Below are 72,089 nucleotides of genomic sequence, written 5' to 3'. Positions count from 1 at the left end.
TTACACAAAATTGCTTTAATCGTTTTTACTAAGCACATCAAACTCTGACACTTGGTTACAAATTTTATATGTATATCTATAAGTATATCAACATTTAAACGTTAAAAATGTATATCATCATACCCATATAGCTATCATACCATGAGATATTGTAAAGTTCTAAAATACAAGTAATTATTAACGAACTACCGTAAAATGGGGTGAGTAGGGATTACGAGGGCAGTTGGGTTATGAATGGGGTGAGGAGGGATTAGGAACTAAATTTCATACTACCGGAACACTTTTCAAGTACATATATAAATCACCAACGTAACAACAACGTAAGGGGGAGGCCTATGTTCAGCTGTAGACGTCTTATGGCTGAGATGATGATGATGATGAAATCAACGTGCCACATACAAAAATAAACTTTTATTGAGGTTTAAACTTCGGATTTGTCCCAACTCACCCCATTTTACGGTACGTTGATCTCAGAAGGTTTAATCGGCCATTCGGAGGCCGCGGGTTCAAACCCCGGCTCGTGCCAATGAGTTTTTCGGAACTTATGTACGAAATATCATTTGATATTTACCAGTCGCTTTTCGGTGAAGGAAAACATCGTGAGGAAACCGGACTAATCCCAATAAGGCCTATTTTCCCCACCCAAACCACCCAGCCCCAGAACCCAACCCAGATCTACCCCATCTGATCTTCTAACCCAGAGGTTAGAAGATCAGATGGCAATCGCTTTCGTAAAAACTAGAGCCTACGTCAAATCGTGGGATGAGTTGTCAAGCGGACCTCAGGCTCCCACGAGCCATGGCAAAATGCCAGGATAACGCAAGGAAGAAGAAGAAGAAATCTAATGTTTAATTTGTCTTTGGTTTTTATTTGTAGTTTCTTTGTATTGTATTTTATTTTGTAGTTTCACAGTGCCTTGGTTTTACTGTAATGCTGTGTTACTTATTTGACTAATAAATAAATAAAAAAGATAAAGTGACATCGCATGTAGTTTTATCTAATTTTTTACGATTTTATTTTAATGATTAACACGTAAGATTAATATAAAAAGTAATATTATACAAATTTACAGATAGGGACGATAGGGTCAAATTAGATCAAATTGAGATGTTTTCAGCTGTTAGGTTCATTATGATAAAAATTAGATTGTTCAGTATCTACATATGAGAAAACGTAGGTACCACTCTTACCACTTTAGGTGCCTACCGTAAAAAAATAAAAACCGATATCGCATAATACATTTAACCGGACAAAATCGGGCTGAAACGGCCGATATCTGATAGTGGTGCCAATCTCACGCGCCTGCAAGAATCGTGCAGATTTATTTCACCAGTTATTGCACATTCGCTGCAAATGTGCAGTCGGGCCGTACCCGCTTGGAATATTTCACGGCTTCAGCCGAATTCGGAGTTTGAAGTTAACATCTTGATTTGACTTGCTGGTAAAGCAAGTTTCAATAGTAATTGGTGGATTTGAACCTTAGTTTAGTACCCGTTGTAATCGTAGTAACCTTAGTAACCGTTGAAAATGGGTTGAACCTTGGTTAACAGCCGCTTTATGTACAATGAAGAACTTTGTGAGGAAACTGTACCTAATATCTCACAGTCTTGTTGCACCTCATGGTCGAAGGTCAGATGGCAGTTACTCGAGTGACTACGTCAATTCTGCACCGGGAAAAAGTACCTAAGTATGAGAAGGAGTTTTGCAGTCTCTTTTGCTCTAAAACGTAGGTTAGTAGACTTACACCAAGAAAAGTCTGCAGCGATTTTGATAACCCACGCAGTGCAAGTTTTATTTTTACGTCATAATTTCATAGAAGTTTGACGTTTAAGTAAAATAACACTCTCACTGCGTGGGCTATCAAAATCGCTGCAGACTTTTCTTGGTGTAACGCTAGGCACACGATGCACTGCAAATGTATTAAATAAATATCACATCACGTTAAGGGTTTTTGAAGTTTGAATGCGGCTTCAGGAGTGTCATTATATAATCGCTTACCGAGCCACTAGAAAGCTGAACCACCAGCCTTAACCAGTATAAGGCACTCTTGGATTACTTAAGGTATTCATAGATCTGTCGGTCACATTAAAATGGTTTACCTGGAAACTCAACCCGCCAGGGGCTGTAGAATCAATAGGAATTATCAGCTAGGAGAGCTCTTGGCTTCGGTTGAAATTCCTCTCACTTTATCTGCCTGCAGGTGGGCTTATGATCGGAGATTAAATACTGATAGTTAAATTGGTAATGGCATTCTAGGCATACAACAAATATTCGACATGGCTTTTCTTTTTACAGGTGGTAAGTAGCGAACACAGCTTAGGAGCTCTCAGACTCCGCGCCTTTCTCATGTCAGATGTTTGTTAGAGAAAATAACTAATTGCGCCATTGCTTAATGCTTATATCATAGAATTGATAGAATCTGTTGGCTAAATATTGGCATTTTTCACATAGTATAGGTATGGTAACTCTATACAACTTATACCTAACCTTAAAACGCAAAATTGTATTTAGCTGCCACCTTGCCCAAGCTACATATGTAAAAAATACTATAGTTAAATAAATAGGTTTAATAGGTGTGCTTAGAATAGAAACTGTGCGAATTAAATTTATCGTACCTATTACTAAAAAAATATTCATTCATTCACTAGAGCAATTACGATTGATAGGGCCGTTTCGTTTATTTTCTCTTCTAGTGGCGTCAGAAAATGCCGCTGATGTATGCTTTCGCTCGTTCTACGAGTAGATTTGGTATAAAGGCAATGTACCTATGTATTAATTTTCGCGTAACATACATGGGAATACCTACATAGGAGTCAAAACGGTAGCTTTCAGGGTCTTCTATCAGTTCTATCATTGGACTTCCAGCCATGCTAATTCGAACGTGCACCATCAAATCGATAATTATTAGAATGATACCGACCTGACGACCGGTCTGGCAAAGTGGGTAGTGACCCTGCCTGCGAAGCCAATGGTCCTGGGTTCGAATCCCAGTAAGGGCATTTATTTGTATGATGATACAGATATTTGTTCCTGAGTCATGGGTGTTTTCTATGTATTTAAGTATTTGTATATTATATATATCGTTGTCTGACTACCCACAACACAAGCCTTCTTGAGCTTACTGTGGGACTTAGTCAGTCTGTGTAAGAATGTCCTATAATATTTATTTATTTATTTATTTATTTATATTGGAATCATATCATTTAGCTGTCGCTCGCGCTGGCGTCTTCTTCGCACTTAATATAAGTACCTATGGACAGTATGGACTATTATAAAATTGTGAGAACTATATAATCTGAGGTACAGACAAGTAAGAGCGAAATGAGCACGCGAATGACAACTGATTATGATTCCAATATTTGAATGATATTGGAATCATAATCAGTTTGATGTCAAGTGCACGTTCCAATTGGTCTGTTCGTTTGATACGTACTGAAACTCTGAAAGCAACTAATTAAGGTTTCTAAATAAGCGAGTCAAAATTAGGACATATGGGCTTCAGCCCGACGCAGATTAATTGCTGCCGGTGGCATGTTGACCTTTAGCCAAATTAAAATTCTACGGCCCCGACACTATCATGAGTAATGACATGACTTTTGATTACACTTCAGGGCTTGGTCCAGTCCGGTCAGATATTCTTAAATCTCCCCCCACACACTTATCAGTATTTTTATCAGTATTTTACATCATTACTTTTCACGGGGAGTTTTAAGTTATTATTTTCCTAACCGTTTGGCTTAGTTTTGATATAGAGTACGCTTTGAAGAACACTAAAAACCTAGTAGTATTCAATCAACGGTTCCAATTCTTCTAACCTGTCGTAACCATACTATATTGTCGTACTCGTAACTCTATGCTTGATGAGACAGAAAAATGGAGAAACAGAGACAGGTAATTAGAAACTGATTTAGGATAGATGACCGACCCCCAAAAGATGAACGTCTGGCTTTAAAATCGAAATAACCAAATTGCATGATTATGCAGAGAAAAAATTCTTGACTAATTCCTCTAATATTTTTCTTGTTTTTATCTTATAATTATTAAAATATTTGCAGTTTAAACAGAAAAGAAGTGTTTTCACATCATTTTGATTTGTTTAATCTGCTTTTATTTGATATCCCACGCGTGTATGTGCAATGCATGGTTTGGGTAATACACCCAAATAAAATAATAATAATATTCAGAACCTATTCTGGTTTTTGGATAAGTAGTTGAGACGCAATAAAAAAGTTTAAAAGTTAAAAAGTAAAAAAGACGCAAAAAAAAGCGCTGGTGGCCTAGCGGTAAGAGCGTGCGACTTTCAATCCGGAGGTCGCTGGTTCAAACCCCGGCTCGTACCAATGAGTTTTTCGGAACTTATTGTAGTGTTTCGGAGGTTCCGCGAATTGGACACAAGAGTAGATGATTCAACGGAGCCACGCCGCGCCGTTTCTGTCGTCATAATACTGTTTAGTTTTAAGCTAATGAAATGTATGATTATGTATATTAGTCTGGAAGGTATGTGTGCCTTTTTTGATTAAAAATAAATGTTATTTTTTATTTATTTTTTGTAGCACTGGGCATGAAAACTTATAATGTATATTATAGTGGTTAGATTCTTAAAGTCTAATCGGTCGAGGTAGAACTCCGTCTTTCTATTAGGGTGACCACCGTCATTTTAAAGAAACGTTATTTAGAAATGATCATCGTCCTAGCACTTTCCCGGCATTTTGCTACTGCTCAAATTTCCATAGAAAAAAACTATTTGTTAATTATTGTTAACAATCGAACGTAAAATAGTTATTTGTTTTACAAGGGGGCAAAGTTGTTATTTAACCGCTCGTGCTATTATTGATACCCGAGCAAGCGAAAAATTCCAAAATTGAACCACGAGCGTAGTGAGTTTCAAAGCACGATGGTTAAACAAAATTTGCCCCGAGTAAAACAAAATTTTGCACCACACCAACCCGAAGTAAATATTAAATATATAATATCGAACACAATCAAATCCAAATGAATGTTATTATATATTTATCATCCAAAATCATCATTTAAAAGTCAATTCTATCAGCAAACATAAGAAAACAACTCAAAATTTGCATTTGATTACTTTGCCTCACATGTGAATAAAATGCCACTTTGTTTCAGTTTTTGAAGTGCAAAGTAAGCCTTTCCGAGCTGGTGTGGTGAAAAGTATTTTTTTCCTGTATAGCAACTTTTAGAAAGGGACAGAGATTTTCTTTGGGCGTCGCATTCCGCATGTTTTCCTTTTTTCTTCAGAGTCAAGTGAAAATAAACTTAGAGCAATGACAATAGAGTAGGTATACTTGACTTATTGACTTACATGCCAGTAATAACTGTTGTTAGCATAAAACCTTCTTGTTACGTTCTTTAAATGACGAAGGAGTTAGAATGATGCGCTCCACTCACTATCAGTATTATGTCATTATTTTGTCATTACTTCAAAAATATAAAAAAAGTTTAATAACTTCATTATCGTCATTCATTCTTTCTGTCATTTCTGATTCCATCTTTCTAATCAATTCACTGTCAGTAGTAATGTCATTTCTAGCGTCATAACTTTGACATAACTCCAATACTGATGAAAATTATTTAAATAACCTTCATTACTTGCCGTCATTCCTTCATGTCAATCCCTACACTATCAGTAAAAACGTCATTACATCAAAGTAATGTCAGTATTCATGATAGTGTCGGGGCCATATATGAAACAGCTAGAACATTGAAAAGCTGTCAATCGTATCAAATTCAATCCGGATAATGAACGTGAGTGCCACAAAATAAATATTTACGATATTTTTGTGTCCCTGCTTCCTGTTAATAGCTTTTTCCATTCTCTATGTTTTGCTAGAATGGAACTAAAAAAATGCCATATTATATTATTGGCCATGTTTAAGCATTTTATGTCAAAAATGTGACAGTTAGGTACGTCAAAAGTGGCGCCCTCATTTATTTTCCACTATTTTTAGGGTTGCCATAATTAGTCGGAACTGATAAGGGACAGTGGTATTTTAGAGCGCTATTAATAAATAAATAAATATTATAGGACATTTTCACACAAATTGACCAAACCCCACGGTAAGTTCAAGAAGGCTTAGGCTTCTGTTATGGGTACTCAAACAACGATATATAAAATATATAAATCCTTAAATAGGTACATAGAAAACAACCATCACTTAGAAACAAATATCTGTATCACCATACAAATAAATGCCCTTACCAGGATTCGAACCTGGGACCATCGGTTTCACACTCTTCATAGACAGGGTCACTATCCAGGCCAGACCGGTCTACAAAAAAATACTGGACAAAAACGGGATCAGTAAAAATACGGGACGTGATACTTAAATACGGTGACAGTCCCGTATATACGGGACGTATGGCAACCCTAACTATTTTATGTCGCACTGTACGTTGGTTGAATAGTTCCTATTTATAGAACCAAAAACTTACGCAATAAATAAGAAATAGGAATAATATAAAGGCAAGGTCTGTCTGTCTAATCCATGTTAAGGCGCCAAAGCTGTTCACAGCCACTTCCCAAACACAGTTTTGTAATCCACGCCGGGGCCGCATCTCCCCTGAATACAAATGGGGTAAGGATGGTAAAGGGTAAAGGTACATTATTTGCCAGGCAGATTTCCGCCTACGTGATCAGGTGCCCAGATATAGTGGCCAAATACTAAGTGTTTTTCCCTGTAAGGGTACCCATTTAGTTATACGAATATCAAGTAAAGGTTCCGTGTGATGTGTTAATTGAAAGACTGGGCTGGAAATGGTCAAATACAAAGCGTTTGAAGGGTCAAACCTTTTCGGAATATGAGATCGTACCAATTTAATAATTGAGGTCGACGTCGTATTTGGGACAACGATTTTGTTTCTGTTGACCGATTTTAATATTTAATCAACAATGCGCCTCATGTCTTGTTTATTATTATGTAGGTATTTCTATATTTTGGTTCTGTTTTGTGTCAACAAAGATCAGTGCCGGATTAAGGATGACTCACGTTAGACCGGGGTGAGTCCGGCCCGGAGTTCGGCTTACTTTTCTATGACATGACAGGTGATCACGTGATACGTTCCATAGAAAACGAAGCGCCGGAAGCTCCTGCCCGGACACGGTCCGGTTCCCTTTAAGCCAGCGCGGGGCCTGTAGCAAATTCTATCATGGGGCCCATTGATTGTTTTAATTTTGTCGGACGGATTGAACGAAGTTAAACTTAGGTATTTTACTTCCACAATGCGTAGGAGCGCGGGGCCCCTAACCGCGCGGGGCCCGCGGCATTTTCTTCTCTTGCCACGTGGTTAATCCGCCACTGACAAAGATGTGGTTAATTAACGTGCCCGTATTTGTCGGAGTGCGGTAAATGTGCCAATATACATGTCTCTCTGTGTGTCTCTCTAACCGATTTATCTCACGCATTGGTAGGTGTACCATCTGGTGGTCTAAATCGGAAAGGTTTTCTTGTCAGGTTCATAAGTCTTCATTGCAGGGTTTCCCAAGATTCCCGTTATATTTCGTGTTTTTTTTTCCATCATCATAATCTAAAATTATAACGATTATTTTAGAGGTCCGTTTATTTACTGGGCCGAATTGCTTAACAAAATGTACGGTGCGGTCTCCTTTTACATTTACTGTTTAAACTGTAAGTTTAAGCACGCTCCCAATTAGTCCCATGCGCCAAACATCGAAACTGAAAACATATGTGTAGCGTTAAAATTCGTAATGGTAACATTCCATTTCTAACCGCAGCTGCACTACCGGTACTGAACGCGTCGCTGTCATTGTCAATTTCCATAGTAAAATGAACAGTAGTGCAGATGTCGTTGGAAATGGACCATCACCTTAAATCGCCATGGAAGACGGAAGACGGACAAACTACCAAAAATGCATTTTACTATTTTGCACAAATGAACAATAATTCATTACGCATACATGTAGTAAGGAATTGAAAGAATAAACAACAATGCAATGCAGCAATGGAACTTAAGTGTACACATTCTGTATTGACGAAACCTAAGGTGGATGAGCTTTCTGATGTTGTAGTGTGTGTACCACACCTTACCCACACACGTGCATAGCTTAGTATATAATGGCGTGTACTTGTTATTTAAGACAGAATAAACCTATATTCAGTACGATCGAGTTCTCCCTTAACGCCCCACCTCACATGGCGACCCTGCCAGTGCGGCCTTGTGCTGCACTGGCGGCGCGCTGCGCCACCCAGTGAAGGTCAAGAAGAAAATCAAGATAAAAAAAAATATTATTAATTTAAAGACATTTGTGCGAAAGTGACTATTTGAACAATCATAGTGAATTGGTTTGGTGTATACAAAAATTAGAGATCACGGACACGATACCTACGTAATAAGAAGAACTAAAATTAATTAATCATTACTTTAAACGAAAAACAAAACTTATGAAATATTTTAACAACGTGCAGAAAAAAAAAGGACTCATTTAAAACCAGTTTTAAAAAAAGTGGTATTCGTAAGGATGGTTGCAGCAGGGAGTTGTTCGTGTCGCTGGACAAGGTCGCGGTCTGGAGCTGCTGATGTCCTTGGTCCAGGTTCCGTGCATCCCGGTTTTTCCATAAAGCAACTTTCAAAATGATAAGTGGACAATCAGTGTGAAAAGGACAGCGTAGGTACCTACTGTAATATTGAGCTGATAACATTATTTTATTAGTTTAATTTAGTGTTATTGTTTTAGTTATTACATAAATAACATAAATAAAAAGTATTAAGTTCGATAATGACTGCTATCATACAAAATATTTCCAGAAAAAAAAATCTAGTTAATGTGTAAGGTTTGTTAAAGAAAATTAAGTTTATTAAAATATGTCTTGTAATAGAAATATCGAGAGAAGTAAGATTTAATATACGCTGCTTGATGACGAAACTAATATGGTTAAAAGGTTGGTACATGATTAATATAATTATTTAATTTTTCTATAACATTTTTGAAATTAAATCAAACCAAATATTGTTATACACTTCTATTGACCGTTATATATTTTGCTTTTAATTTAGAATGTATCAATCCAATTGTGTTTCAGTGTTACGTAAACTTTTGTTTTAAAATTATTCCCAATACTTAGAAATTATTTCATCATAACTTACAACTAAAACACATTGGTCACGTTGCCACGTCGCATGCCTTCCATATAGGGATTGGTATGCGCCGTTTGAAATTTCATCTCAAATTTCACAGTAAACATTTGTGTCATTGTGCAATTATTCATATCATTACATTTTATAGCAATATTCCTTAATAATTAAAACGACAGATCCCACTTTTAACCATGTAGTTACTTGCCTACTATTTTATGTTTTAGTTTAAAATAAGTATATTAATTAAGATTGTCTTGACTTTAAAATTTGAAATGTTTTTTTTAAGGATGGAGTATTAAAATAAATGTAATTATCGGAATTGAGATTTAAATAATTTGGCCAAGTCCGAGATAGCTCGAGGCATTTAGTGTTCCGTACGGCTACCATCAGTTTGGCATTGACATAAACGATATCGTGAACGTAATTTACTTCCTATAGGTATATCTCTTTCGCACTAATATATCAGTACGAGCGAGATGCATAGAAAGTAAATTACGTTCACGCCCACGGTAGCGGTTATGTCAATGCCAAACTGATGGTAGCCGTGCCGCTCGCATCGTTACATTTTACAGGGGTTGTTTGCCTGTTTTTAGGATACCGTATTCAACTACACACACAGAACAATAGTACAAAGTGTCTAAGTGCGAAGGCCGAAGGCCGAGCTTTAGCAAAATGTCATCGCTTTAGCACAGAGCAATAGTACAAGTGTCTAAATATGAAGGCCAAAGGCCGACCTCCGCGTAGCGCGAAGGACCGAAGCGTCCAGGATGTCAGTGCTTTAACACAGAACAATAGTACAAGTGTCTAAATGCGAAAGCCGAAGGCCGAGCTCCGCGTAGGGCCGAAGGCCCGAAGCGTCCAGGATGTTAGTACTTAAACACAGAACAATAGTATAAGTATCTAAATGCGAAGGCCGAAGGCCGAGCTCCGCGTAGGGCCGAAGGCCCGAAGCGTCCAAGCTGTCAGTTCTGTGTTTAACCACTGTCATCTTGCAGGCTTCGGGCCTTCGGCCCTACGCGGAGCTCGGCCTCCGGCCTTCGCATTTAGACACTTGTATTAATTACCTGTGTTTAGAACTGACCTCCTGGATGCTTCGGGCTTTCGGCCCAATGCGACTTCAGCCTTTGGATCTTGCGACTTAGACACTTGTACTTAAAAATACTTGGAAAAGTTACGGGAGGCGCGCGTCTGTCGGACGCTTCGGATCTTCGAATCGCTCCTTCGGCCTTTGCATTTAGTTAGATTCTTGTACTATTGCTTTGTGTTTGAATACCGAAGTCGAGCATCTCGCGAATGCTTGATGTATTATAATAATTTAGAGTAAGGCCAAGCGCGCACCACGATTTTTTGTCCTGCGATAATTTTGTCGCAGAGATGCAACGTATGTGTTTATATGTTAGTGCGCGCATATGCGACAAAAAAATCGCAGCGATTTTAAAATTGTGATTTGTCACACTTTTCCGCGATTGTTCGCGACGCGATTGTCGCAAAGTGATTGCAGAATGCGGAGTTGTATGGCCCCGCGCGCACTATGATAATAAAATCGCACCCCGGCCGGACCTCAGTCGGCATTTCGCTCTCCAAACCCCAACATCTCGGCACCTGCATCTCCAATGGAGTCTCAAAATGAGACGCTAGATGTTGACCATTTAATTATGGAAATAGACGGGGATCACCTTTGTGTTATAAATGTTAAAATACAGCAATCGCATATTAAAGACACGTTTCATGACAAGCGACTGGTACGAAATCCATGTTGAGAATGAACAAATCGTCGACTTTTTCATCGCAGTGCGCGCAGTGAATTTTCTGCGATATAATGGCGATATATTACAGCGCGATTCTAAAATCGTGTCGCAAAAATTAATATCGTGGTGCGCGCTTGGCCTATAATACCTTAAATGTATACTCCTTCATTTTGAATTTAGAACTCATTATTCTTTTTTATTCGATTTTGTTTCTAGTTCTATGCCATATATATAGACTTTAATATTATTTAGAACTGCTAAAGAACAAGATCGGCTTACTTTAAATATTTCGTCAATTTTACCTTTGTTTCTAAAAACTGTGATATTTAACTGTCATATACTACGAGTATTAATGTCTTCCAGAGTTATTTTCTCGTAACAGGACTGAGGGGCTACCGCGAAAACCGAAATTCGCAATTTGCGGGGATCTTTCTCTTTTAATCCAATGAAGGCGTAATTAGAGTGACAGAGAAAAATGCTCGCAATTTGCGAACTTCTATTTTCGCGGTTATAGCCCTGAATCTTGTTGCTCACCGATCCGTTCAAAAATATACATAAGTACTGAATATAATTAATAGATATTATAATTATACAATTAATACAGAAATGTAATGGTACTTAATGAAAAGGAATACTGTGTATATTGTTTCGACGAATCAGATACTCTCAATAAAATCTATACATGAGGCTAAAGCTGTTCATAAATATTAAATGACTTTATTATCTCTATACGCCTTACTAACTCTATGTGTCCTATTGTGAAAAAAAAAAACACAACGACAGTCAAGAACGGAATTCTTAATTTGAATTTTTCAGATTTTTGAGATGCTTACCCAGCAAACATTTTAAGTATTTTTTCCTAGGCTCGAAGATGATTTTACCAATTTAAGTGAAAATGACGTCCTAAGTCACCAATTATTTTACGTATTGTACACTTTTACTTCCAAGTCAAAATATAGGGATAATAAAACGTAAATTTCACTTCATAAATACACCATGAAGTCAGGGACTTAGGGGTTGAAAATAAGGCAAAATATTAGGTAAAATTAACCTTAAACCCTGACCAATAGGTCAAATCTACTAATAAGGTATTTTAGGTGTATTTGCGACGTAATTATTACTTATACGGGGACTATGAAGTCACGGACTTAATGGTTGAAAATAAGTCGTATTACTAGGTAAAATTAACTTCGTACCCTGACCAATAGGTCAAATATACTAATAAGGCCTTTTAGGTGTATATGCGACGTAATTATTTCTTATACGGAGACCATGAAGTCAGGGACTTAATGGTTGAAAATCTGTCGAAATATTAGGTAATATTAACTTCGAACCCTGACCAATAGGTCAAATGTACCAATAAGGCATTTTAGGTGTATATACGACGTAATTATTTCTTATACGGGGACTATGAAGTCACGGACTTAATGGTTGAAAATAAGTCGTATTACTAGGTAAAATTAACTTCGTACCCTGACCAATAGGTCAAATATACTAATAAGGCCTTTTAGGTGTATATGCGACGTAATTATTTCTTATACGGAGACCATGAAGTCAGGGACTTAATGGTTGAAAATCTGTCGAAATATTAGGTAATATTAACTTCGAACCCTGACCAATAGGTCAAATGTACCAATAAGGCATTTTAGGTGTATATACGACGTAATTATTTCTTATACGGGGACCATGAAGTCAGGGACTTAATGGTTGAAAATCTGTCGAAATATTAGGTAATATTAACTGCAAAGTCTGACCAATAGGTCAAATGTACTAATAAGACATTTTAGGTGTATTTGCGACGTAATTATTTCTTATACGGAGACCTTTAGGTCGTCGATTTTATGTCGATTTAGCTACTGATTTTAGGTAAATGTTACTTAAAATAGATACCAAATTGCGACCATATAGTTAAAATCACTTGTAAAGTACTATCAATACCATAAGGTTGTGCCGCCATTTTCTTTCATTATAACGAGATGCTAAATATGAAATTGCATAATTTAAGTTGTTATATCTTGAATGGTGCCATCGCACGGTACTTCATTGTGCTAATATTCAAAATAAAACAATAATTTTGATCAAGTCAATACACTCACACACACAAATATTCAATTACAACACTCAATAACAAGCAAATATATGCATTTTGATGTTATAAAATGTTGAAAACTTAAATATTTCAAAAGCCCATCGATAGTTTTGTATGTAAACCTAACATACTGCACGAAAAAAATTTCTGTGCACTAGATTTCATCGTTCTTCATCAGCGTAATCGGCCTAAATTATTTTACATGACTTAGTGGCCGCCATTATCATTGCACAACTTAAAGTTGTTTTCTTGTTAGACATTTTGTTTCTGAGTGAAAAGAATATATAAGCGTAATGTTTGTGTCTCTTTTTCTCTTCATCGCGTCTCATCTAAATATTGTCTCGCAGAGTAATTATATGGATAAAAATATGTCGCCATCACGTCTAAAGGTGGTAAAGAATACCAAATTAGTACATTTTCACTACGCGGCACGTCGTGGCGACGTCGAATCCACGTCGGAAACATGACCTAGTGTTGACCTAATGGTTGTAATCACTAATTTACCGTCAATAAATACGTCGCCGGCACGTGCCTTTTTTCCCCATTTATGTCGACTCGACGTGCCCACGACGTCGATTCGACGTGCCTCATTTTGGTCTCCTAAATTGTGCGACCTAAAATAGGTGCCTTTTTCGGAATATCGACCAAAAATGTTTGCTGGGTAGTCCATTGGTTGGAAAGCCCGTTCGAAATTGAAACTTATTTGCAATATAATAAGGTCGTATTTTGTAGATCTCTCTCATACTTATAGTAGGCTATTGAGATAAAATTAAATATCCCACAAAAATAAGCAAGCAGAATTAAACTTTGTGTCAAAGACATAAGTCATAAATTTCAATGCCAAAGTTTTAACTAAGGATGTTTCTCGCCTAATATGAATTGACCAGTGTAAGCATCAGTTAGCTAGCCCTAAGCAACCAAAGGTCAAGCTGCAGTTGAAAAACTAATAAAGATAAAGTTAAGCTGATAATTTTCCCGCCGTCTCCATGCTTCTTTAAGTTGGGTATTGACTAGTCAGCTGCCTGTTAGCTATAGTTTTCGCGAAAATCGCCAGGACAGAGGTGAAAATTTTTGTATGAAAACTTGCAACTTAAAATGCATTTTTTGACGAAACTATTGCAGTCTAAAATGAAGTCAAAATCAGTCCATCGACTCAATTTTTTGCAAGCTTTCTAATGGTACCCCACACGATTCTTACAAATGAAAAAAGTTTCAGCCTAACCCCTCTCAACCCCCTAAATTTCCCCCTTTAATAAGAAATAAGCAGTTTTGACTTATTTACAATATGAGTGGTGGTAATTGCTATAACTGTTCCAAATTTTAGGTATCTATGTCAAACGGTCTCTGAGAAAAACGTATTTAACTGATTTGCAAGACCGAAGTGATCCCATAAGTGTTCCGTAAACAAAGTTTTGTACGGAACACTAAAAAGAAATGAATATGACAATACAACAACATTGATAAGTAAAAATCTGGTAAAATAGGAACGGGAATATATATGAAGAAGGTATTGTTATGTAGGTTTGGTATTGTTTTAACGTTGGATTTGATGGCTAGAGGTTTTGTTGCATGTTTGTAATTGAATGAATATGAGATGAAATAGAAAGGGATGGATTTGAGTTTTGTAATTATAGGATTTTGGATGGAATATTTAATTTAAAGAGATGGAATTGGATTGATATTAGATGGTGCGTTAGCAGTGGTTGGGTAAACTAAAGCAGATACGTTTTTCAAAGAACGATTAGCCTGATCAACTAAGAGTTGTTGAAATTCTTATTTGTTTAAGTTTTCATGGTGTTGTGTTATGTGGTTACTTTAATGATTTTTTTTGGGAGAGGGCAATATAGTTAAAAGATAAATAATTTATTAAATATGCCTATCGCATCTTCGGTAGCCCGAGAGGCGGTCTTGAGCGATTAGGTTAGCAAGGGTACGCCAGGATACAAGGCAGGCACAGAATCCTTGGAGGTCTGACCATGATTCGATCGAGCATCAATCGTGGAGACTCCTTGGACACATGGAAGGTTATGATGAAAGGATATGTGTTAAAAGAACTGCCTGTATTTGTATAAAAAAAAAGTATGTGTGCGCGCTTAAAATAAAAATTTCCTTGTATCCTGAGTAAATAAATAAATATATTATTGTAAGGTCGGCCGACCACAAATGTAAATGCGTTGTGTACCCTTGCCATAAAAAAGAGAGGCACGCTTTAGATGCACAATTAAATGAATGTTATTATATAATAAATGAAATAAAGACGTCTATTACTTAATAATAAAACTTGCAAGTAAATTGATATATTATACAAAAAATTCTGATGAGACTTTTCTCAAGGTACCTGAGAACACGTATGTAGTATTTGGGCTATTGTAAAATGTATCGACGGATACTTTTGGATGTGAAAACTATTAAATAGTGTTGTTTTAAGTTTTGTTTTTAAATAAATGTTGTTTAATTTAGAATTATTACCGGTTAGTTTTAATAAGAATATTGTCTAATAAACATTCGTCATCCAAGCGAGCAAATTATGTAAGTTAATTATAACCAATAAAAAAAAAATACCTTTGCCTAATATAATTGTATTGTACCAAGAACATGCAGATGGAATACATATTAAAAATGAAAAATGTTATACCTATATTTTTTAGTGAATATTGGCATTGAAATGAAATTTTAATTGTACCTTTATTTTTAAATATCTCAGTGAATTGAAATTATCTTCTTGGCAGACATTATTTTTCCAATTTTTTTTTTCAAATCTATTTACGTACACTTAGTTCTATAAAAGTAATCGCATGTAATTTAGTTTGTCTATCCTTAGTTTAGTTCTTTTTTATTGTTCTAATTAGATTATTATACTTTTTTTTCTTGATTGTATACTCAATTTACTCTTCATTTGATTAAAAAAAATAGATCATTATATTCTAGAATAATCATTTTTTTTTCTTTAAGGGGGGAGGTGTAGTGTGTGTACCACACCTTACCCACACACGTGCATAGCTTAGTATATAATGGCGTGTACTTGTTATTTAAGACAGAATAAACCTATATTCAGTACGATCGAGTTCTCCCTTAACGCCCCACCTCACAATGTAATGTGCGTTGTAGGTCTGATGGTATGTTTTTTTTGGTTAATAAAAAGTTTTGCTTTGACAAAAATAAATAAATTGAAAGAGTAACTTTTTCAATTGTAAGATATTTAACGTGTTCCGCCCACACGTCCCACTGGATACCTATTGATTGCAGCCTATAAATCACGAGTACACTCGAGGAAACAAGTCCAATTTATTTCAGCCGATACTACAGTTCCAATGCATATAAATAAATCCCAATCTTGTACAACACGGCCAAATGTAAATAAATTCAATTTTTGCCTATATAAAATTGCTATGTATTTGAAAATAAAAGCATTTTTTAGATGTTGTCATAGATGCCTATAAAACAGTATTTTAACCCCTTCTTCTAAACTTTCGCTTCCTCCTGAGGATTCGAAAGTATTTTAGCAAATAGAAGAGCATTTTGAAAACGGACCAAACTATCAGTGTTTTACTTTATGGACAACTTTTGGGCCATCCTAAGTATATTAAATCCAAATCAATGTAAACTAGCCGAATACTTAGCAATGAAACTGTACCAATAGCCTAATGAGCTGTAATTCTCGCAAGCCAGAAGATTTACACACTCGACGAGGATAGGTTAGGTGGGGTAACCCTGAGATCCCCGATACTACAATATATCAATGGCAGGCTCCCTGAGGATTAAGTGTGTGGGTCACGTACTCAGAGTGTTTTTCGACGGACCCAAGCATTATCTGCCACTGAGGGAAAACTTCCAACATCTGATCCCCGTGTTGGAATTATTTTAACAAATAAGCTTTTATTTTTGCTGGATACCTACTGTTTACGGATGTGGTATTTTTGTGTAATGCAGGGTGTTTTTCAACTCTTAAGTGGCAATATTTTGCGAATATCTTTTTGTGAATACCTTTATATATTAAAAGCTACTGGATATAATCTATATGTCATTTAAGTATATAATAGCCAGCATAAGGTCTTAGTAAGGAAAAGTAGTATACTGTACTATGGGACCATCCCAAAAAAAAAACGAAAACAATTTTGGCTCTTCAATAAAAATATCGACAACCGCTGTACAACCATTTTTCTAGCGGGTTACCCTTAAATCCTATATTTTCCCCATGGAAACTCGCGTTCAACACAGCTAACAATCTCAGCGTGAAATACGTGAACAAATACTGTACGTCAAACGAATTGCACGACTCACAAAACAACAGTATATTCGTTAACGGTAATTTTGTAACACTCACATATCTATAATTTTCAAGAATAAATAAGTTTTTGGCAAAAAAATTCGTTTTTGGTACAAGCTTTTATCGCCGACTGTACTTTTTTTTCCACAGGCAATTAATACTCATCGAGACAATTCTAAAAACCCCAAACACAATTAGGTTTCGTTGTTTTATCACAGAGTTCCTATGGCTACCTCCGGTCTCCATCATCAGATCAGCTCGATGACACCATAATATTGCATTGTCACCCGACTTACGTATGTATTGTGTAAATTTCAGCTCAATCGGAAACCGGGAAGTGGATCAAATTTAACTTGCAAGATTTGATTACAGACAGACAACGTTACGGTCAGGTGAAAGTAAATAAAAGCTGTCAGATTTCGCATCCACGTCAAATCAACAGTTGATTTTATTGCATACTAAGTGTTGATTCCATCAACGGTGGATAATATCATTTGGTACAACTAAAACTCCACCCTAAACTAAGGGTGGTTCGGTTTGGTTTGCTTGTCACCCTAACTGTGGATTGTTAATGTCAAATTTTGACATTGTACGTATTCAAGAACTTATGATTTTTCCCACATCAACGGGAGGTCAACACGATACGTCAAACATCGCTTGTCGAATAGGGGTCCATAATTCATGTTTTCGAGGATCTCTATTGGGATAGAACGTGCAAGCAATCTATGAATACTTGATTAGGCACTTGGAAACTGGTAACACGGTTTTCTAAATACCCTTTACTATCATCTTAGACAAATGGACATGACCATCAGTTGACCGAGTCTTCTCTTAGTAGTCTTAGTAATTATTAGAGCATGTATGGAAAGTCTAAGTTATTCATTAAAGTAGTCTCTAAGGTATTTGTACTATTAGCCTTGTTGCCTGATTTAAATTGCTAAATAAAATAAAATAAATTAAACCAACGGTCTAGGGCAGGAAAGTTTTTTGGGTGGTGTCCATGTGTCGGAAAACCAAACTTAGGACAGTCAAAATCGCAAATTACAGTTAAATATATGACGGCAACATGGGATATGTTTTGAAAATCTTTGAGCTAGGCCTAGCAGTGAATTTTAACATCTTTCGGCTGACAAAGATGAGTCACGAGGGGTATGAAATTTATTCAATGTGTAAGTACCCGTTTTATTTACTTTTGAGTACCTAAGCAACTAAGTAACTAAGTAGTTTTGAGTATATTCAAGCATGTATAAGATTTTGCACAAACAAACTTGTACTCGTATTTATTACGACTTTTCAGAGATGTCTGCATAGAACTTTGTATACAAGGAAGTTTAGGAAATGAGGATCTCTGTAACTACACATTCACAGTTCCAGTCGAAATAAATGTTTCCCTCGAATTCCGCTACAACATTAAATCACTTAACATTTTGTTATTAATAGAGTCCACGACAAAGTTTCTAGAGGCAAGTTAAAAGCAAAATGCAGTTACATTTGTTTGCTCTGTTCAGTTTTCACGAAGGAATCGACTGAAATAAGTTTTGTAAAATTCGCAAAAACCAACATTTCCCTGTCAATAGAGAAAAGTTGTGAAAAGGTTATTTTAAAGTTAAATTAGCGGGCAACTTTCCGAGTCGAATGCTCGCTGACGCTTCCACTCGATATTTTTGAGGCTGGGCACTTATTCTTTGTAACTTTTTGTCACATTTCTTAGGATTTAAGAATGAATTTTTGTTGCTATGCGTGGGAACGAGTGTGAGTTTCAAATCGGAAACTGGAAATTGGCATCTTGAGCTTAAAACATGATACAAGGCGTCCGGGAGGAATCCAAAGGGTGACCACGAATTTGTGGGGCGGTCGTAAGAAGCAAAATATATCGGATCTAGAGTACTTGAGACATCAACTCGATAAGGGCCATTTTACCTATACTATGTAATGTTCTTACACATAAAATGATGGTGCCATACAGCGCCATCCTGTTTGGCCTTTGTAATAACTATGCCTAATTGGGAGTTGAGAGCATTAAATATTTTTAAATATTTTCATTTTGATTTATTAAACTCGGGAACACGATTTTTTTCTTAAACTTAAACTTAAACATCTTATACAATCAAAGGATCTTTATTCAAACTAAGCCTTCAGTGAGGTTGTGTTCTCGACCCTAATGGTCACAGCTTTACTGTAAAGGGCGTTGCACCGTCAAGGGCACTCTATGGTAGGCAGGGGTGTCGCGAGGGTCTCATAGGATATGCAGACTTCGATACAAGTGCCTGATTCTGGAATGTGCATTTGATGTATCAAAATGATATTGAAAACATATAGGGTGCACGACCGAACTTTTCGCATTGGTAGGTATTTTACAAAATCCTGATCAGCATTTTTGTGCATGTTTGTATGTGTTAAGTAATAAAAATACCAAGCAGCTTACATCTAGTCTCAACCAAACACGTCGCATTTTAAGAAAACAATAATATTTTTATACTGTTTTAGAAAAAAATCCCTTAGATCTTACAATGGCCTTAAAGAAACTAATAAACACCCATAGAACTAGGTACGCACATTGCTCCGGGTCTCTATATAGTAAGTGAAATAGATGTTTAATAAGATATATCGTAACGTGTGGCTTTGTGCACATTGAATACGGGTTTTGGGCTCGAGCGATGTCAAGGGGAGAGGGTTGAAAGTGTTAAAACCTAACATTTTGATATTGAAAGTGTTCGGAAATCCGTTTTAAGCGCTAAATATAGTCTGACAAAAAAAATAGAAATGAAAAAGTGACAATACTGTATAGGTAGTGTCGTCCCAAATCTATGTACTTATATAAGAAAACGGGACGACACTACAGTTTGCCACTTTTTAATTTTTACTCTTTTTTATAGGACTTTAGGTACCTCTTAAATGATTAAGGGAAGATGTTAGTTTTTTCCAATTTGACGCCATTTTCTGTTGTCAAAGCTATAATATACACAACTAGCGACCAGTCCCGGCTTCGCCCGGGTTAACAAATTATACACTAAACCTTCCTCAAGAATCACTCTATTGATAGGTGAAAACCGCATGAAAATCCGTTCAGTAGTTTTGAGTTTATCGCGAACAATCGTACGATCACAGAAACAGACACGTCACACGCACACAGACGGACAGACGTGGCGGGGGACTTGGTTTTATAAGATGTAGAGATATATGTGAAAAATCATCTAGTTAGGGCTTGTGCACAAATCACGCGAGGTTCGATAGGGGCAGAGGGGTCACGAAAAAATCACGATAGATCACGTTAGGGGAGGGAGGGTATAAGGAAACCTCACGTATATTTTTCGACAGTGAACGAAACTATGAAAAAAAACTTTTTACAAAAAATAGAAAACCGACTTCAAAAAGGATGAAATAAAATATTATCCTTTTTAAGTCTATGCGTTACCAACTGATATGTTTGAAGTCGGTGCCAAGTCAACTTTTGAAGCATACCATGATTTTGGTGCGATTCGATAAGGATGTACGTTGGATTGCCTTACAATGAACGTACTTTCTGTAGGTACAGTCGACGTTAAAAATATGTTTACACTTTTCGTCTTATTACAAAGGAGTAAGGTGCAAAACTGTATTACATATCTTTGACGTCGACTGTACCTAAGAACACACCTCAGAACACACGATCAAACCTTCTTGGCACAGTCCGTACCATGTTTGTTGGCACGCAAGCGTGGGATTGGGACTGAAGTTATTTCCCGTCCCTTATTCAGAGGACTACATTTCAAAATATAAAACAATTCAAGGAATTTACTTTCTTGCCAAATTTCACCTAAAGCGGTTCAGTTGTTTAGCCATGAAAAGGCGACAAAGAGGCAGACAGAATTACTTACACATTTATAATAGTTGTAATGGTACAGTTCTAATGGGATTTATAGTCATAAAGCTGATTATAATATTTTATTTCATCCTTTTTGAAGTCGGTTTTCTTTTTTTTGTAAAAAGTTTTAATTTTTCCATTTTTAGTTTTAACGCATTGTTAATAGCGCGAGGCGTAAATGAAAAACAACATCATGATTAACACTAAATTCGTGTATCTACTTTAATAAATATGTAATCTGGAATTTTATCGAGTCCGTATGGGAAATTATAATTCCTGTCACTACACTAAATCCATCCTCCGCCCCGCCACTGACCTAATCCCTCCACCCCCCCCGATCACTCAACCTCATAGCGTATCAACCCCTGATCCATGTACCCCTCGGCCCTGAACCAGCACCCCTTCAACCACCATTACCCGACCCCTTAACTCCTAACCCTAACCCCCGATCAGTAGCCTTACCAGCTTACCAAGAGTTTGACATTGATTTATTCGCTAGTGTGTGTGTGTAACTTACTTTCTTTGCATCTCGCTCGTACTGGCATATTAGTGCGAGCGAGATGCATAAAAAGTAAGTTACGAAGACGTTAGCGTCGCCAACTTAGCGAATATGTCAATGTCAAACTCGTGGTAAGGCTACACTTGCACTACATCAAATTGGCGGTGTTCGGAAGCAAATGCTCGAGTTACTTTAGAAAACACCGAAATCACTTTACACGTGCCTTTAAAAACTGAGGAGTTCCCTCAATTCCTCATGGATTCCACCATCAGACCAGAACCAAAAATAATACGGAAACACCTTAGAGGCAACTCCTTCCAAACAAAAAAAGAATTACTCAAATCGGATCACAGGTGCCGGAGTAATCGCTGAACATACTACATTTAATAAATCATCATCATTATCATCAAAACAATCATCATCATCAGGTCTACTTCATCAAAGTGGTGGTTTTCGGGAGAAAATGCTCGAGTTGCTTAAGAAAACACCCAAATCACCATGCATGTGCCTTTAAAAATTGAGGAGTTCCCTCAATTCCTCATGGATCCCATCATCAGAACAGAACCAAATTAAAATGGGACCAACTCGGAGGTAGCTCCTTTCAAACAAAAAAAGAATTACTCAAATCGGACTACGGATGTCGGAGTAATCGGTGAACGTACATAGAAAAAAAAAATGCCACAACTGAATACAGAACCTCCTCCTTCTATGAAATGGAAGTCGGTTAAAAAAGACCTACATGAGTAGATACTTTTTCTCGGTTACGTTAAACATAAATCTTCACTCTGTACTTCAAAATAGCGAGTCCATTAAACGAAAATAGAAAAATAAACAAGATTTCTCTATATACAATACTAGTTATCTTATAATTAGGTCGAAAGAAAAAATTCTAATAAAAAATACACGTGAGGTTGTGTGGGGGGAGGGGGTTAGCCAAAAACCTCACCAAATATCACCAAGGGGGAGGGGGGAAGTCAAAAAGTAGCCGAAAACACCTCGCGTGATTTGTGCACAACCCCTGAACTAAAAGAAATTGCTCAGAATTGCAAGTATAATGTATTTTATTTGTGCCTCTAGTTTCTGATAGTTTATAGCATGAAACTGTCACCTAACTAAGGAACTTTGTAACAATCTACATACTCCGAACTGGCTAAAATTGAATTCCGTCATAACTTTGTTGACTGTTAGCAGCTTTCTCAGCGATTTAGCATTGACATGACAGCAATAAATATAAAAAAGGGACTTATATCAACCGGGATATGTATTTGTATTGTAAGTCTAGTGAAACTAACCGTGAATCATTCAAAACTGTTATTTATAAAATAAATGGATCCATTCATTACACGTATTTACAAGTTTTCTTTACCACTTAAACTGTTATTTTACTTTTCGGTACAACTTTTACCAGTACATAATGCCTGTTAAAAATACTTATGACGTGATCGTAATTGTCAGGTGTTATAATTTATTTTAAATATTAATGGCACGCGTACAATTAATTAACAGTCCATAATTAATGAACCACTCGGCGCGAACACTGACAACAAACTTTCTTAATTTTCATTTATCGTAATTTATATTCGAGTTATCCAATAAATATTTTACGAACAAAATTCGACACTTGTGGAGAAATTAAAATAATTGGTATTTTTATGCTATTTTCCCGCTAATTCTGACCAGAAACGAACGTGTTCGGATTAAATACGTAAAATTATTGCCTCAGAAATGTCCCCGCGGACCAAGTTCTTGTTAAAAGATTGCTGCAAATTTGTGTACTATGCAGGGTGCGGGAATTACTGGTACGAAGACATAAATCATGAAACAATCCCGTTCAAATTGTACCGCTTTATTTCTTTTTCAATTTACACTGTGATGATTTTTCTGGAAAACGTCGCCGCCGTGTTCGGTTCATTTCCCTCGGTAGAAAAAAACTCAGCTGTCATGTTCGCGGCTATTCATAATATCGTACTCACTAAAATGTATCTCTTCTTGTACCACAAAGTTTCCATAAGAAAATTAAATTTTGAGATGGGGGCTGTTGGCGAAAATTTGGAGGAGGATAATGTTATGAAGAAACAGTACTGGAAAGTGAAATACGGGATCTTGTTTTATGTGGTATCCGTTTATTTGTCACTTGGAGCGTATGGCGTTGAAAGCACGAGAAAGTCAATCGTCGAAGGTATGTACCTACCTAATTACAATGCTCTTAAAGTAGCTGTAAATCTTTGGGTTTCAACTGTCGTTATTCATACTAACATTAAATAAAATTTACGGCATATCACGCAAATGACTAAAAATACGTGAGTTTTAAACCGTAAACTCAATTTAATTCTAGCTGGATATGATAGGCCTGACTAACTAACTAGGTATCCATATCCAAGTATAGGTATGTCATTTACGACACGACAGTTAAACCTATAAATAAATTATTGTCTCGTCACTCCGAATTATACAAGATAACTACCTATTAAGTCTATTTTCATATTTCAGACAATAAACTGACACTCCGTTTGCCCCAAATTATTAGACTCGTCTGTTATTTTATTTTCGTACAAAATTGGTTCAACATTGATTTCTAATTTTAGTAGGTATCTGGAATATAATTTGTGTAGACTACGCGATAAGTTTCATAACATCATAAGCTTAAAGAAATAATAGTAAAAAATACATATTTCGTTGCGTCATTATAACAACGAACTCACAATGGTTTTAAGTGCCATTGTCCTTTTTGCTATGTTCTACTATTTTTACATTTTCCAAACCGACAAAAAAATATATCTAACAACCGAACCTGCTCAAAAAATATCACAAGAATCGGTCGGAAAATGCGACCTCCAGACGTATGAAATCATTTTTACTCAAGCTGGTTAGATCATTTTCCCAAAATCATAATTTACCTGTAGCATAATTTCTATTCGCATTTTTCCTATTCTTAATTTACACCAGACGCATTAATTCCTAGGTAAAAATTTTCTCATAATTAACACTTTCCAAGTCGTTTTATTCGCATTATTTTTATTTCTTAGGCGATAATATTACCATGGTCCCACCGCACTGTTTCTTAAAAAAAAAAACATTTAATTTATAGCTAGACGGGAGCCCCGCTTCGCGGGGCTCCTATTTCTGGGCGGTTTGCCCTTCGGGCATCTGAAGCTACCTAACGAACCTAACCTAATGCGAATAGAAATTATGCTACAGGTAAATTATGATTTTGGGAAAATGATCTAACCAGTCGCTAAAATTACCAGTTCGCCGGACGAAATCAGCCTGTCGGTTAATCGCAAAAGGTGACAGTGGCGAACAACTGACAGGCTGATATGCCTGATATTGTCCGGAGAACTGGTAATTTGCGGGCCCCTTAAGTATTGTAGGTATATTGATACCTAGGTGCCCCGTTCTACACTGTGGTGACCTACTGGCCCGCGTATCAAGACCCCACAATGATAGCTGCCATCTTCCGCATATTCTTTTACATCACATGGCTATACATGATGCTTCCCATGATGTCCGCCGACTGTATGTGTCGTCAAGCTCACCACAGGTTGTTAACCTATCGAATGAGATGATGCCTTTACTGAGATTGGTCAACGATATGTAATCATACGACATACCTATATGAGGCCTGGACGTTAGTGAGATGACGATTCACTCATTGCTGGTGTCCTACTTTATTACCTGCATATAAAATTAGATTCACCTGATTATCCACCTGGTTTCCTGAACTTCGTAGTCGCCTCCAAACCTCCCCTTATAGCGACCCCATTCCTCACACTAGTTTACCATAAGTTCATATTAGCCATCAACAATTCCCTCGGATCACTGTTCACTCTGATTACTGATATACGCTGTTCACAATTTACAAGAGACACATCATTAATATAATAACACCATAAGAAACTCGTTGAATTGATCCAAAAGCAAAATTCTCCCTCCGTAGATTTGTTCGCACATAACCTCCTCTTATCCCTATCGTTCGGCGTCTACCCTCTTGTCTCCCCAAAAAATCACCCTAACCTAGAAGCGGTTATTTTAACTTAAACGTGACTGCGAGCGCCATCTACCCCATGACGCTGGCAGCTATTAGCCGGTTCGCGATATGTTCGCGACACTCCCGCCCCGCAGGAAGAAGCTACTCTTTTAATTGGAATTAGATGTTCATAGGCAAACATGTAAATAAATCAACAATTAGATGATAAGAACACTAATGTGAATAATAATGTATTTGAGATTTTCATCCTCTGAATGCCTCTCTAGGCTTTGGCGCTGTGAATCGGCATGACCTGAGATTTCGTACAATTTCTGATGATGTTATAGATATGTGCTGAGGTACACCGTTTCTGAGACTGATCCGATTGTTCATCTGTATTTGTGCTGAGCTGATAAAGAACAAGATCCTGAGACTGGTCTGAGCATTCATCAATGTTTGTGCTGAGCTGATTAATAATTTGATCCTGAGATTGGTCTGAGCATTCATCAATGTTTGTGCTGAACTGATTAATAATATGATCTTTGATATGATAATTATATGATTAATTGATATCTGTGCTAAACTAACTGATCTCTGATCTGAGACTGAAAGCAGGATCCTGAGATTGGTGTGAGCGACTAAGCCATCGGATCATCAGACATCGTAAGCACGATGTCTGAGCTGAGCTGAGTAGGATCACGGCTGCGATTTGTCATCTCTGGTCCGTTACTGATCTCTCTGTCTACCTATGACTATTACTATTGTATTTCCCATAATCTCGCGCGTTCAGTTCCAAATTGCTCCAAGCAGTCCTTAATTACAACGTGGCAACACCGATTTCATACCAAACATCGGTGTTGTTAGACAGTGAGAACTCCATTCACGTTATATTTTATCTATGACTACCATATGTGATGTTATATACTGCTTTGCTCTTGTGATATCGTTAATAACTTGTTTCACTACTTCAAGGGTCACAACTTCTACTACAGCAGACGTATACATAATGTCCAGCATAATTTGCGTAATTAAACAACTGTAACTTTATTAAACACCGCGGCGACCGCGCGATCGAACGATAGTTATTACACAGACAAAAGCAACCGTCTTATCCGAACGTGACGTGTATATGTAACCTAAGGTCCCACTTCTCTTTACTTAATACTACTGGCAGTAATCTACTATGTGAAGTATTTTAATCTACCTGCTTATTCATTAAACCTACACTGCTGACATATCCATCCCTACGTGTATCTACTTCATGTCCGGCAGCCCTCCCCAGCCAAGGAAAAATTACGCTATTCTCATTTAATGACAAATCAAAATGTAAAAAAGAACTTTATCTACAACTCGAGAGAACATTTTTTTTCTTAAGCTAAGCTCAAATTAGGCACTTATTTCGAGTCAAGACACATTTTCTTGCAGTTCGTTCTGATTTATCAAATGGATATTGTGCCAAAAATTACTGCAGTTTTTAATTATCATTTTCTGATGCTGGCGTGAAATAATCTAGTTTAAATAAGTTGGGACAGTCGTGTCAGCCTCTCTATTAGGTCTGAAAGCCATCTATGGATTTAACCTGAGCTACACTCAAATAATATAAACTAAGCACTTTATTTTCATCTTGGTTAGTTACAAAACCTGTCAACAATTCTTTCTTACTGCGTTACATTTACTTTCCCGTGTTGTACATATATATCAGTCATGCTAACGATTGTAGAAACAGCAAAGCAAGCTGTACCGAGGTACCGATTCATTACAACTTTACAACTATTCTTGAATTGATGTAACTGATCAGATCTTCAAGTGTAATAATCGCCAGCTTCCCGTATTACGGTATTTTCACTGTTGTGTCTATCAAATTGACCCTCTCTGTTTCCTTTATTCACGAATTTCCACTTCACAGCTTTGAGAACCATGAGAGACATAGAAGAGTACTCACTCAGTAGCAAATACTCAATGTGGCAATTAATAGAAATTACAGTGGGCGCGGTGTCTGTCTGTATACTCTTTAAAGGCTTTCGCAAAGACTTGATTTCCTTAACTGGAGTAAAATGTCAGGGTTATGAGAGAAATGGGGATAACACGTCGAGTTATCTTTTTAAAGTTGATCAAGGAGTGCAACTGTTCACTAACATCGGTGAATACATAATGACTCAAGCCTTCCAATGAAGGCTGTGAGGGTGGTGTCTGAGTTGGTAGACTTGGTAGCCAACGTATCAATAACCTCAGTTAAGCAAATGACATGACTATAATTAGATTAAGTGCCTGTGGAAAGTAACTTGCGGTTTTGCTTCTAAAATTGAGCATGTCAGATATGAGTCCTTAACTTCATCCTTCCAGACCAGATTCATACCCTAGGATCAAAAGAAATAAGACGGAGTTGATGTATGTCGATATTCCTGTTAAAATGAAGAGTACTAATGAATTGCACGATCTAGAGGCAAGTTGTTGGTTTACTTGGGATCTTAAATAAGCGACGATGGCGTTTTCGACCAAAGGGTGGTCATAAGAGTTCAGGTGACCAAAGGTACGGTGAAACGACTAGCCAGGGTATGCATATGGGAGAACATACAATAAAGATCACACTAATGCGGACGCCTTGTTTTCTCGAACTTTCTGTACATGTCCAAACCTAGACTATTAAACTGAAACCCACCATATGACAGATGCATTTGAGATGTGGTACTGGCGAAGAATGCTTGAACGCAGTAGGTGAAATTGCATCAAGTCTCGACGAACCCAACATGAAACCGAGGTTATCCACTATTTGTACTCATCGCGCACGTACTTTCTTCTGCTATCGAGGCAGAAGAGGACCCTATAGTCTGGAGAAGCTCATAATCACTGGCCACATGGCAAGGAAGCGTAGGGATAGGGATGAACGTATGGCCACACGGTGGGCGAACAGAAAAATATTAAAGACAAAGCCACATTACAGGCTAGCATATCTAGGTACTGATGGTGAGCACTGGTGAAGAACCACACAGGACAGGTGTCCAACTGTACACTGTGACTCAAGAGGATAGTGCAACGAATAAGGCTGATAACTGTCTTGTGACTATTGCTCCTGTAGTAGTCGTACATAAAACAAATACCATTTCCTTAACACTCCGATATTTCACAGCAATATTAAAATTAATGAAGACAGATACCTATTGTACATTATATGACATCTGATTTTAATTGTGATTCTGATTCTTGTGTAGCTGCAGCCTGCATTTTATATCTCAATATTCTGATTAAATCTGATAATCAAGCTAACAGTTGATGCCACGATCATAACTACACCAATAATTACTTGGCTCATGATTAATCTCTTCCTTTTACTATAACATAAAAAGTTTAATACTTAATTGAAGTTACCTATCACCCTTTCCTTCCTTCTTCACAGGTTTAAATCAACACATTTTGTGTTAAAAATAATGTTCACTCGCATCACAATGTCTGCTGTGATAGACGACAGACAACTATATACGTTCCAAAGGTAAGCCTTTGCAGTTTTCAATAACAGGCAATACAGGCATTATAACTACATAATATTACAATCACCGAATGTTGGTACACACTGTATTATCTATACTATTTTATTAACATCTAAGCAAAAGCTGTGTTGACAGACGAAATAAGATATTTAGCCAATACGCTGTTGAGCCTGGAATAGATACTATATGATATGATATAAAAAGCTAATTTCTAGCCTAGTGTTGAAATTTATAAAATTATTATTTATTATTAATGTTTCGTCTAGACCGTCTAGTATTATTACAGTTTACCACACAACATCTATCGTGGCCCATTTTTATTGTAAATATGATTTTTAAGGCAAAAGAAACGTGAACAAAATAACTGAAAAGTATGTGAATTGACAGAAACACTTGCTTGCAAACTTGTCATATTTAGCCACATCAAGCGCTGAGTTTGTTTCGGCTCCCCCCACCACTTGCTTTGCACGCAGCGAATACCTGCTATTCCTTTTCGTTACCTATACATAGGTAATATACTCTGTAACAAATGCTCTTGTGTTGACTTAGCGGCCTGCTTCGCAGGCGGAGGTAAGCAACTGAAAAAGGTTCGCCACATGTCTTTGTCATTATACCATCATTTAATTTTATAACTACTTGCACTGAGTGGGATAATGACTACTATCATTGTTAAAAATAATTTATTACATTTTTTTTAAATAACCGAATACTTGAGAATTCCTCTTATTCAGAAACCTATCCACCATGGTCTTACTACTGTCTCTATAATTATTATGAATATGTAGGGTCGTATACTTTAGTATTTAGTATCTCGATTGGGTAGGCGATATCAATTAATATGTGTTGCTTGATTCCAATTCATTTAACAAAATCATATTAGTTATGCATGGCTATTCATTAAATTATCTCCCACTCCCTTATCTATTTCTGTTCGAGTAAAAGTAAAGTATGTACTTAGAAGTATCTAAATCAGTTAGCAGATAATATAGAAACCAGTAGGCCATTCAATAAGTATGCCTTTTATTGGGAGTCTTTTCAATAATAATTTATTTTAGCATTTTTAACCCTTTAGGTTTGGGTCATCGTCTCATCGTATGTACATATATACACAATTCAGAAGTTTCGTTAATCTTTATCGAAGGTTAGCTGGAAGAGATCCCTTATAGGGATAAGTTCGCCTTTGTACTTCCATTACTGTAATTTATTTTTGTAAACCTGTGTTGTGTACAATAAAGTGATTACTACTACTACTTTATCTAATCACTAATCTATGGACTTTCCACACTAAGAATCAATGGTTCAGTAATAATAGGAAGTCACTATATCTTAGGGTATTGCTCAAGTGCAAACGTATTGGTGGTGACTTATACTAAACAGTTTTGCCTTTGTCATTTACCGTTATCCAAGTAGATATTTACTGACTCTCTGATAACAATCTATATTGGAATGTTAATTGGGAATAAATTGAGATACTATACTTTGTTACATCAACAGACAAGTCTTTGGAACCTTAATGTAACGCTGATATACGCAATCCATAAGTAAAGTAAGTGAATATTGTTTAAATTAATTCGGCAGTTTTTTATTCGTTTACAATCATTTTACCCGTTTATCTTTCAGAACAGAAATATCATGCATGCCAATTGAGTATGTTACTATTGTTTAATCTAGCGAGTGGCATTTTTGGCACTTTGCTGGTACCATTGGAATGGCTGAGTGATTCTGATTGAGTTCCAATGATGTTCCTGGTCCTTTGAGTTTGAGTAGTATGTACATTGTACGAGTACATATGACATCAAATTGTAATCTGATTTGAATTGCCTCCTGCATTTTCATCCAGGCACATTACAACTAAATTATATCGACTTCTAAGAAACCAATCCGTTACAATTCCTTACGATTGTAACAACAAACAACGACGAGGCAAGGAATTCCAAATTAACATCTTATGATATGAGTGGATCTAGTCCTTCAAACTAGGTGAGTGTAAAATTCGAGTTTTTAAATAAACTCAATGATTCTGATTAAAGCCCAGTGAAAATATGGATCCGCAAAACATACCATTATAATAGCCTGGTTTGCTTGTCTGGAAGATATCAATCTTTTAGCGATAAGACCGCCCGTTCTGCACAATAGTATAAGTGATGTGTTAAGTTCCTTTACATATGTAAAGAATATTGTGTTGTTGTAAAAATATTGATCATATAAGTATAAGGCTAATACGTTAAACATGATACATTCGTTTCATGAAAAGATACGCAGTATAAATTGTTGTCAATTCACCACGCTTGCGCTCACAACTAGTTTAATCATGGCTGAGCTGATAATTTGTGATGAAGCGGGTATTCTGCAAGCAATGCATGTTCTAGAAAAGCATGCAATCCAATAAGAATTAACTTGGCGTGGAACATCATGATCACAAAATATTGTTTATCACCAATTTAACTAGATACCGATGTAATAGAAAATACACAAGATCGGAGGTCAGACCTAAACTGGTTTGTAAGCAACAACAGTTGGTAAGCCATAATATCAACTACCCGCATTAAAATAAACTTTCAATTTGGTTCTAAAACTATTCGGCCACACAGAACAATGAATGTGAGATTATGATTATGATTATATGATTATTATTTTAATATTAAGATCTTAACTCCTGCAACGTTACAAACAAAATTGCAAAGGCATAGATGCCAAAAAAAAATCGAGTATAATTATTTTAACAGATCTAATCATTTATGCGATTTCTTTTATGTCTTACATTGAATTGTTTGAACATTACATTTAACATTGAAATATGAATTTATATATATATATATTTTTTATAAATGTAAATATAAAATGTTTGTTTAGTTATAAGTACATCCTCTGTTTTATAAGCTGTGTTACTGACTATTATTATACCATGCTATGTACTATTCTGATCGCCTGCCGAGCGCGGGCAAGTTAATGGCGCACCCGAGCTAGCTCAGTAACCATGATCTCCAACACACATAGTCGCTACGCATTCCACGATCTGTAGTACTGGTTAGCCTGAGACCTCGCGCCTGCGCTCGCGCATGGGAACTAATAATAAAGCGTACTTACTTGTGTAAGTCGCTGCGGGCAAAATAAATAAAAAATGTATACCTACCTACATATATATTATTTTTGAGTCAATTTTGCAAGAACTTTTCACTTAATATTATGTAACAAATAAAAATGTACTCGGCAAGATAATTAATTCTTAATATAAGTATGTTAACTCATGTAAGTGAATTGTAATATTCTTATGAGTATTAAAATTTCTTTAAACCTAATTAAATTACGAAAAAGGTCCTAATCGTCACTTAAGACCCAATTTAAAAACAGATGTACTAATAATAATGCAGATGTAGTAATGTTAAATTGTTGGTCAACTGCATAATTTGAATCTTCTAGCTCAGGTGATAAAGTCGTTGTTTGAGAGGATCCATGCTGGTTCACAAATCGACCAGCAAACTTTAATTCAAAATGTATTTATATCGACCGGGATATGAACCGTGATTACCTTTCCCTTAACCGTGAATCATTTAAGACTTATTTGATCCAAAATGTCGTAAATTTTTATTAGTGCATGATTTTATCAAAGATTGGTCAGGTAACTAAATCTAAACAAGTAAAGCAACTTGTCAACTACATCATCAAACATAATAAATATCAAAATGAAACTATGTTCTTGTGAACATAATCATAACAGAAACCTAAATATAGATTACGATTAAACCTCCTGTTCAACTTAAACTTATTAGGCATGAGCGGGTATGGTAACGGTACCAATCATATGATATTTAAGAGAACAATGAGATTATTCACAACTTTGAGAAAAAATCAAGTTATGTTTATCAAATATTGGCTTCTTCACCTTTTCTTTGATACATGACATATATGTATTTCAGTTTCTATTGGATTATTACTGATACGTGTAAAGTTTCTACTGCTTAGGGCGTTCAAACTTGAGTTAAATGTCCATTTCGTCCCCCACGTTTTTAGACATGTTCAATGAAAAATGTACGTAATGGTTGGTTTCAAAGTAATGAAATCTGAGACTTAAGCAGTTCCATGGCTCTTGTTGAAGGTAGTGTTACTAAGCTAGTGTTTAAAAACTGATTACAAACACCTCTCTGACAGAATTTATAGTAAACATACCAATATTGTACTATCTTTTCTGATGTGACAATCTTTGCCACTCTCTCATTCTTATAACATAGAAATGTTGGAATACTGAGCGTTGCGACTGGTTCAAGGCACGTAGGTTAAAAACAAACTTTGCAGCCCTGGTGACACAAACATTTTTATCACATCAACCAGTGACAAATACTTGCTGTGAAACGTTAAATATATAACTTAATGCTTTCAAATACATATTTTTATCATTCCAAACCATCACTTGGAATTCCATTCTACTGCTTATCATGAGGAATCAACTCCAAATTTGCACTCTATAGGACTGATTAATTAACACACTGCTTTCAAAGATTAAAGCGAGCTTTTTAGTATTTTGTATTACAAGAAGAATTTTTGAAACTATATTATTGCATTTAAATAATATACCAAGGAAATTCATGTGTTTAGATACCTTTTTTTTTAACTATGTATATATATTTACTGACATTTACAATCTCTTGTATATCAAAGAGCAAGAATGTTCAATAAAATGTAGGCACTTAATTGCATATGTGCTCCGCTGAAACACAAACATATTCGCCAGCTTAACGCCTTTTTGCAAAAATAGGATTACATAAATATGGGCTTCATTTCAAGCCTGAAAAAAAACATTAAATTGACCTGAACCAACAAAAAAATTAACTCTTAAGTTGTACGTGCATAATTACATAAATTGACTTTTCATATGTTACTTTTGATGATGATTATGCATGTGCATAAATGATCCCAGCATCTCCACCATGTCCTCAAGCTCACCACAGGTTGTTAACCTATCGAATGAGATGATGCCTTTACTGAGATTGGTAAACGATATGTAATCATACGACATACCTATATGAGGCCTGGACGTTAGTGAGATGACGATTCACTCATTGCTGGTGTCCTACTTTATTACCTGCATATAAAATTAGATTCACCTGATTATCCACCTGGTTTCCTGAACTTCGTAGTCGCCTCCAAACCTCCCCTTATAGCGACCCCATTCCTCACACTAGTTTACCATAAGTTCATATTAGCCATCAACAATTCCCTCGGATCACTGTTCACTCTGATTACTGATATACGCTGTTCACAATTTACAAGAGACACATCATTAATATAATAACACCATAAGAAACTCGTTGAATTGATCCAAAAGCAAAATTCTCCCTCCGTAGATTTGTTCGCACATAACCTCCTCTTATCCCTATCGTTCGGCGTCTACCCTCTTGTCTCCCCAAAAAATCACCCTAACCTAGAAGCGGTTATTTTAACTTAAACGTGACTGCGAGCGCCATCTACCCCATGACGCTGGCAGCTATTAGCCGGTTCGCGATATGTTCGCGACAGTATGCCCATTACGCATCTCATCTGCATCGCGTACAAATTCGTCACCCTCCGACGTCACTTCGAAAGGATTAGGGAGGAGTTTGATGGTGATTTAGTCACGATGAGGAAGGAGGAGGCTGAGGAGAAACTGTGGATTGGGTGTTTGGAGGGAATCAAAATGCATCAAAAGCTAATTTAGTAAGTTGTTGGTATAGTAAACGATGATGTTCATGTTTATAAAGTACTTAAACAATGTAATGAATAAGATGTCATACCGGTTGCGGCCTGTACTTAATACAAGCAAAAAATTTAACTGTAGGCTGTAGTCTTCATACTGACCAACATTTGTTGAGCGTGTGTTTTGATTTTTAATAAATGTATTGCGAATTATGTTATGTTTACATGTTGTGTGTGTTGCGTGACAAGCAAGGTCAATCACTTATGAAAATTAGGAAGTCTTCATAATTTTTAACAGTTATTGAACAACGGTGACACCGTTTGAGGAATACAGTCTATGTTTTAATTATTTGCTCGTGTTGCAGGCCACACTCGTTATCTGTATCTACTTAGGAAAAAGTGACCAAGACCTCCGGTCGGTGGCCGAGGCCGGAATCCAATAGCTGAACGCCCTGACCACTAGACCACCCGGTCACTATAATGTGCATAAGTGGGTGAGGGATTATATTCCCTCCCCTAGTCCCTTGGAGACCTACTAGTAGTATACTTATAACAAATAAAATAAACGGCTACTATGAGACTTTAATATGTATATTTATATAAAGACTTGAAAGATAAGAAATATACACACACTCAAAGAATTTTAAAAATTCATTTCAAGTTTAAGCAATAAAATAGCCGTGTTTTAATCGTCCCTCATTTGCTGAATTATTAATTGGCTGAATCTACCTACAGCTAACAAAAAATGCTTTATTATAATTATTATACTCTTCAGACAATGGATTTCTTAAATCAAGGCAAAGAGGTATTTTTAATAACTTTATAAGTAGACTTTTTTTTCAATAGCATTGGCCAGTCGAAGCTATTTACAGACGGCGTCGGAACAGGTTTCCTTATCTATCTGTCTATCCTACCAATGGTGTCAAATTTCAGTTTCTTGAAGTGAAAACTTCTTTAGCGGCGCTGTGCACATTTTGTGATGGGGAAAAAATATTAAACTCGCGAGAGCGTAAGACGTAAGACGCTTCATAAGACGGACACGTGACCTGATCGAAAAACTGTTACAATATCATTGAGTTTTCACTTCTGCCGGCACTCCCAGAGTGTAACCCGTTGTTTTTTTTGAAGTGAAAACTTCTTTAGCGGCGCTGTGCACTTTGTGTGATGGGAAAAAATGTTAAACTCGCGACAGGTCACTGACCGTAAGATTCGTAAGACGTAAGACGGACACGTGGCCCCGATCGAAAAACTATTACAATGTCATTGAGTTTTCACTACTGCCGGCAATCCCGCAGTGTAACCCGTTGTTTTTTATTTTTCTAATTTTATGACCCGAATGCTAACTCTTTAAGCCAAAAATTATCCTATAGGTACCTCTGTTTATGTAATATAGGTATATACCTACGTACTTATGAATGTAGAGGCAATGATCAATTCTGTTTTTTAGTCTCGCCGATGAAATCAATCGGATATTCGGAATAATAATGTCTCTTCAAGTGTGTGAAAGCTCAGCCGTTGCAGTATTGCTCTTGCTGCGTTTGGCGGTAAGTCCAACAAAAAGATACCTAAACCTTAGAAACAAAGTGAAAAACTTTTTGACAAAGATTCCATTTTTGGGTCACACTTTATTGCCCACTTTATCCCAAAGTTTTGAATTAATTATTTAAAAGGAATTATTTTATATGTGCTCAAATTCGAGAAGCCTGCAGGCTATGGAAGACTATCCACGTTATGGCTCCGCCAATATTCAATGGTGCAAAATTATTGTAGGTAGGTACCTACTGTCATCTGGATTTTTTATCTAGTCGATTAAAAATAATTCTAATACACAGGCATTATTTGCCTGGCAAATGCATACGATTTTAAACTACATGTACCTACCCTACCTACATACTAAGATTTACAACATTATTAGTTATTATAAGTACCTAAGTAAGTATCTAGTGAAGTAATAATTTTATTGAAGTGAAAACTTCTTTAGCGGCGCTGTGCACTTTTTGTGATGGGGGAAAAATGTTAAAATCGCGACAGGTCACGTGACCGACAGATTGAAAATTCGTAAGACGGACACGTGACCTGACCGTCCGTGACGTGTCCGTCTTACGAATTTTCACTTCTGCCGGCACTCCCGGAGTGTAACCCGTTTTTTTAAATGAAATGTATTTCTCGTTTCCAGCTATCCCCACACATGGATCTCACTAATGCTTTCATGACGTACAGTTTCGTGGGATCGCTGTTCTTTTTGCTCGCCCTTAATCTATGGAACGCAGGCGAGATCACTTATCAGGTAAATATGTATATTTTGTGGGATGAGCCTGGATCGGGTTGCGGCGTTAACATAACAAAGTTAAACAATAAATATTTGTTGATTTCGTACGGAGCTATTTGATCGCGCTCACTCAAATTTTATAAGACGAAAATTGCTCGACATGTTTGTAAGTGTGGGCTGCGACCCGTTTTCATTTATTAAAATACTACCTAGTGTTACACAAAACCTTAACAAAGTATACACTTAAACCTTCCTCAATAATCACTCAATTGATAGGTGAAAAGCGCTTTAAAATCCGTTCAGTAGTTTTTCAGATTATCGCGCACATACATACACACACAGAGAGAGACGCGGCGGGGGACTTTCTGCCGTATTCGAACTTCAAGATATTCACAAGAGACGACACGTACTAGATCCATTCTAGATACGTTTCACGGCTCGATTCTGAAAATGAATTAGATCTCTACTAGACCTCAACAAGTTACGATATGGATAATTTAAAGATATTTGTAAGATAGATATGTCAAATTTGACGTTTCCGCGATTCTGGAGGTCCTCTTGAACGATTTCGACAAGTTATGACTTAGATATCTAAGTCACATCTAGTCGATATCTAATGTAAATCTAGTTGATCTCTATATCGTCTCTAGATCTTGTGATTATCTCGTTTCCCGAATACGCGTAATGGTTTAGATATCAACTAGTTCTCTTTTGCAGCGCAATTCGGGCAACCATATGTCACTTTTACGTTAGATAGAGTAAGATATCTATTAGATGTGAATTAGATTTCTAAGTCATATCCAGTGGAAATCGTTCAAGAGTATCTCCAGAATCGCGCAAATGTCCATTTGACAGGTTAGATCTTAAACATATCGTTATCGTATCTTGGTGATGTCTAAAAGATGTCTAATAGATGTCTATTTCATAATCCGAATCGGGCCCTTTGTTTTATAAAGTGTACTAATGTATAAGTCTCACGGAAGTTTTGTTATTATAGTACATTGTGCAACGAGGGGGGTAAGTGAAATATTGGAAACGAGGGTGTTAATTCGCGACAGCTGTAGTCTGGAGTGAATTTAGGACTCGAGTTTGCTATATTTTTACCCCAGGAGTTACACAGTGTTTTTCATTATCACACTTGCGAAAATTTAACATGTTTGTATTTCTTAAACAGTGTTTAAATTTACGTTGTATAAATATGGTTGTCTGTAAAGTCGGTTTACGGACGATAATTTTGCATGATACCGTCTTAAGACTGATAACGTGGCCGTAACGTTATCATGGAGTTTTGTCCACAACGTTTCCATGGAGATTTGTCCACAACGTGACACTTTTTCGTGCATGCTACCGGTGTTCATCGATTTAACACGTTATCACGTCAAAATGTCTGTATTTTACTCGCAGGCGTCGCTCGTGTCGCCCGCCGTGTTTTACTGCGGCTGGCACATGTGCGCGGCGGGGCGCCCGCGCCGCGACATCCGCCGCCTCGTGCTGACCGCGTGCGCGCATGCGCAGAAGCCGCTCGTCCTTAAAGCCTTTGGTATACAGGATCTGTCCTACAGCACTTTTGTTTCGGTGAGTTTTACATAAATTCTGTGTTGTTTTATTTAAATGACGAGAGTGGTGATGCGATGTCACGCGTCGCAGCCCGTGTATTTGCATGTGATGTGCACATTATAAATAGTTGAGCTCAATATCAATATTTTTAGGATTCCGTACCTCAAAAGGAAAAAAACGGATATACTTATAGGATCACTCGTGCGTCTGTCTGTCTGCCTGTCTGTCCGTCTGTCACAGCCCATTTTCTCCAAAAGTACTGGACTAATTAAGTTGAAATTTGGTAGGTACACATTTCGTGACCCACAGACGGACATCTTACGTAAACAAATGAATTTTAAACATGGGTGCCACTTTTGGGCGGTAGGTAAATGAGAAAATTAAAAAAATATGTTTTTTAAACTATATCGTGTTACATATCAAATGAAAGAGCGTATTATGAAAATCCCAATTATATATTTTTGTTATTTAAGTTATTTAGGAAAATAGCCAAAAAATTACCATCCCCCTTTATCTCCGAAACTACTGGGTCTAAAATTTTGAAAAAAAAAGTAAACATAATAGTTTTTTACCTATAGATGACAGGAAAACCTATTAGAAATATGCAGTGAAGCGTGTGTCGGACTAATTACTTAGTTTTTGATCCAACCCCCTGCGAGTTTTTTAAAGGCAATTACTCGCGTTTCACATATAAAACATACATTGTTAAAAATTTGGTAATGTAATGTCGCACTTGGCCGGTTTTTACTCCTCGAACCCAATCCGAAAAGTACACCGGATATTAAAGCTCTACTTTATATAGTTACTTAAGTGTTAACTGATGTGTCGAATAGGATAAGTGACAGCAAAGGAAATTAAGTACAGAGGCGTATTATCAAAGTAAATTTTGTAGTAAATTTAATGCCATCTTTCGACACAGAATTACAACTTCACTGATATGTGTTAAAATTGTTCAATATCAAACGGTATCGCCATCTACACGAGTATAGGCCAAAGGTATGGCGCCATTTTTCGAGAATACATTTTTCTTAAATTTCGGAGGCACGTTTTTTTCTTAGACCTTATTTATAATATTTATTCTTAAAATGTTAACCTTTACCAGGCTGGCATTTCATAAATGACAATTGTATGTCAGTCTTACTCATCGGAAATACGAGTAGATCACACATGTTTGCCATATGTGGGAAATATATATCCCTTAGGGCCACTTGCACCATTTACTATAACCCAGGGTTAACCGGTTAAGCCTGTGGTTACCATGGATACCAGTACAATTTGACACCAGGTTAACGGGTTAACCCCGGTTTAGTGGCATGGTGCAAGTGGCGCTTAGCCTGGCAAAGTAAAGGGTTAAGCGGCAAAATTTATTTACCTAAATGTATATACAGGGCCTTAGCGGAGCGCCTTATAGATGCCGCAGGAGACTAGAGGGCTGGCCAGTATTTTGCTCAACGCATAAGTATTGCCATACAACGTGGCAATGCGGCCAGCCTTCTGGGCACACTGCCCATCGGCATCGGCAGTGACTTGGGGGACGTTTTTTATTTATAGGCTTTTTATTTTAAGTTTATTTAGTTTAGAGATAGTTTGTATTATTATTTGTAAGCTAATTTAATGTTTTATATTTACTTAATTATTTGTGAATTAAAATTCAATTCACCTAAATGTGTGCGTTTTGTTTACTGTGAATTATTATTTACTAGTAAATGAAGCTTTTCTCAATGACGCAACCTTTTTGAAACTTGGCTTTCAAGTACGAACTTCGCAACTTACCCACTTATAATTTACTTTTTCCCATTGACTTATGCAAAAGAAAGCCACAATTATGAACTGTTTGCTTCAAATTTGCAAGAATATATGAATATTTTAAAAACTTAGTTTGTGTACACTACTAGGTATTTTACAAGCGAAATTATGGGCTGGGTTCAGGAATGCTTAAGAATTTTTTAGTTACGTAATATAATAAAATAAGTAGATTTTAGGGCTCGAAATATGAAACTTTGTTTAAGGAGGACTTACCTACTTCGGTCTTATTTTTCAAATAAATGACACGTATGATATGACAGAAAGATAAAATGCATTCGATTTCATTGAGTAATAATAAAAACCGGGCAAGTGCGAGTCGGACTCGCGCACGAAGGGTTCCGTACCATAATGCAAAAAAAAAGACAAAAAAAAAAGCAAAAAAAACGGTCACCCATCCAAGTACTGACCACTCCCGACGTTGCTTAACTTTGGTCAAAATTCACGTTTGTTGTATGGGAGCCCCATTTAAATCTTTACTTTATTCTGTTTTTAGTATTTGTTGTTATAGCGGCAACAGAAATACATCATCTGTGAAAATTTCAACTGTCTAGCTATCACGGTTCGTGAGATACAGCTTGGTGACAGACGGACGGACGGACGGACGGACGGACAGCGAAGTCTTAGTAATAGGGTCCCGTTTTACCCTTTGGGTACGGAACCCTAAAAACTGCCCTCACTCATTATCTATGGAAAAAGCTAGAGGAAGCAGGTGTACAAGCAAATTGTATCAGCATTTTAAAATATTGGTACAATAACCAAGCAAATCAGGTTACGTGGGCGGCGGCTCTCTCAGAGGAATACACGCTTGAATGTGGAGTTAGGCAGAGGGATTGACTTCTCCAACCCTGTTTAATTGGTATATGGACGACCTGATAGGCGGTCTCAGCAGCATGCATGCGGGATGCCATATTGACGACTTATGTGTCAACAATGTGAGCTATGCCGATGACATGGTGCTGCTGAGCCCGTTCGCGAAGTGCTCTACAGAGGTAAAAATTGCGCTATTTGAAGCCTACAGCCAATCATTTTACTCGAGCGGCCTGTGGGACAAGTATACCAATGCCCTAAGAGTGCAGTATAATAATGCTGATTCGACTGTCCAATTCAAAATTACTCATGGGTTGGGCAAGTCAAATCAGTATGGCAATATGTTAAGTAATATGATTTTTGTTTTTATTTTATATTTTTAATGTATTTTAATTAATTTAGATTTTAATTGTTTTATTATTTTTAATGTAACGTAATTTGTAAGAATAGGAGTTGCCATCCAGCGGGGGAATGTGGCCAGCATTATGGGCACCCTTCCGCAGGGATCGGATCTGGGGGACTATTTGTGTTAGTTTTAATTTAGTTTTAATTTAATGGTAAGTTATTTTATAAGGTTAGATTTAGATGCGTTAAAATGTTTTTTTTTTGTGTAACAATTTTTTTGACATTAAGGTAAAATTGTAAAATATAAAACAATACTTATTAAAAAAAATTAAATGTAACGTCTAATATAAATAAATATATATGTTATTTTAATTTAATTTATTGATTTTACAATTTATGTACTCAACTAACATATTTTAAGCACCATGTATACTAACAGAATATCGGTCGACAGACCTGAAATAAAGATTTTCAATTACAATTCCAATCTCATATCTCACACTCCGCTATCGCTAACTAGTAACTACATATAAATCGCGTTAATTTGGCGTTCTAGCAATTAGAAACGACAATTTGTCCGCTGGTAAAAATTTGCGTTAACTTAAGCCTCAATTAATTCTCAATTTTCCATTTAATTTTTCATTTCCAGGTGGCGCGGATGACTTACTCAGTGTTCGCCGTGTTTTATCAGAGGGGCGGCTGAGCTGACCTTAATATTCACCAGTTTCTACGTTGCTTAGGCTAAACGACGATTCTAACGGCACGAAATCACTCATTTGTTAATTTCTCAATCTCTTCCGTTTCAAATCACTTCATACTACACACACACACACACACACACGCACACGCACAAGCACACGCCCACGCCCACGCCCACGCCCACGCCCACGCCCACGCCCACGCCCACGCCCACGCCCACGCCCACGCACACGCACACGCACACGCACACGCACACGCACACGCACACACACACGCACACGCACACGCACACGCACTCGCACACGCACACGCACACGCACGCACGCACGCACGCACGCACGCACGCACGCACGCACGCACGCACGCACGCACGCACGCACGCACGCACGCACGCACGCACACACACACACACACACACACACACACACACACACACACACACCATATCCCGACTAAAACAATTGCACACCCGGAAACAACGTGTATAACGATAGCGCTGCGTTTCCTGGAACATACTCGTAACACTATTATATATTTAAAAAAAAAGGCGCGAATCTCACTCACTTTCACTTCATTTCGCTGGCACCAATAGCGATCATCAAGATCGTAGGAAATAACATCAAAACCGAAATAAGTATGTTGTTGAACCTGAATCTGGCTCGTGGGGTCACCGATAGACTAAGTAGAAGTACTATATAACAATAAATAGGTAATCTTATTTTGTCATAAACGGTCTGATGTCAAAATCCGAAATTAAATTATTTTGAATTAAACGTTTCTTTTATTAATAGCCGTGCTCGGAATTTATCTGACTAATTGTTAGATTTAGCTCGTTCGACCCTGGCGACCTTTAATGGACCAGGAAAAAAATCAATTCATACCTCATGCATAGTCCTAAAAATACTGCATAAGAAAAATTAAAAAGACGTTATATTGTTGCGGCGTTATTTTTCCTTATCCACTTGACCGTCCGACGATAGCATAGTATCCAAAAAAAATATGCTCTTAACCGTCCGCGGGAACCTTACTATCCAAAGGGGTGGAAGATAGAATTGATTTCAGAGCCATCTAACGGAATATTTCGGCATTATTTACTAATTCTCTTGATGCGATATAGTTAGGTCAAAAAAAAATTTGATGGCAGTGTAGTTATAATTTTTGTAGAAAGTGGTGAATGCGCTGCGCGGGGCGTGCGTCGCTAAAAAACCCCGGACGGTTGACAGGAAAACAGTCTCGCGGGCCGGACGGTTGAGTGGATATATTAATTATTTTCCACTACCTAAAGGAAAAGAAAGAGATCGCTTTTTAGCGATAAGACTACCTCTTGTTTACCTCTACTTGAGCTGCTGAATTCATTGTACCTATTGTTATCTGTATTGCTGTGCAATCAAGAGTATTTGTATTGCATTGTGGTGTATAACCACAGTGCTAGACTAGCGCTTAAGTCCGGGACTAGGTCGATTGTATAACGTTGTCCCGTGATATTGCATTGCTTAGAGGATATAACCAACGGAGACGCCATGTCTATAATTTTCGGTACAAAATAGTCTGCCGTTTTTTGCGGGGGAGGGGTACATCAAATGTATTGTAACATCAACATAGCCATGTCAGATAAACGATTGTTTGACATGTGGTTGACCATTGGCCGCCTTTTTTCGACAGAGGGGAACGCCTGTCAATGACCACTCCGTTGGTTATATTCTCTAAATTGCATTGTGCTGAATTGCAAGCCTTCAACCACAGTACGTTAAGGACGCGAGACACATAAATTGGCAAGCATAAGCATAACTTGCCACGGTTACCAGGTAAATTGCGTCAGAAACTAAACTCAATAGAACTCGTATTGTTCACTCAAAGCATATTGATTTACGTGGAAAGTAGCACTCAGTAACTCTACCCAAAACGGGAGTTCCAATGAGTCAAAGTTAGCTATCTATTGCAAAACTTTCACGTAAAATTACATCTTTCGCGTCGATATTAAATTTCTGTTGTCTCTGGAAATTTATGATGGCGTCTTTGGGAGCTTATTAACAAGTCCTAACAGATTGCCTCCGTAATTTGCGATATTAGGTACGGCAGCGTATTTTATATTGTTCGTTTCAGCCTTTGACACTTTACAATTTGATCTTTATATTAGATTTAATGTGTTTATCAAACTGGCATAGGGAATTGGGGATTGGAATGCGGTTGACAGGTCGAAGTATTTAGGTTTTACCTGTCAGTCCTAAGGCCAAGCGCGCACCACGATTTAAATTATTGCGACACGATTTTAGAATCGCGCTGTAATATATCGCAGAAAATCCACTGCGCGCACTGCGATGGAAAAGTCGACGATTTGTTCATTCTCAACATAGATTTCGTACCAGTCGCTTGTCGTGATACGTGTCTTCTTATTTTCCACAAAGGTGATATCCTTCTATTTAATTAATTAAACGGTCAACATCTATCGTCTCATCTTGTGGTTCCATTGGAGAAGCAGGTTCCGATATGTTGACGCTTGGAGAACCAAATGCCGACTGAAGTCCGGGGTGCGATTTTATAATCGCAGTGCGCTCGGGGCCATACAGCTCCGTATGCTGCAATTCACTTTGCGATAATCGCGTCGCGAGCAGTCGCGGAAAAATGTGACAAATCACAATTTTAAAATCGCTGTGATTTTATTGTCGCATATGCGTGCACTGCCATATAAACTCATACGTTACATTTCTGCGACTAAATTATCGCGCGACAAAAAGTCGTGGTGCGCGCTTGGCGTAAGATAAGTGTCAATTTTTTTTTATTTTTTGCCGTGGATGCTAGCATTTACGCCAAAACTCGTGGAACCAAACTACAGACAGGTAAAACCTGTGCTGGCTCCATCTAAGGTTCTAAGGTAAGGTGGGGTAAGACTATCATTTGTATGTAATCCTCATACTGATACTGTTTGTCTTGTTCCGAGCAAAATAAACTGTTAAACTGACCCCACCTTACCTTTTACAAACATGTGACCGTTGCCAACCCCATTGAAACAGCTACTAGGATTCTTTTCAAAAGGAACGTTGTCTTTTATTTGCTTAATATTTGCTGACGAGGCTTTATTTAGAAATTGAGGATTTATGCGATGTTCAAGCCCCGCATAATCTGCATAAATAGGTACCTACGGGTAGAACCCTTAAAAGAAATCATATTTTTTATTCTCTGTCACTCAACAACACACAATTTTGTTTGAGTTTTTCCTTAACTGTAACAATAAAGTTTCTCGAATAACTTACCTTTGATAATTTGCGAAGGCGGTGCCGCCTTCCTTTCGCGACGGATTTCCAGTAGGTACCTATACCTACTTAAGTCTATTGTTCGAAGGAAAAATGAAGCGACAAAATTTGTGATATTAAGAACAAACAATACCGAGTTTTAAATTAAAAAGCGGAAGAAGTATTTGTTGAGTGAAGGTCAGATCCATTAGAAATTAAAATGGAAGTAGAAAGTTTCAAGTGGGATCGGCAAGGAGCAATAGCGTCTCGACAGGTGCTCGCAAACTTTGTTAATAAAAACGATATTGAATGCCAGCAGATCCCCGGGATTTAATCTTCTTATTCTGTTTTTATACGACGCTGACATCAAATTTTCGATATTTTTCCCGTGAATAGGTAATGAATAAGGTACCTATATTATACGAAAATACCAAATTATTATTGAAAATGGTTCTAGTCGCAAAACTATGCAAGTAATCACTGAATACCTACTCAATTTATGTTATTACATATTCAAGTTAAGTTTTGGTATTCGATATTGCAAAAGTATGTGTAACTATGTCGACATAAGTAATTTAAATGCTACAGGTAAACTTGAATTATTAAACTATGTTTAGTAATTTTGATTAGGTAGGTGTCTAACTACATTTTAAGCTCATGGTGTTTGTTATACAGGGTGAAAACTCAACCACCAGCCATACTCTGCGTAGGGACTTTATTGGTCATACTAAACAACTTTTGTTATGGGACCAATGGCGAAATCGCGAAAATAAAATTGGCTGTTTCATACATTCCAGCTGAATTGATGCGGTGCCGCTGATTTCTGTGAGACAGCCAAATTATATTTCACCGCATATATTTTGAGAATGACCCCTGGGTGAACCCACTGCACCTTAACAATAGAGAATATTACGCAAAACTCTGCCTAGAGGGCGTCACTAGAACAATCACAGGGCCTACCGTGAAACACGACAATCGAAAGTTCGGTTTCTGCCTCTCTCTAGCACTCTTGCTTAATTAGATCGATAGAGAGGCAGGTAACGCTATTTCGATTTTCGCGTTTCGCGGCAGGCCACCTGCAAACAAATCGCCTTGATGCATCGATGTCATAGTGAAAACTTGTCAAAAAACTGTTTAAGGCCTAGTATATATATCTATGCTATACAATGCAGTAAATACTCCCTATTGGTCTTATCTTCCTTATTACGGATTCCTCTACACAAATGATGCCGGCCGCAATGGGTTTAAGTTAATAGGCTTTACGGAATGGCTCCGCTGGGCCAGTTTCATAGAGCCCTTGTGGGAGCCAATTTTCGGCTGCTAACATGTTACATAAACACTTCCGGCTTGTTATATTAATTTCACTGATACTGTTATTTATTACTTAGATTTAATATATTACGCATTGGGATTTTGACAACTTGCTTTAGTAGTCCCAAGGGCGTATTCTTACTAAAATAACAGGTTATGAATTTGATCCAGTGTAAATAATCGATTTTTTTGTGATGTAATTAATGGACGACCTATTCATTAACAGGTTAAATATAAAAGCAGTAAATAGCAATTAATATTTGATCCCGGATTATCCGGCAGCTGTCTTCACAATAATTGACTGGTTTTACCGTCGACTTGATCCGCATCCGCATTCGGGGGCTTACCACAAAAAAACGAAAATCGAAATGTCGGTATCTGCCTCTCTATCGCTCTTGCATATTCGAGGAATACAGAGGCAGATAAAGAAATTTCGATTTTTTTTTCGCGGTAGGGTCTCATATCTAATGATTTATTATTGATATTATGTCTTTTAATTGTTGATCAGCAGAATACGTGTCAGGTAAGATTCCCCACTCTTTCGTTTAAAAATATTGAGTACCTAGGAAATGTTAGTTTTCACCACACTTGCTCGTAAAAGGTGTAATTACGTAGGTACCTACACTTAGACGTTGTGGCCCGTAAATCCTAAATTTTAAACTAGCCCAATATTTTTCTCAAAAATGGACGGCAAAGTCGACTTTGCCGTCTAAAAATTAGGTCGCGAAGCGCGTAGTTTATGGTCAGTCAAAAATTAAAAAGTTAAAAACATTGCAGTCTCGATTTTGGGACTGCAATGTTGCATACAAATTCCATTATTTGTCGAGTTCCAAACTTTTTAAAAGTTGAAATGACCATATCAAATGAAGGCACAGGCCCATTAAACAGCCAAACAGATGATTAGTACCGCGACTATTTAACTGTCTCAAATAGTTTGGCGTATTTTTGGCAGAAAAATACACTTCTATTTTTTTATTAAAAAAATAAAAAGGCGGCAAGGGCTTTTTTTCTGTGAAAATATATCCGTAAGAACGTTGCTTTTGTAAAATATTTCTATGATATTTTATTTCTTGCACCATTTTTGAGAAAAGCACTATATATGACTCGGCTGGAAGGCTACTTGCTGGCTTCGGATTCAATTAAACGGACTCCCAAGGTCGTCCGTTTAAAACGAATCCTCAGCCTGCAAGTAGCTACTTCCGAGCCTCGACAATAATGTACTATTATCACACTAGATAGGCCATGCGGTCAGTAAATCCTAAATTTCTGATTCACTGCCGTATTCGAACTTTAAGATACGTCAATTAATAGATCTAGAAACGATATGGATTAGATGTGTCAGTGTCAAAAGTGACGTATTTGTTTGAAGAAACGTCACATTTGACACTGACATATCTAATCCATATCGTTTCTAGATCTATTAATTGACGTATCTTAAAGTTAGAATCGGGCCGTCAGATTGATTTCAATACTTTACAGGTTTCTTTAAGTATGCAACAACATTTCAAGCGATGATTATTGAGTACCTAATTTCAGAGAAAAGTGCGATAATGTCTTCGAGAAGTGTTTGTTTACATGATAGGACAGTTAAGGTTGAATACACTTTAGTACTATTATTTATTCTGTGGCGTAGTCTGCTTCGATACTATTGTTAGAGTTAGACCAAGAAAAGCCTACAGAGATTTTGATAGCCCACAAGTGTTATTTTAAAGGTCATACTTCTATGAAAATATGACGTATGGCTATCAAAATCGCTGCAGACTATTCTTGGTCTAACCACAGAAGAAATAATAGTACTACCATACAGAAAGGACACTTCCTACAAACCCGAAGTTTGACAGCGATTCAGGGTCGAATCATGCTATCCTTTTCTAATATATAGCCCTATCACTTTCGGCTATTTAGGGTTGTCAAAATTCAAGTGATTATCTTATGAATCTTATCTGTGGTCCATTAAGCAACCCTAATAATTGCTCGGAGCAATGCTGAGCAGAACGGTGCCGAGTTCGACCGAAGTCAGGAGTGTCTCCTCACTGGTCTAACTCTATACTTACTGACCCTTGTATCAGGACGTACACAGTATGTTTACGGAGCTTGGCTTCACACGGTCCCGTTTTAAAGGAAGGCGGACTAAGACAGAGAATGATAGATTTGGGCAGTGGTTACAATCGGTTACCGAGAACTAATCTCAGGCGAACTGAGATACGTGTGATCTGAGATCGGGTGATTATTCTTTTAAAAGTTATTCCATATAATTTTAGACAAATCAAGGTACTTCGGGTTCTGAAACTATTGAATATTGTGGTCCCTTATTTATTTAATGAGAGTTTTTTTTATCATTGTTAGAATTTTAAATATGTTATCTATCAATACAAAAGGTACGTTTTGTACACCATTCTTACTCGTAACCCATTTAATTATGTGTCAACTTATTCAGTAATATTTTAACATCGATATAGGCAAAGAATATTTATTTAACTACGTCGATGATATTAGCAGTATTTGTGATGAGATTGATGATGATTGGATTCTTTGTGTTGTGAATTCCATTCTAGCATTACTAAGCCGATTTTTAAGAACATGTTGTTCGTTATTTTTGCAAATTTTTAATGCGACTTCCACAATAAAAAATAAATTAAACTTTTACTTTTATAAAGTCTCGGACATAGTTTGCTGACGGTAAAATTTTAATACTTAATCTACTCAAAGCTTAAAGTTTTTAGTAACTGGAGACGCCTTGGCTGTCATTTTCTGTACAACACAGTCTGCGAATTTTTGCGGGGGAGGGGCACGTCAAAAGTATGGCTATTTGTACATGATTTGTACGTAACGTACAAATAGCCATGTCAGATTAAACGTCAGTCCATAGAAAAGTTTGCACAATTCTGCAAAGTTTTCGGCAGAGGGGTAAGTTCTTAAAGGTGACTGCGGTTATTAAAAGCTCGAAGACACAAAGTTACGGATCCCAAGATCAAATTTATACTGGTCCACATAAATCAAGTGCTCGTAAAACAATATAAATAGCAGCTCTGGGATCCCTCCAAGTACTTTGCAGCGTTAAGTAATCCTTTGAACTCGCGAATTGATTCATCGCGTATTTGTCAGCGTGATGAATCACCCTGGAACCTTTTTCAAGGGACACTCCGTGTGTGATTTAGTGAGTCACCTTAAAGAGAATTCATTTTCAGATAAAAAGTACCTACGTAATTATTAAGGATGACGCACGCTAGACCGGGCATTGCCCGGTCCGGGGCGTCCGTCGTATCCTTCTTTGTACGGCTGATCGGTGATCACGTGGTGTTTTCCATAGAAAACAACGCGCCGGAAGCTCCGGGCCGGCCCAGGCCCGGTCTAGCGAGAGTCAACCTTTATTCGCAGTTATTTTTAAAGAATTGACCAGTTACTGAAACAGTTGCAGTGTATTTTACAATTATTGTAACTGTTTCTCTATTACAACTGTTTCATTGCCCTTTACGTCTATTGCAGACGATTTATGGTGTAACATACGCTACACCGCCTGGGACGGAATTAAGAAACGCAGGGATGCCCAGCACCTGCATTACCCTCTCGGCTTCACTGTCTTACAACTACAACAACTGTTTAACATGCGTTTAACTAACAGTTTTTTACTTGGCAGAGCAGTCGCGGTCACGTTGAAAGACAAACGATCCTACGCCAGTTCTCCCTGGCAGATGCTTCTCTGGCACATGTGTTGTTGGTGAGGGCTTTTATCTGATCCGTCCAACGCATTGGGGAACGTCCTCTTGACCTACAGCCATTGACCCGTCCCTGGACAACAAGTCTCTCAATGGCCTGCTTTCCACGTCGCGTCACATGTCAAAGTATCTTAGTCAGATTAACAGTAGGTACCAACGTATTAGCGAAAAAGACAATAGAATAGGACATAGGTACATAAAATAGTTTCATGTTCATCATTCCATGAGACGCAGTGAAGCACTTAAACCTTTCATATATAGTACTTACCCTTTTAATAATATTAGGGTGCGTAAAGCGTATGCGTCGGCAAGAGGCTGCCGCGACCCGGCAGCGGCTGCCCGGCAGTCGCCGCACTACTTTAGGGATTTGTATGACACACCGTCCGATGCAGGCGGCAGAGTGGCGCGGCCGGGGGCATGGCTTGCGCGCGACCTCGGCCGCGCCGCCGAGCCGCTCCCGTAGCGGTATGGCAGCGCTGCCCAACTCGTGTCGGTCGCAAAAATAGCGGCTTGCGAAGAAAACGACGAGTATTTAGTGGACCTTATCTGATAACTGCCTTCATCAGCTCTGGACGTATACATACAATGAATAGATTCTACTCCTCTTTGATGAAAGTAAAATCTACATTATTTCATCATCTTCTTCTTCGTCCTGAAGCAGTAGCTCCACGAGTTTTCGCTTTCGTATATTTAAATTGTCAGACATCGTAATTTTAAATAATACGCAACTGAATTGCACAACTGCTAGCACTGACTCCTGTGTGACTACTGCACGTGGCAGTCGGCAGTCGCCGCCCGGTCGCGCCTGTCCGAATGCTTACGGCGGCGCCGCCTAGCTGCCACGTTCGGCGGCGGCGGTCGGTCGCGGCTGCCGGGCTGCGGCAGCGTCTTGCCGAATGCTGTCTTAAGACAACATGCCAACCGTTTCTTCTTCGTAGCCAACAAAACACAAACTGTCACTGTCTTACTAATATCGAAGAGTGATAGAGAGACAAAAGCGTTTAATTGTCGTAAACAATTGACATCTTGCGGCAAAAATGCCGCAACAGTAATGCAGCTGCAGTTGCCTTCCGAATGTAGTCCTAATTGACCGAAGCGTAGCGTAGGTCTACGTTTTGACTCGGGCATTTTGCTTTTGTATGTCCGGATGTTCTCCTCTACAGGTCCCAATTCTCAACCGATTCTCGTGAAATTTTGTGACCAGATTCTATGAATAAATTTTTTTTTGTCAATCTCGTTAATAAGTACCGTAAAACACTACAACAATGCCCTTTCAACATAACTTTGCCCACCGCATCACAGTTTTAGTACCTACAAGAGAAACAGAGTTACACTTTCTGAAGAAAGTGTATCTGTAACTACTTTAAAACCTTATTATTGTAAGTAACGTTGACACCGTTTACATATCAAAGTTACGAACCAGAACGAACTTAAGAAATTCGTTACTATTTTGTTAATTTAACAGTTTCATTTCACTGAGTGTAGGCTGTAGGCTATTCGAAAAAAACTCGATTTGCTCGCTCGCAATATATTTCCAGTTGTAAAATTTGTATTACGGCACGGAAAAAGGAAGGGATAGCTTCTGAATGAGCCGTTCGCACACGATCGCCGGCTAATGGCGATGCGCACTCTCCCTTTTATTGGAACCCTTGCAACCCGTAAAAGATGATAGTTTTCAGTTTATTGGCGTAGTTACGCTTTATAGGGACACGTTTGGAGTGTGGATTCATTTGTATTTTAGTGACGTTTTAAAGGTTTATTAAAGCGGATTTCTTTTATCCCTGGACGCAGACTGATGGGTGGAAATTATTTTGGGTGAACCGCAAAAATATTCTCGTAACACCATGTAATCAATTAACTTAACCTTCTAAGGGCCACTTGCACCGGTCACAAACCCGGGGTAACTGGTAAATCCTGTATTTGCCAGTACTTTTTGACACTGGGTTAAGAGTTTAACCGGTTAACCCCGGGTTAGTGGAATGGTGCAAGTGACGCTAAGTCCCTGCGTTTTTTTTTACAAATTCCAAAATCTATTTGAACTTTTTTGTGTAACTAAGGGTTCCCATTTCAAAAACAAAACAATTGCTTCTACTGGGTCTCAGGAGGTTAAGATAAATTGCAGGTCGTTCACTAGTCTTAGTTACGTAATTTTTTTTGGAATTCACCCATATGAACTTTTAGGGATTTTTATTTGAAGAAGTTAGTAGAGTTAGACTAAGAAAATTTTGCAGCGATTTTGACAGCCCCACGCTGTGCCAGTGTTATTTTAAACGTCAAACTTCTACGAAATTATGACGTACCTATAACTTACTTGCGTGGGCTATCAAAATGGCTGCAGACTTTTATTGGCCTAACTTTAATCGCTATCTGTCACTGAACACTTTTCTTTACCAAAAATCACGCAATGACAGCGTTCTCGAGCAACCGATGAAAATATAGCGAGATACGAAGGCATACTAAAATTCCTGGACTGGCCACTAGAAAAAATAAGTCGTCTCATAGTAAAAATAAGTCGTCGAGTATATCAGAATCCAAAAACTTCCAGTATGGCCCACGAGAGAGATAATAATAGCTGGTTATCGAGAAGTAATTCAGTAAAGGTCAGATTGCTTACATTATTAACATGCTTCGTTAGCCGTTCATTAGTAGGTTTACGACGAAGTACTTATTATATTCCGTTCCTGGAAATGTTGTTTCCTCGTTAATATGGTGTTTATGGAATTTCCCAGGAATACGATTTACCAGAAAACAATTGTTGATGTGTTTAGCTAAACATCTGTATAACATGTAGAATACGTAGATTTTAATGCTCACATATTAAGAAGAAAAAAATATAATTCCATGCTGCTATTGCTTTAAAATCTCATATCTTTTGATTATCCTCGGGCTGAGCTTACTTCATTTTTAACAACCCATTTCATGTTAAACCTCGGAGGCAGACGGAAATCTCAAATCACTAATTAAAGCAAGTTTTTGACAAAAAAATCATCTCATTGCTGACTGTACTTTTTCAATCGAGACTATTCTAAAAACCCCACACTTAATTAGGTTTCGTTATACTCGTTAGGTTACTCGATGGTACCATAATATTGCATTGTCATCCGACTTATACATATACTTATATGCTGCAGGCTCATTGAAAGTCGGGAAGTGGGTCAAATTTAACTTGCAAGATTTGGGGCCCGATTCGGATTTTGAAATAGACATCTTTTAGACATCACCAAGTTACGATAACGATATGTTTAAGATCTAACCTGTCAAATTTGACATTTGCGCGCTTCTGGAGATACTCTTGGACGATTTCCACAGGATATGACTTAGAGATCCAATTCACATCTAATAGATATCTTACTCTATCTAACGTAAAAGTGACATTGGTTGCCCGAATTGCGCTGCAAAAGAGAACTAGTTGATATCTAAACTATAACGTATCTAGAATGGATCTAGTACGTGTCGTCTCTTGTGACTATCTTGAAGTTCGAATACGGCAGTTGACTTGTACATGTAACAACATAATACAGAATAACAGTGCAACGTACCTTGTGGCATTTAAAAAAAGTTTGTAGAAATGTTCCTTGTTGACTACAGAACCCTCGACAACAAATACCTATGTGACTATCTATAAATACTGCCATTAAGCATATCAAAAAGTAATTTACGCGCTAGAGCGGCAATGAGCAAGAGATTCGCATTTAATTAACGGCCATCCAACCAAATTGAAATCTCGATCATTACGCACGCCGATCGTCACTTGCTAAATTAAATTTAATAATGTTAGTTGTAATTTCTTATTAATTAGTGCTTGATCAACATTTACACGCCTTTGGAATTTGAAGTAGGTAATCATAGGATACTTATTGTAATTGGATTTACGGCAATCAATCCTACGTGCCTTGCGTGGGTTGACCTAAGTATAGTATGAATAATCTCAGGTGAATTTTTCGGGCTCGGACCCTAATCTGGTAAACAATAGTACATTACTACAGAGGCCGGGACGAAAGGGGTTGCCGGCCGAAGACATATAGACGGCCGAGCGAAGCGAGGCCGGATAGGTCTGAGCGCGGGCAACCCCATTTCCCGCCGAGGTATGTATAGTGCTTTTCTCAAACATGCAATGAAATAAATAAAATAAAAAATCCACGAAACCCAAGTTTTATTTATAGAAAAAACTAAAAGTAAACTACACCCAAAATATAACCAACACGTACCTATATCATTATCACTCGTATGTTTTACACGAGTCGTGTATTTTTACTACCCGTATATTTTCATGTATCTTTGATTTTTTCGCCTTGTATCCGTCTGACTGTCGTTTTCGTCACATAAGTTTACATAGTCTTTCATGTTGATATCATGTTTCACATACATCGTTGCTTTATGCATGGAGTAAATACGTATAATTTCCACAGTGTTGACGAATTTGTAGTTACATTCATTTAAAATATGCCACAAAACTGTACTAATAAACTGTAAGCCATTTTTCTTAGTTTGTCAAATAATAAAATTGCCATAAGCAACCATATACATACTTCATCTTTGACTTGGCGGCAGAGGGAGCATGTTATTTAAAATCAATTCTGCTTACGCTGCCAATTCCAACACCTACGATTACAATTAATATTAATTTCATTATTTCGTCTAGTGATGGGTAGGACATCAATTTAAAATGAGTTTGTATGAGTACCTCATTTTCTAAAATGAGGTGTTACAATGTCTTACTTCAAATGAGGTGAGGTACTAGCATATTTTCAGCGTCGACTATTCCATTAACTCCAACGGCAACAAAAATATTTAATGTATATACATATTTATGTATTCATCACTTCCTTTATAAATAAATAAGTAGTAATATTTCATTGGAGTGCAATTCTGGAGGTTAAGAATAGAACTTTTGGGAGAAAGATAATTTTAGAATCAAACTAAGAACATAAAGTACCTAACTTAATTTGCTGCTTTTATGAAACTTGTTCTAATGTAGCTCTTTTTTATAGTTAGATTGTTTAGACCTCCTCCTTGCTACTTGATATAATTTTAAGTATAATAATCACTAGCGACCCGCCCCGGCTTCGCACGGGTTAGCAAATTATACACCTAAACCTTCCTCAAGAATCACTCTTTTGATAGGTGAAAACCACATGAAAATCCGTCCAGTAGTTTTTAAGTTTATCGCGAACATACAAACAAACCCACAAACAGACAGACGCGGCGGGGGACTTTGTTTTATAATATGTAGTGATATATTTCATAAGTACCTATTAACCATAAAACTACCACAATTTTTAACAAACTAAGGAGAACAAATTCAATATTTTCACAATCATTATTATATAGAAGTGACTAACTTACCACCTATAATTTAACAGTAATATCATCAATATGATAATAAACATAAACAAAGCACCATTCGAGCCGGCCGCACCGTCTACATTTACACTTCATTTTTTCATGCAAAAGGCACCAAGGAAGATCCGCGGGTATATTTACTGGCGAAAACTATGTCCATATTTTGTTATGATTATAAGAATTATTACTAGGTATTAGGTATTAGAGAACTAAAATTAGCTCTAGAGAACTAGAACGAAGTACGGACAAAATAAATATAAATATGTCATAATCATAACTTGTCAGTTCGAAGACGTTTACAAAGAATGTTAATAAAACCGGGCAAGTGCGAGTCGGACTCGCGCACGAAGGGTTCCGTACCATAATGCAAAAAAAAAAAATCGCAAAAAGAAAACGGTCACCCATCCAAGTACTGACCCCTCCCGACGTTGCTTAACTTTGGTCAAAAATCACGTTTGTTGTATGGGAGCCCCATTTAAATCTTTGTTTTATTCTGTTTTTAGTATTTGTTGTTATAGCGGCAACAGAAATACATCATCTGTGAAAATTTCAACTGTCTAGCTATCACGGTTCGTGAGATACAGCCTGGTGACAGACGGACGGACGGACGGGCAGCGAAGTCTTACTAATAGGGTCCCGTTTTACCCTTTGGGTACGGAACCCTAAAAAGTATTGCAAATTCAAATCGGTATAATTTACATCTACATGTTTATTTTACCTATGCAAATTATACTTACTTTTTATTTAATAAACTTGAAACTTATTGAAATTATCATAAATTGTGTACGCTACCGTATTATATTTCAATAATATTTTAGTCACTTAAAGGATTTCTGTTTCTAACCAAGCTTCGTAAATGCCCGCCTGGTATACAGAGGGCGTACCGCGAACCAAGTTCGTCATGTTGCCTCCCTGTCACACTTACGTACGAATTTACAAGTGCGACAGAGAAGCAACACGTCGAAATTCGTTTTGAAGATTGATTTATCGCGCCATTTTGACACGTAAGTTAGGATCAAAAAGGCGTAAGATGTATGAAAGCTTGCAGCGCTTACGCTTGTTGTCTTTCGTGTTTAATTTTTAACGTATTTTCGGTGGTGACGCGAGGCGATATTGAAGTACGGCGCGTGTCTGTCTCACTCCCTCTTTGGATATTTCTAATTCGTTGTTTCATTTTGAGGTATTCATGTCACAAAGAGCCGGTGAGCGGTACAAACTCAACGCTTTTCTCGGTGGACCTTTTGTCGTTGCAATAAGGTTTGTAGTTCGGCAGTTGACAGTGTGGACCATTACGTCCATTACTCGTTTCTTCATTTGAGTTTCGAGTGTCGGCGAGCGGGTGAGGGGTGAGCACCTCGAGCGCCTCGCGCGATCCAGGGACTCTTTTGCGAGGTTATGAGGAGCGTATGAGTTTTCAGGGTCGCGAGTGAAATTGAAAGGATAAGAGTTTTTTGAAATTTGAAGTGTGTGAATGATTTGTGTGGCAAGAGGTGTTTGTGATGCGCGCGAGTAAATGAGTAAAATGAATAGAGGTGTGATGTAAGACATTTTTGCGGTATGAAGTACTGCGACAAATTAACAAAATGAGCGGTACAAATGAGGTGCTTCACGAGTGAGCGACTCAACACTAATTTCGTCGGAACTCATATTAAAGTCAAAATATCAACAACGCACCATAAATCCAATAAAACAGAATGAATATTTTTCAACTTTACCTCCATAACAATTTAAAAAATATAACTACGCGTGTTTGAGTAGACCTTTTTACCGCTAACGTTTAGATGAAATATTTTAAATGTTTTTATTTGTGTAGTTAAATTTATAATCAAAAATTATAAAATTATAGAATGTATTATTTATTAAGTTCATGTTGATTTTATACAAATAAAACTGCAAATTATAGCAAACATTGTTTTTTGTTTTTTTTTTATAGGCGTAGTGGCAGAGTGTCATTACGAACCATAAAGCAAATACTGCCTCTAGTTTTTTTTAATGGATGAATGCCACGATGCTGTGTCACAAATATCTGTAAAATGAAAATTAAAAAAGAGGACTTTGCCGGCCTAGGCCTGCAAGATGTGTATGAAATTCCATTAACGACCTTTTGTCCTAGCCGCACCTGAAACGTCATACTTCGCAGCCTATTATAAGGAACATAACATCAATATTTCATTGCATGTTTGAGAAAAATATATTGTTTCCTTTATGCAGTGGTTACAATGCTTACTGCTAATAGCCCCCCGACTTAAGTAACGGGAACAAACCCATTTAAAAAGCAAATTTACCATCCTAATTATTTGGTTCAAATTCTTGAATCAGCCCATTCGGAGATAGCACGTTTTTGTTATCTCAAAAAACAAGACCACCCTAATTGTTCTCTGAACAAGCTGTCATATGAATTTGAACCTTAATACTATCACGATAGTTGCTTTTTAAACGACATGGTTGCTTTGGCACGAGCTGTAGACCGCTCTTAAAAGAAACAAAGGCTTTGGTTTAACGGATTAGCACCCGAACTCGAAAAATTCACCTGAGATTATTCATACTATACCTAATTGGAGAGTGTGTTATCTAATCTCAAATTAAGTTAATTTTGTTACAGTTCCTTTTTTTGAGGTAAAAAATATTTACTTACATTTATTATATCGACTTATATCGACCGGGATATTGACTGTGATTACCTTTTGTATTATTTTTGAACCCCCGATGATGCAGAGGAACTGCGTTGAAATATATTGCGAGCTCAAAAAAAAAACGGTATATATCCCGGTCGATACGAATATGAGTCTTTACTTATACTGTGGATCATTAAAAACTGTTATTTGTTACATAATCACGAACGTAATTATATATAGGTTTAATTCTGAATAGGTAGGTATCACTGTAGTTATTATTTACCTACTCAAAGATAATTGATAATTTGATATACGAGGGACGTCTGAAAACTTCTAAGCCTAAGATACAAAAACACAATTTTCAAAGGTAAATCACTGTTTATTTTTCGATATAATCTCCTCCCAAATCAATGCACTTTTTACATTTTTTATATAGTGCTTTTAGCCCATTAAAAAAATATTCTTTATTTTGCCCTTCAAAATGCTCCTCTACGGCCGCCTTCATCTCTTCGTCACTAGTAAATCGCTTTCCCCTCAACTCTTTCTTCAAATTATTGAATAGAAAATAGTCGCTAGGGGCTAGGTCGGGGCTGTACGGTGGGTGGTCGATTTCGTCAAAGCCAACTTCCTTCAAAGCACGCCTCGCAACATGAGCGGTGTGGACGGGTGCGTTGTCTTGCAAAAACAAAATTCCTTTCCTTAGTTTACCTCTCCTTTTTTCAACTATTGCTTGTCGTACCTGTCTTACAAGATCTGCATAATAAAGTGCATTTATTGTGGAACCCTTTTCTAAATAATCGATTAAAAGAATACCATCACAGTCCCAAAACACCGTAGCCATTAACTTAGAGGCCGACTTTTGCACTTTAAATTTCTTCGGCGGCCGCTCCCCCTTCTCAATCCACTGCATTGATTCGGACTTACACTCCGGGTCATACTGTCTGATCCATGTTTCATCGACAGTTACTATTCGGGAACAAACTTCGTCTATATTATCTTCGCACAAGTCTAAAAACGCCTGGGAAGTTTCAACACGACGTTCTTTATCGAAGGCAGTAAGCATTTTCGGCACCCAACGAGCACTAACTTTACTCATGTGCAAATGTTCGTGTAAAATTTCTCCGACTCGTTCTTTACTTATACCTAGGACCTCAGCTATTTGCCAAACCTTAATTCTTCTATCTTCCAATACCAACTTTTTGACTTTGGCTACGTTTTCTTCGGTCACTACCGATATTGGCCGCCCTGAGCGGGGGTCGTCTTCGATGGATTCCCGCCCGAGTTTAAATAAGCGACTCCACTTTTTGACTGTGGCATAAGAAGGCCCAGAAGCACCGTAAATAATAGCCATTTCCTCAAAAATACACTGCGGTGATTTTTCACTTTTTGTAAGGAACTTAATTACAGCACGATGCTCAATTTTCGTAATATTCGCTGGTAATTCACACATTATGTAGTTTCTAGTTGAATATCTCGAAACAGAATAATAAAAATCTGACATATTGTTTTCTTAATAATTTATTTTTAAATGGCCTTTCTAGCGGCCAGTATCATAAACACATATACAACCTCGAAATACCTTAGGCTTATAAGTTTTCAGACGTCCCTCGTATATAGGTCAAGTACTTAAGTATGCTCCTACATTTGAACCTAGATCCACCATCATTAAAACAATAAGCCAAACCCGGCAGAGCGTTAAGGTACCGTTCAGATCCTGACAACACCTGCGGCAGCAATTTAGGACTTGCATTCCGGAATTCCGGAATTTCGAAATCTCGGACAAATTTTCCGTTATTACAATTCCGGAATTGATACAACTGAATATCGAAAATTCCGGAATTGGATTTAAGTACTTTTTTTTTAGGTTTTAATACGTTTATTATTGAAAATTGTTAAGAAACTACGCTATACTTGTGTTTTTTTTTGTTGTTAGTGCCTCTTTATAGTAGGTAATTTACTTAATTTAGTGAATATTTAGTTATAGTATAGGAATATTTTACTTTTCCGTTTGCTAAAGCAGTGGGACAATATGGGCTCATAAAAAAAGCAAAGCGATTTAAGTAGGGTAGATATGTATGTTCTGCCTCAGTTTAGGTATTTAAGTCCCCCCCGCGGGGTGGGGGGAGGGGAGGGGGAGGGGGAGGTTCCCCGCGGGGGCGGGGGGAGGGGGAGGGGGGCATTGACCTTGAGGGGAGTGACCTTGACCTTGAGTGACCTTGACCCTGAGTGGCCTTGACCTTGAGGGGGCGTGACCTTGAGGGGAGGGGAGGGGGACCTCGAGGGGGAGGGGAGGGTGCCTAACGGGGTGAGGGGAGAGGGGAAGCGCCTCGGCGACACGTGAGCAAGGTCAATGCCGCGGGTGGGGTGAGGGGTAGGGGGAGGGTGATGGAGCGAGAGGGGAAGCGAACAAAATATGTGTGACAAGGACAAACGATAATAGCGCTTTCGCTGTTACTCCTACTGAAAGATACATAAGACTATCCCGTTCGGTCATTTCCCCCCGCGCCTCATGCCAGATGGCAAACAAGCAGACGACCCCGTCTGACAGTAAGCAGTCACCGTAGCCTATGAACGCCTGCGAATTCAATAGTTTACACGGATGCACTTTTATTTGCGTTTGGTTTTGTCGCTTGTGCTTATCAAATGTATGGAGTTTGTAGTTTACCAACCGCAAAGGGGTTTTTCTTTTATGATACCACATTGGTGGCAAATAAGCATACAGTCCGTCTGATGGTAAGTTGTTACCGTAGCCTTTGGACGCCTGCAACTCTAGGGTGGATACTAGCGCGCTGCCGACTGCCCAAAGATTCAATAACTTTGTTTTAAAATATGAGGCTTATATCGGCGTTTTTTTTAATACCACATCGGTGGCAAATAAGCAGACAACCTCGCCTGACAGTAAGCAGTCACCGTAGCCCATGGAGGCCTGCGAATTCTATTGTTACCACGGATGCATTTTTATTTGCGGTTGGTTTTGTCGCTTGTGCTTATCAAATGTATGGAGTTTATAGTTTACCAACCGCAAAGGGGTTTTTCTTTTATGATACCACATTGGTGGCAAATAAGCATACAGTTCGTCAGATGGTAAGTTGTTACCGTAGCCTTTGGACGCCTGCAACTCCAGGGTGGATACAAGCGCGCTGCCGACTGCTCAAAGATTCAATAACTTTGTTTTAAAATATGAGGCTTATATCGGCGTTTTTTTTAATACCACATCGGTGGCAAATAAGCAGACAACCTCGCCTGACAGTAAGCAGTCACCGTAGCCCATGGAGGCCTGCGAATTCTATTGTTACCACGGATGCATTTTTATTTGCGGTTGGTTTTGTCGCTTGTGCTTATCAAATGTATGGAGTTTATAGTTTACCAACCGCAAAGGGGTTTTTCTTTTATGATACCACATTGGTGGCAAATAAGCATACAGTCCGTCTGATGGTAAGTTGTTACCGTAGCCTTTGGACGCCTGCAACTCCAGGGTGGATACAAGCGCGCTGCCGACTGCCCAAAGATTCAATAACTTTGTTTTAAAATATGAGGCTTATATCGGCGTTTTTTTTAATACCACATCGGTGGCAAATAAGCAGACGACCTCGCCTGACAGTAAGCAGTCACCGTAGCCCATGGACGCCTGCGAATTCTATTGTTACCACGGATGCATTTTTATTTGCGGTTGGTTTTGTCGCTTGTGCTTATCAAATGTATGGAGTTTGTAGTTTACCGACCGCAAAAAGATCCAGATTTTTTTTATATACTACGCCGGTGGCAAACAATCATCCGGCTCACCTGATGGTAAGCAGCCACCGTAGCCTTTGGTCGCTTGCAAGTTCAGACTTTTGAAACATATACATCATCATCATCATCATCATCATTATCATTATAAAGGCCCTCAGGAAAACTTCGACCTCCCCCTGCTCATGTAGTATTTGGGTTGGTTTTGTCCCTTTTGGTTATCAAATGTAGTTTGTAGTTTACCTACTGCAAAAGGTCCAAATTTTTTTGTTTTTATAATACGTGGGTGGCAAACAAGCACACGGCCCGTCTGGTAGTGAGCAGTCACCGTAGCCTATGGACGCCTGCAATTTCGAGATGTTACATGCGCGTTGCCGATCGTTGAGATGTAGACCGTGAAGTTCGAAAACAAAAAGTCGTATGTGACTGTAAACTTCCTATTATGACATGACTATTTGCCATTCACCGTAGAATTTGACAGATAGAGAGAATTTGATATATTAAACGTTACCGTATTAAGAGTTAATAAGGTCTACTGTCCTTAAATTTTTGTATGAAATTATAAGCAAATATCAGCCGTCATGAATTAAGTATTGTAACCTTAGTCAGATAATGAAGCTTATTTTAAAGATTATGAACTCTAAGTACTAGAAATAAAGTAGATTTTACTAATGCTGTAATTCTGTAATGCGACATGGTCATGAAACTCGTGCGATGTTGGAGGTATACTCTTCAATCTTTTCAATCGGAATGGTCAGAGGTCAGAGGTCAGAAAGTCCGTGAGGGACAGAACATACGCAAAGTGACGAAATTGAAAACACGTTTTAATATACCCGACAACATATCAAGTATAACCTACGTAACTTGGTTGGGTTATTTGTTACCTAACATAAACCATACTAAATTCACTGTGGGGAATAAAAAATAAATAAATGTGAGAATGTGACAAGGACAAACAATAATAACGCTTTCTCTGCTACTCCTACTGAAAGATTACATAAGACTGTCTCGTTTGGTCATTTCCCCCTCCCCCTCCCCCCCCACCAGTTCCAATTATAATATCATAAATGAGTCACAATACCTGCAACCTGTAACTGACGCATACGCTTTCTAAAATTAATAAAAAAATCAGAAAATAACAATGGAGTACGTCATTGAACTCGTTGCGAGGCTGTGGTTTAGTAACAAGGGGTTAGGGTACAATTATAAATGTGGAGATAGCGACGAAACAAATATTGCATTCATCTCATCAATCGAGGCGCTGGCACCTGACGTGGACATTTACAAGTGGGAGGCGGCCCGGACCGATCTCAAGAAGCTGATCAAAGAACTTCTGGAGGAGAGGACCATCCTTCAGTTACACTCGGGATACCATGCGGAGGGGCTTTTGCTGGAGGTACTAAGAAAACACAACATTAGATCATTCCTCTCCGTGCCTCTTAAACAGAAAACTTTAATCTGGAAAGATGCGGGGGTGTGGTTCGTAGAGGTGACCAACCCGAAAATCATCAAGAGAACTTATGTGTTTTTTGACTTCGAATAAGTGTACGTCTGTGTATGTCTGAAATAAAAAAATGTTTAAAAGTGAATGACTATTTATTTATTTACCAGTCATTTAGGTATTTCATAATCTTCCCAATGCGAGTACAAAAAAAATGCAAAAGCTGGTTGTTCAAAATTCGTTGTTAACCCTTTATAAGGCCCGTTGACAGGGACGTGCTATCGCAGAATTTGTTGCAGCTATCAGAAGCCTACATTTCAAAAATCTATTTTAAAAGCAAGTTGAATATTCAATTAATGCAAACGATTTTGAGCCCTATTATTAAAACAGTATGGTTGAATTTCTGATTGAGCGTATGTGGTCGATATATCGCCTCTGCCTTATAAAGGGTTAATTTAATCCCTTAGTTTTCTAATGTTTTTGATGTGAGAACTTTTTTAGCGGCGCTGGGCACTTTCCGAGGTGGGGGAAAAAATGATAAACTCGAGATGGCCACTCAATTAGATGGCAATTAAAGCAATAAAGAAAAACTCAATGACATTAAATGAAAAAGGTTCTAATCTTGTACGGGTTGAAATACGAGGATCTCACAGTTACATTCTATCTTTATATCACTCAAATATAATTCAATAAAGCTACATCTTGATGAAATCGCTAATAAAAGTGAACTCTATGTACTGGTGAATAAAACTCAAAATATCATGACCAAATATATTTAGATGCGAGATCTGCAATTTCTATTCGAATTTTAACTCTACAAATTTGAATTTCTAATTTTAAACAAGCTCACTGACCAGCAATTTCGGACTAAAGTTTTTCAATAGAAAGGAGGATGGGTCAATTGTACATAGTGCTGCAGACATTTTGGACTATTCATTGAGTTTTCACTTCTGTCGGCACTCCCGAAGTGCAACCCGTTGTTTTTTTGTAGCTATAATAGCAACGACTTTTAGCAATATAGTATGCCATATTTACTTCAAAGTTCATTATCTTCGAGATATTCGACATCAAGTTGAACAATTTTAGGCCAACAACCTGGTTTTCTGGCTATAGCTTTTGTGTTAATTATTTTAAAATTGACATTTCTGACCAGTTTTTAGAGACGTCAAAGACGAACCCAAATATGCAGATTTCGTACATGTTTACAAGACAATGTTTAAAAAAATCATAAAAAAATTAGTATTCATTAGTTTCAAAATCCGGTAGACAAGAATGGAGATTAAAGATTGAAGAACAGATAGCCATTTGTCTTATAATTCTATCTGTAGTGTAAATGTAGAAGTAAAGGCTTAAAACTTGTCAAATATCGATGAAAACCGCGGGGAGCCCCTTAAGGTGAGGTTGTGTACTGGTAAAAGCTGATTACTGTGGATAATAGTATGTAGAGCAATGTTTCAGAGTTACTAAGCGTGTGTCATCATCGTCGTTAAAACTATATCAAGTTTCGATTTCAAACAAAAACAAGACCTAACCTAATCAAAGCAAGTGCTATACCATCTACATATTATGCATAGTAGGTTCTGCCATCTTATGGGTCCCATTGGAAGCATAAACGTCACATTTACGTCTCACGCCAAAAATCAGATGGCTCCTATGCTGTATAGTTCACGCATGCTCCCTATTGTCAGTTCAGTACGGCGGCGGCGCTTAAGCAATGTCAATGTGAAAACAAATCCGTTTAAAATTACAAGGAGGGATTTCATATCATCGCTAAGTAGGCGAAAGTGTGTCTGTCTGTCTGTCTGTTACCTCTTCACGCTTAAGCCGCTGAACCGATTTAGTTGAAATTTGGTATAGAGATAGTTCGAGTCCTGGAGAAAATCAGGGAAATCATTCCTGAAGAGAGTGCAAAGGCGGGTGGAATTGAAAGAGTTAATGAATTGCCTAATGATTGAAGTAAGCAATGAGCATATTGAATGATTGCTATTAGCATTATCCAGGCGCTATACCTACTTTAGCTGCTGTCACTAATTCCACGCAGACGAAGTCGCGGACAAAAGCTAGTATTTCAATGTTTTCGCTAGGATTTTTTTTATTGTTTAGTACAAAAATTAACTTTACTTAAATGTAATAAGGTTGACATCTATGTTGCGGGGGTAGCAGAACTTCTGTGATTGTAGATCAACTATGCAACGCTGATGGGCTACTCGTATCTTCAAAAATAAAAATCGTAGATGCAATTTCGACATAATTTCCTTTACTGTAAAGTTCAAATTATTGTAATGGGCTAGGGCTCATAGGATAATCTCTTTCGAAATAAGAAAATATGGTCAATCATCCTTTAGATAGCGTTGCGTTTGTAGTAGTGTGCATGTTGACGACATAGGTTTCCAGGCCGCAGAGAAGCATTATATATTTGTTAATGCCTGGAAGATTGAGGCCTGTCTGCCCATGCTGATGCTAGCTCTGAGCTTATTGCATTGCTTTTCTTGGAACTCTTCAACGTACTTTCGGTCATTGGTTCATTTGTCTTAGAGTTTGGTAAAATGACATTCGGTGTATATGTTCAGTGGGCATGCTAAGGGTTATTTTTGCAAAAACCCAGGTGTTGAGTTTGGTTAATGCTTGAGAGCGCCATGTGCATTTGGCCTGTTTAGTGTCCATATTATGTAGACGCACTGCTTGCCACCATTTGAATATTGTCTTTAGAGCTCTTTGCATTAGGTTGAGTATCGTGTGGAGGTAGGGGCCTTTGATAAAAGAAAAGAAGAAGTTTTGAGTAGAAACGATGTTAGACTAACAATGGGTTGACGGATTTAGGCTGTTAGTACTCCTTTCGCCCTGCTTTTGCTATAAAGTTTACCTAGACCCGAGTCCAATTATCTGGTACGATTCGCCACGTGAAACTTGCACGGAATATAAGGGTCAGATGCAGATTGCTGTAAACGCGCTGCCGATTTAAATGGTTTACATTTTTCCAATACCCATTTATTTTGTTTGGTCTAAAGGTGTTTGTTGCTATATTTCAGTCGATAATTCGTACCCTGTGGATTCGAGGATTCCTATGGACGCAAAGCTGTGTATTACTGGTTGAGTACGAACCGGGGAAGTGGGTGTGTCTGAGCAAGTTCCTCTTCCGTGTTCACAAATGTGCCATCTGGTATTTAAGGAGACCGAGGTAGTTGGTTGGTGTCTTGGAGAGTATTATGTAAGTTCATGCTCCTTTATGAGCTCCAATATCAGGAGGCACCCCGTACGATTGCCCTGTCTAGACGGAACCGTTGAAGAGTTCCAAGAAAAGCAATGCAATAAGCTCAGAGCTAGCATCAGCATGGGCAGACAGGCCTCAATCTTCCAGGCATTAACAAATATATAATGCTTCTCTGCGGTCTGGAAACCTATGTCGTCAACATGCACACTACTACAAACGCAACGCTATCTAAAGGATGATTGACCATATTTTCTTATTTCGAAAGAGATTATCCTATGAGCCCTAGCCCATTACAATAATTTGAACTTTACAGTAAAGGAAATTATGTCGAAATTGCATCTACGATTTTTATTTTTGAAGATACGAGTAGCCCATCAGCGTTGCATAGTTGATCTACAATCACAGAAGTTCTGCTACCCCGCAACATAGATGTCAACCTTATTACATTTAAGTAAAGTTAATTTTTGTACTAAACAATAAAAAAAATCCTAGCGAAAACATTGAAATACTAGCTTTTGTCCGCGACTTCGTCTGCGTGGAATTAGTGACAGCAGCTAAAGTAGGTATAGCGCCTGGATAATGCTAATAGCAATCATTCAATATGCTCATTGCTTACTTCAATCATTAGGCAATTCATTAACTCTTTCAATTCCACCCGCCTTTGCACTCTCTTCAGGAATGATTTCCCTGATTTTCTCCAGGACTCGAACTATCTCTATACCAAATTTCAACTAAATCGGTTCAGCGGCTTAAGCGTGAAGAGGTAACAGACAGACAGACAGACACACTTTCGCCTACTTAGCGATGATATGAAATCCCTCCTTGTAATTTTAAACGGATTTGTTTTCACATTGACATTGCTTAAGCGCCGCCGCCGTACTGAACTGACAATAGGGAGCATGCGTGAACTATACAGCATAGGAGCCATCTGATTTTTGGCGTGAGACGTAAATGTGACGTTTATGCTTCCAATGGGACCCATAAGATGGCAGAACCTACTATGCATAATATGTAGATGGTATAGCACTTGCTTTGATTAGGTTAGGTCTTGTTTTTGTTTGAAATCGAAACTTGATATAGTTTTAACGACGATGATGACACACGCTTAGTAACTCTGAAACATTGCTCTACATACTATTATCCACAGTAATCAGCTTTTACCAGTACACAACCTCACCTTAAGGGGCTCCCCGCGGTTTTCATCGATATTTGACAAGTTTTAAGCCTTTACTTCTACATTTACACTACAGATAGAATTATAAGACAAATGGCTATCTGTTCTTCAATCTTTAATCTCCATTCTTGTCTACCGGATTTTGAAACTAATGAATACTAATTTTTTTATGATTTTTTTAAACATTGTCTTGTAAACATGTACGAAATCTGCATATTTGGGTTCGTCTTTGACGTCTCTAAAAACTGGTCAGAAATGTCAATTTTAAAATAATTAACACAAAAGCTATAGCCAGAAAACCAGGTTGTTGGCCTAAAATTGTTCAACTTGATGTCGAATATCTCGAAGATAATGAACTTTGAAGTAAATATGGCATACTATATTGCTAAAAGTCGTTGCTATTATAGCTACAAAAAAACAACGGGTTGCACTTCGGGAGTGCCGACAGAAGTGAAAACTCAATGAATAGTCCAAAATGTCTGCAGCACTATGTACAATTGACCCATCCTCCTTTCTATTGAAAAACTTTAGTCCGAAATTGCTGGTCAGTGAGCTTGTTTAAAATTAGAAATTCAAATTTGTAGAGTTAAAATTCGAATAGAAATTGCAGATCTCGCATCTAAATATATTTGGTCATGATATTTTGAGTTTTATTCACCAGTACATAGAGTTCACTTTTATTAGCGATTTCATCAAGATGTAGCTTTATTGAATTATATTTGAGTGATATAAAGATAGAATGTAACTGTGAGATCCTCGTATTTCAACCCGTACAAGATTAGAACCTTTTTCATTTAATGTCATTGAGTTTTTCTTTATTGCTTTAATTGCCATCTAATTGAGTGGCCATCTCGAGTTTATCATTTTTTCCCCCACCTCGGAAAGTGCCCAGCGCCGCTAAAAAAGTTCTCACATCAAAAACATTAGAAAACTAAGGGATTAAATTAACCCTTTATAAGGCAGAGGCGATATATCGACCACATACGCTCAATCAGAAATTCAACCATACTGTTTTAATAATAGGGCTCAAAATCGTTTGCATTAATTGAATATTCAACTTGCTTTTAAAATAGATTTTTGAAATGTAGGCTTCTGATAGCTGCAACAAATTCTGCGATAGCACGTCCCTGTCAACGGGCCTTATAAAGGGTTAACAACGAATTTTGAACAACCAGCTTTTGCATTTTTTTTGTACTCGCATTGGGAAGATTATGAAATACCTAAATGACTGGTAAATAAATAAATAGTCATTCACTTTTAAACATTTTTTTATTTCAGACATACACAGACGTACACTTATTCGAAGTCAAAAAACACATAAGTTCTCTTGATGATTTTCGGGTTGGTCACCTCTACGAACCACACCCCCGCATCTTTCCAGATTAAAGTTTTCTGTTTAAGAGGCACGGAGAGGAATGATCTAATGTTGTGTTTTCTTAGTACCTCCAGCAAAAGCCCCTCCGCATGGTATCCCGAGTGTAACTGAAGGATGGTCCTCTCCTCCAGAAGTTCTTTGATCAGCTTCTTGAGATCGGTCCGGGCCGCCTCCCACTTGTAAATGTCCACGTCAGGTGCCAGCGCCTCGATTGATGAGATGAATGCAATATTTGTTTCGTCGCTATCTCCACATTTATAATTGTACCCTAACCCCTTGTTACTAAACCACAGCCTCGCAACGAGTTCAATGACGTACTCCATTGTTATTTTCTGATTTTTTTATTAATTTTAGAAAGCGTATGCGTCAGTTACAGGTTGCAGGTATTGTGACTCATTTATGATATTATAATTGGAACTGGTGGGGGGGGAGGGGGAGGGGGAAATGACCAAACGAGACAGTCTTATGTAATCTTTCAGTAGGAGTAGCAGAGAAAGCGTTATTATTGTTTGTCCTTGTCACATTCTCACATTTATTTATTTTTTATTCCCCACAGTGAATTTAGTATGGTTTATGTTAGGTAACAAATAACCCAACCAAGTTACGTAGGTTATACTTGATATGTTGTCGGGTATATTAAAACGTGTTTTCAATTTCGTCACTTTGCGTATGTTCTGTCCCTCACGGACTTTCTGACCTCTGACCTCTGACCATTCCGATTGAAAAGATTGAAGAGTATACCTCCAACATCGCACGAGTTTCATGACCATGTCGCATTACAGAATTACAGCATTAGTAAAATCTACTTTATTTCTAGTACTTAGAGTTCATAATCTTTAAAATAAGCTTCATTATCTGACTAAGGTTACAATACTTAATTCATGACGGCTGATATTTGCTTATAATTTCATACAAAAATTTAAGGACAGTAGACCTTATTAACTCTTAATACGGTAACGTTTAATATATCAAATTCTCTCTATCTGTCAAATTCTACGGTGAATGGCAAATAGTCATGTCATAATAGGAAGTTTACAGTCACATACGACTTTTTGTTTTCGAACTTCACGGTCTACATCTCAACGATCGGCAACGCGCATGTAACATCTCGAAATTGCAGGCGTCCATAGGCTACGGTGACTGCTCACTACCAGACGGGCCGTGTGCTTGTTTGCCACCCACGTATTATAAAAACAAAAAAATTTGGACCTTTTGCAGTAGGTAAACTACAAACTACATTTGATAACCAAAAGGGACAAAACCAACCCAAATACTACATGAGCAGGGGGAGGTCGAAGTTTTCCTGAGGGCCTTTATAATGATAATGATGATGATGATGATGATGATGTATATGTTTCAAAAGTCTGAACTTGCAAGCGACCAAAGGCTACGGTGGCTGCTTACCATCAGGTGAGCCGGATGATTGTTTGCCACCGGCGTAGTATATAAAAAAAATCTGGATCTTTTTGCGGTCGGTAAACTACAAACTCCATACATTTGATAAGCACAAGCGACAAAACCAACCGCAAATAAAAATGCATCCGTGGTAACAATAGAATTCGCAGGCGTCCATGGGCTACGGTGACTGCTTACTGTCAGGCGAGGTCGTCTGCTTATTTGCCACCGATGTGGTATTAAAAAAAACGCCGATATAAGCCTCATATTTTAAAACAAAGTTATTGAATCTTTGGGCAGTCGGCAGCGCGCTTGTATCCACCCTGGAGTTGCAGGCGTCCAAAGGCTACGGTAACAACTTACCATCAGACGGACTGTATGCTTATTTGCCACCAATGTGGTATCATAAAAGAAAAACCCCTTTGCGGTTGGTAAACTATAAACTCCATACATTTGATAAGCACAAGCGACAAAACCAACCGCAAATAAAAATGCATCCGTGGTAACAATAGAATTCGCAGGCCTCCATGGGCTACGGTGACTGCTTACTGTCAGGCGAGGTTGTCTGCTTATTTGCCACCGATGTGGTATTAAAAAAAACGCCGATATAAGCCTCATATTTTAAAACAAAGTTATTGAATCTTTGAGCAGTCGGCAGCGCGCTTGTATCCACCCTGGAGTTGCAGGCGTCCAAAGGCTACGGTAACAACTTACCATCTGACGAACTGTATGCTTATTTGCCACCAATGTGGTATCATAAAAGAAAAACCCCTTTGCGGTTGGTAAACTATAAACTCCATACATTTGATAAGCACAAGCGACAAAACCAACCGCAAATAAAAATGCATCCGTGGTAACAATAGAATTCGCAGGCCTCCATGGGCTACGGTGACTGCTTACTGTCAGGCGAGGTTGTCTGCTTATTTGCCACCGATGTGGTATTAAAAAAAACGCCGATATAAGCCTCATATTTTAAAACAAAGTTATTGAATCTTTGGGCAGTCGGCAGCGCGCTAGTATCCACCCTAGAGTTGCAGGCGTCCAAAGGCTACGGTAACAACTTACCATCAGACGGACTGTATGCTTATTTGCCACCAATGTGGTATCATAAAAGAAAAACCCCTTTGCGGTTGGTAAACTACAAACTCCATACATTTGATAAGCACAAGCGACAAAACCAAACGCAAATAAAAGTGCATCCGTGTAAACTATTGAATTCGCAGGCGTTCATAGGCTACGGTGACTGCTTACTGTCAGACGGGGTCGTCTGCTTGTTTGCCATCTGGCATGAGGCGCGGGGGGAAATGACCGAACGGGATAGTCTTATGTATCTTTCAGTAGGAGTAACAGCGAAAGCGCTATTATCGTTTGTCCTTGTCACAC

The 72,089-nt window shown here is 37.8% G+C and overlaps 1 protein-coding gene across 1 annotated transcript; it reads left to right on the top strand.

The window, feature by feature from the left end:
- The first annotated feature begins 23,045 nt into the window (after positions 1-23,045).
- Positions 23,046-38,544, top strand: LOC134669260 (uncharacterized). Its single transcript, XM_063526768.1, has 6 exons — positions 23,046-23,740; positions 24,949-25,081; positions 34,528-34,704; positions 36,131-36,227; positions 36,860-36,970; positions 38,357-38,544. The coding sequence occupies exons 1-6, from the start codon at positions 23,287-23,289 to the stop codon at positions 38,540-38,542; spliced, it is 1,158 nt and encodes a 385-aa protein (XP_063382838.1). The 5' UTR covers positions 23,046-23,286; the 3' UTR covers positions 38,543-38,544.
- The last annotated feature ends 33,545 nt before the right edge of the window (positions 38,545-72,089 follow it).

Source organism: Cydia fagiglandana, chromosome 12 (genome assembly GCF_963556715.1).
Source record: "Cydia fagiglandana chromosome 12, ilCydFagi1.1, whole genome shotgun sequence".
Lineage (NCBI taxonomy): Eukaryota > Metazoa > Arthropoda > Insecta > Lepidoptera > Tortricidae > Cydia > Cydia fagiglandana.
This window is presented reverse-complemented; position numbering and strand designations above follow the sequence as displayed.

Excerpts from the sequence above, each read along its gene's own strand:
- LOC134669260 (XM_063526768.1), top strand. The coding sequence starts at position 23,287 with ATGTCCCCGCGGACCAAGTTCTTGTTAAAAGATTGCTGCAAATTTGTG. Across the intron at positions 23,741-24,948 it reads GAGAAAGTCAATCGTCGAAG|GTGCCCCGTTCTACACTGTG; the intron begins GTATGTACCTAC and ends ATTGATACCTAG. Across the intron at positions 36,971-38,356 it reads CAGGCGAGATCACTTATCAG|GCGTCGCTCGTGTCGCCCGC; the intron begins GTAAATATGTAT and ends TTTTACTCGCAG.